The 69,227-nt window shown below is 32.8% G+C and overlaps 9 protein-coding genes and 3 long non-coding RNA genes across 19 annotated transcripts; 7 read left to right on the top strand and 5 right to left on the bottom strand.

The window, feature by feature from the left end:
* Window positions 1-1,630: 1,630 nt before the first annotated feature.
* LOC114398976 lies at window positions 1,631-3,034 on the bottom strand. Its single transcript, XM_028361072.1, has 3 exons — window positions 2,654-3,034; window positions 2,314-2,577; window positions 1,631-2,241 (listed from the first exon to the last, which is right to left on the bottom strand). Exons 1-3 carry the CDS (start codon window positions 2,882-2,884, stop codon window positions 1,783-1,785), a joined length of 954 nt encoding a protein of 317 aa, XP_028216873.1. The 5' UTR covers window positions 2,885-3,034; the 3' UTR covers window positions 1,631-1,782.
* Window positions 3,035-15,425: 12,391 nt separating this feature from the next.
* Window positions 15,426-23,771, top strand: LOC114400425 (protein STRUBBELIG-RECEPTOR FAMILY 6-like). 3 transcript variants are annotated; one of them, XM_028362863.1, is made up of 16 exons: window positions 15,426-15,865; window positions 17,930-18,081; window positions 18,184-18,255; window positions 18,327-18,392; window positions 18,483-18,554; window positions 18,650-18,721; window positions 19,047-19,118; window positions 19,205-19,270; window positions 19,372-19,434; window positions 19,531-19,853; window positions 20,611-20,894; window positions 21,215-21,486; window positions 22,074-22,206; window positions 22,824-22,960; window positions 23,077-23,233; window positions 23,374-23,771. In XM_028362863.1, exons 1-16 carry the CDS (start codon window positions 15,833-15,835, stop codon window positions 23,524-23,526), a joined length of 2,127 nt encoding a protein of 708 aa, XP_028218664.1. In that variant the 5' UTR covers window positions 15,426-15,832; the 3' UTR covers window positions 23,527-23,771. The 3 variants fall into 3 exon arrangements, with proteins under 3 accessions (XP_028218664.1, XP_028218665.1, XP_028218663.1); XM_028362862.1 differs by having other exon boundaries at window positions 15,427-15,865; window positions 17,952-18,081; XM_028362864.1 differs by lacking the exon at window positions 19,205-19,270 and having other exon boundaries at window positions 17,952-18,081.
* A 567-nt stretch (window positions 23,772-24,338) lies between these two features.
* Window positions 24,339-28,496, bottom strand: LOC114400427 (26S proteasome regulatory subunit 7-like). 3 transcript variants are annotated; one of them, XM_028362865.1, is made up of 10 exons: window positions 28,292-28,496; window positions 27,939-28,020; window positions 26,814-26,905; window positions 26,660-26,737; window positions 26,402-26,463; window positions 26,144-26,288; window positions 25,830-26,048; window positions 25,555-25,736; window positions 24,970-25,145; window positions 24,339-24,699 (listed from the first exon to the last, which is right to left on the bottom strand). In XM_028362865.1, the coding sequence occupies exons 1-10, from the start codon at window positions 28,376-28,378 to the stop codon at window positions 24,542-24,544; spliced, it is 1,281 nt and encodes a 426-aa protein (XP_028218666.1). In that variant the 5' UTR covers window positions 28,379-28,496; the 3' UTR covers window positions 24,339-24,541. The 3 variants fall into 3 exon arrangements, with proteins under 3 accessions (XP_028218666.1, XP_028218668.1, XP_028218667.1); XM_028362867.1 differs by having other exon boundaries at window positions 24,590-24,721; window positions 28,292-28,454; XM_028362866.1 differs by lacking the exon at window positions 24,339-24,699 and adding an exon at window positions 24,737-24,861 and having other exon boundaries at window positions 28,292-28,454.
* Window positions 28,497-33,968: 5,472 nt separating this feature from the next.
* Window positions 33,969-37,806, bottom strand: LOC114400114. Its single transcript, XM_028362396.1, has 7 exons — window positions 37,672-37,806; window positions 37,285-37,587; window positions 37,150-37,202; window positions 36,855-36,892; window positions 36,453-36,771; window positions 35,251-35,564; window positions 33,969-34,984 (listed from the first exon to the last, which is right to left on the bottom strand). Exons 1-7 carry the CDS (start codon window positions 37,682-37,684, stop codon window positions 34,453-34,455), a joined length of 1,572 nt encoding a protein of 523 aa, XP_028218197.1. The 5' UTR covers window positions 37,685-37,806; the 3' UTR covers window positions 33,969-34,452.
* Window positions 37,807-39,398: 1,592 nt separating this feature from the next.
* LOC114398367 lies at window positions 39,399-40,670 on the bottom strand. 2 transcript variants are annotated; one of them, XR_003663588.1, is made up of 3 exons: window positions 40,177-40,670; window positions 39,982-40,079; window positions 39,399-39,805 (listed from the first exon to the last, which is right to left on the bottom strand). It is a non-coding gene; the product is annotated as an uncharacterized LOC114398367 (long non-coding RNA). The 2 variants fall into 2 exon arrangements; XR_003663587.1 differs by having other exon boundaries at window positions 39,399-40,079.
* Window positions 40,671-40,844: 174 nt separating this feature from the next.
* On the top strand, window positions 40,845-41,630 carry LOC114398156. Its single transcript, XR_003663514.1, has 2 exons — window positions 40,845-41,343; window positions 41,429-41,630. It is a non-coding gene; the product is annotated as an uncharacterized LOC114398156 (long non-coding RNA).
* Window positions 41,631-41,756: 126 nt separating this feature from the next.
* On the bottom strand, window positions 41,757-42,823 carry LOC114398075 (pumilio homolog 23-like). The gene is made up of 2 exons (XM_028360212.1): window positions 42,652-42,823; window positions 41,757-42,445 (listed from the first exon to the last, which is right to left on the bottom strand). Exons 1-2 carry the CDS (start codon window positions 42,723-42,725, stop codon window positions 41,989-41,991), a joined length of 531 nt encoding a protein of 176 aa, XP_028216013.1. The 5' UTR covers window positions 42,726-42,823; the 3' UTR covers window positions 41,757-41,988.
* Window positions 42,824-46,645: 3,822 nt separating this feature from the next.
* Window positions 46,646-47,560, top strand: LOC114399158. Its single transcript, XM_028361284.1, has 3 exons — window positions 46,646-46,889; window positions 46,997-47,118; window positions 47,241-47,560. Exons 1-3 carry the CDS (start codon window positions 46,737-46,739, stop codon window positions 47,362-47,364), a joined length of 399 nt encoding a protein of 132 aa, XP_028217085.1. The 5' UTR covers window positions 46,646-46,736; the 3' UTR covers window positions 47,365-47,560.
* A 2,164-nt stretch (window positions 47,561-49,724) lies between these two features.
* Window positions 49,725-52,039, top strand: LOC114400742 (translation initiation factor eIF-2B subunit alpha-like). Of its 2 annotated transcripts, none has more exons than XM_028363361.1 (5): window positions 49,725-50,168; window positions 50,241-50,393; window positions 50,475-50,616; window positions 51,503-51,612; window positions 51,702-52,039. In XM_028363361.1, exons 1-5 carry the CDS (start codon window positions 49,803-49,805, stop codon window positions 51,906-51,908), a joined length of 978 nt encoding a protein of 325 aa, XP_028219162.1. In that variant the 5' UTR covers window positions 49,725-49,802; the 3' UTR covers window positions 51,909-52,039. The 2 variants fall into 2 exon arrangements, with proteins under 2 accessions (XP_028219162.1, XP_028219160.1); XM_028363359.1 differs by having other exon boundaries at window positions 49,726-50,168; window positions 51,371-51,612.
* A 2,687-nt stretch (window positions 52,040-54,726) lies between these two features.
* On the top strand, window positions 54,727-57,411 carry LOC114400629 (subtilisin-like protease SBT1.5). Its single transcript, XM_028363170.1, has one exon. It carries the CDS (start codon window positions 54,812-54,814, stop codon window positions 57,116-57,118), a length of 2,307 nt encoding a protein of 768 aa, XP_028218971.1. The 5' UTR covers window positions 54,727-54,811; the 3' UTR covers window positions 57,119-57,411.
* Window positions 57,412-60,921: 3,510 nt separating this feature from the next.
* LOC114400894 (ethylene-responsive transcription factor RAP2-2-like) lies at window positions 60,922-62,306 on the top strand. The gene is made up of 2 exons (XM_028363556.1): window positions 60,922-61,094; window positions 61,207-62,306. The coding sequence occupies exons 1-2, from the start codon at window positions 61,004-61,006 to the stop codon at window positions 62,013-62,015; spliced, it is 900 nt and encodes a 299-aa protein (XP_028219357.1). The 5' UTR covers window positions 60,922-61,003; the 3' UTR covers window positions 62,016-62,306.
* Window positions 62,307-63,728: 1,422 nt separating this feature from the next.
* LOC114400494 lies at window positions 63,729-66,015 on the top strand. 2 transcript variants are annotated; one of them, XR_003663972.1, is made up of 3 exons: window positions 63,729-64,835; window positions 65,114-65,153; window positions 65,241-66,015. It is a non-coding gene; the product is annotated as an uncharacterized LOC114400494 (long non-coding RNA). The 2 variants fall into 2 exon arrangements; XR_003663971.1 differs by having other exon boundaries at window positions 65,070-65,153; window positions 65,241-65,362.
* Window positions 66,016-69,227: the final 3,212 nt, after the last annotated feature.

Genomic DNA, 69,227 nt, shown 5'->3' on the forward strand with positions numbered 1-69,227 from the left:
TCCTTCCTGATCATGGTTGCCCAAAACAGCTACCCAAGGAATGTTTGAAGCAATTGCAGGTGCAAATGCTGCATCCATTGATTTAGCTGGATCCGAAGCATCATATCCAAATATATTATCTCCTGTCACACCAAAATGAATACACAACATGGTATCAACAGTTAAGGAAATTTTGCAACTTGCTTAATAAAGTAAAAAATCAAACTCCAAGCTAATATCAGCAGACTCGTTAAATTTGTAATCATCTACTCTCTTAGAGTTCATCCTAAACACAAGTAATAGGAATAAAGCCAGGATCTTTGATAAGTAGAAGTTGTTATAATGGAAAGTTTCATTTTCTTAAAAAAGCATTCCATTGATCAAAGTAATAAATGAAGTTAATTTTGGTTATCAATTGTGAACTGACAATTGCCCAATACCAAAACCTGTATAAAGATAGATTGTGTTTCCCAAAATAAGCATCTTGGTGCAGTAAAATAGAAAGATAGTGTTTCCAAAACGGGAGAAAATAATAATTAGAAAAAAAAATAGGATAGGAATACCAGTGAAGACAATAAGGTTAGGTTTCTCAGAAAGGATGATCCTTTGGATGAAGGCGGTGGTGTTGAGGTCAGAGCAAGAAGCATACTGAGAAGGAAGCACATCCAAGCAGTGGGTAGTCTTCCCATTGGCAAAGTGCAAGTCAGCAATTTGCAAGATCTTGAACTCTCCATTTTTTCCAAAGCGCAAGCGCAGCTTCTGTTGTGAGAAGCAAAACGGAATCAGGCAAAACCAAAAGAATGGAATCAAAACCCATTTTCCTCTGAGTCTGAGTGCCATACCCACTCTCAATCATCACTTCAATTGATGGAAATGCTTCTTTATCGTCAAGTCAGTTTCACTGTTTGGATGAAGACATGCCAGACGACAACAAGGAATGCAGATCAACAAGTAGAGGATTTTTTTTTTTGGCTTAAGCATGCTTTTTATAAATTAACAAATTTTATTTTTTGTGGCTAATAATTTTTTTGCCTTCTTGAGTTTCTTATAAAATAAAATGTTTATTTTTTATCTTTGTTTTATTATTTCTTCTAATATATTTATTTTTTATTTGTATTCTTTAAATATATAGATAGCTCCCGGACTCATTTTTTTTTATTTCAAAAATCATTTTAAAGGATTTTTTAATATTTTTCTAAAATAAATATTAGTGTCAGATTTTAACATTTTTTTATCATCCACTGAGGATCTCAATTGCATTAATTACATCATAAATGATTAGTCAAGTTATAAAATTAATTGATAAATGACCAACTTATTATGATATGATTATAAATATTTTTATTTTTTAAGCATATATTCATGCCAAACATTTTTAGAACTGAAATTTTATTTAATAAATTAAAATTGAGAATCTAATTATATTAAAGTTAAAACTAAAAGAAAAATAATTTTAAAATAAGAGTTGAATGCTTGTGTATTTAATAATATTGTATTAACATTTGAATTACTTTTAGATAATTATTTTTATTTTAAAAGTTAAGAAATTTATAATAGTTATTAAATGATTGTGTAAAAAAAAATTATGTACCAATATATAATTTTTTTTCTCTTAAAATAAATAAATATTTATATTGAAGGTTTTAATAGCTTGTGGCATTAAAATGAGATAGTCTATAGGAAAGTGCTATATTATACAAAAATCATGGAGCACACACATGGCTCTCTTACATAATCGAACAAACTAGGCAAAATTAAGAAGATGGTGGTACAATCAACTAACGAACAAGGGGAAAAAGAAAATCAAGCATCCTTAGATTTGAGTCCTAAAGGAGATGACTTGAACCAAGGAATCCATAGGGAAGTAGTCTTCTGATAGAGCCTAAACGCCTCTGCTCTGCTATCTTGTTTCAACATTCGGTCCTCCACAAGCTTAGTGACATAAGCCAAACACATGGTATTGGCTAATGCCCCTATGAAAGCCCATCCATGTCCCAGGTTCCAAGCAAACACAGCCATTCCCCACCACCACACCTGCTCTCCAAAGTAATTTGGATGCCGAGAATAATACCACAACCCTTTGTCAAGAATAGGGACCTCCTTGTTCTTTCTACTCACAAAGTTGTAAAGCTGAGTATCAGCAATGTATGCCGTGACAATGCCAGATACACACACAACTATGGCTACCAAGTCCCACATGCTCAGAGGCTGGTTCACCGAGTGGATGACATAGAACGGAAGAGACAATCCAATCAGAAACACCTGCAAGGTTGTCTTGATGTAAATTAAAAGTAAAAGCAAGGGAAAATGATGACTAAGAGTAACCTTAATTACCTGCTGAGGGACGTAGATGGCGAAGAAAGAAGCCCACCACCAATGCCTTCCATAGCGATGGCTCAAATCAGTGAAACGCCAATCCTCCCTGGCACCCCACTGCCACTTTTCTCGCCTGAAGTAGTTGTGGATCAGCCTAACACTCCACGCCCAAGTCAACAACGTTACGATCCTCGACCTCCACCACTGATACTGTGCCAAAGGGTGAGTTGAATAGTAATGAACAAGCATCACAGGTATCACTGTCCAATACGGGTCAATCATCTGCACCAACAGCAACAGCAAAAGGTGTCAATTTGAAAAACCAAAGCAGAAAAGAAGGAAAAAGTGGAAAGTGTACCCAGTGGCTGGATTGGATTAGGCCGATGAGCCAGAAGAGGAAATTGACATTGAAGAAGAAAAGGACATTGGCCAATAGCAGAGGGTGGTGATAGCACCATGTCCACAGAGAAGACCAAGAAGAAGGAGTACTAATGGCCGATTGGAATGAGAGGTAGAATAGGATGGAGGGTAGAGGGACCAAGAATGCTATCATGGCGTTCTTCAGATTGCTATAACTCACACTACCCATCTTGTCCTCTGCTCCGTCTGTTCGTTCGTTATGGCTTCCACTTTTATAGCTCTCCAAAATGGAAGGCGCAGAACCTCCAAATAATGAGTTCAGCACAATTGTGGCTCCCCACACAGCCACGCCATGCACCTGATCCGTTATTCCACACACTTAATGATTAATTAGGGGATTCTATGATCCCAAAGTTTGTATATCCACGCCCATTTCATTGACTTTTCATGTCCTTGTGTCCAAGTCTCGGTTAAAGTTGTGTTTGTCTAGAATTATTTCCAAATTTCAGAAAAAGTGAATTTCATAATCTATCATTCTCAAGTTTGGCTGTAAGTTTTTAAAAGTATTATTGATTTTCAGGAAAATATTGTAAAATCCATATTGTAATTACAAAAAAAAAAAAAAAAAAAAATATTGACCGTTGGATACTTTATGATTGGAGCCAGTTATCAGAAGAAACAACGCATATAAAATATTTCGTACGGATTCGTCTCTTAAATGGTACCAGCCAATTAGCGGCTCAAAATTTTGCTTAAGAAGAATCAGAAGTTGGTATTAGAACTATATTTATCCTCATCTCCATCTCCCTGATGTGGAAGAAATTCACTTTGTCCTGAAGTTCAAGATCAACCATGCTCTTCAATTATTAGAGTTGGACCCAGCTGCAATAAGCTTTTTGAAATTATATAGCTATTGAAGATTTGAAGTTAGTGGAGACGTTGAGTTCAAGTCGAATTATCTGCAGTGCAAGAGTAGTATGATTAATTAATCCCAAACTTTAGTGTACTTTTGGTATATGTGGAGTGGAGCACCGTCAGAATAAGATAATACTAATGGGGGCAGTGAGAGTCACGTCAAAGAGGTTAGAAGGGCATCAATCATTAAAGCGAAACAATATGATAACCTTAGCAGTGCAGCTATGATTTTGCTTCCTAGAGTGGTGTCCCCAATGATATATTAGAATCCAGTCGCAACCTGACTTAATCCCCGCAATCTACGCAGAAACGAAGAAAGTGTAAAAGATTTTGTCGCACTGCCACGCCTTTAGCCGGAGGGACCATGTCTCATCAATAATGGCCACTCAATGTGTATTATGCATTTCTCTTCAAATTAATTAGCAAAGAACAATCTTAACTACTTTCATCACCTTTCATGAAAATCTATTGACAAAATTATTTTAATTTAATTAAAAATTTTAGATATGAACTCTAAATATATAAATATTTTAAAAAAATTTATCACTTATAATAATTATATCCTATTCAAATAAGATTCATTTTGGTAAAAGATACTTATTGTCTAGTAAAAAAAGAAAAAACTGGCTAGCTTGCTTCACTCACATCATTATTCATTATTCCTCAGCATGCGTAGGCTGTCGATCGTAATATATTGCTTTTCTGCATTTATATAGCATGCAAAGTTTGACGTTGAGAAACATTGATATAACTATAACTCATGAAAGCCTATTACACACAATCTAGAGTATATGTGTTGGGTTCCGCCTCTTATATACGAAATTCGAGGGGGTTCATCTATGAACTAAGGTAAAACTGAACTTTTAAGGTATTATTAACTAAGCATGTGTTTTTTTTTATATATTTATCTTATCTGTTCTTAATTATAAAAAATTTTTAATTAATTTATTTTTGTTAAGAAAAATAATTAATTTAGTTAATCACATGTCAATTAATTGTATTATTATTTTAATTTTTTTCTAATCTCTCAATTCACTTAATTATTTTTCATTAATATTTGGAAAAAAAACAATTAGGTAAAAGTATTTAGAAAAAAGAATAATTAATGCATATAGAAATTAGAAAATGATCTTATAAAAATCATTGTCTTATAAACAAACTTTAAAAAATTGTCCACGATAACTGCGAAATTTGGATTTAATTAATAGTCAATTTTGATTAAGAATGATTAAAATTCTTATATTTTACTGTTGTTTTTAGTGAAATAATAAAGATTTTAATTTTTAACCAATAGGATTCAGAAAAAAAGAAAAAAATTACACGTGTTTTGGAGGAAAATTTGATGTAAAAACGTGAAGAAAAAACATTGAAGAAAAAGTTGAAGATCGAAACAGCTCGCTTAGTACACAAAGCAGGCTAGCACGTCAACTCACTCAGTGGCTAACACAAGCTTAGCATGAAGAAGACCCACGAACAAATCCAAAGATGTGTTTAGCGCGAATCTTGCACTAAGCGTGTGATCACAGTCGTACTCGCTAAGCCTAGAAAGTCCGCTTAGCGCGAGGCTGTATGAAATTTAAGTTACTGTAGGCCTATAAAAGAAGTAAGAAGCAAAGGAGAAAGACATTAAGTCTCAGAGTTTTCTATTGAATACATTCAAAACCTGAGCATCTCTAATAGGAGAAATCCTTCTTCTTCTTTAGTCATTCTCCCTTCTTCCTTATCCATCCATCTTCTTCTTCTAATAGAGTTTAAACTTAATTAATTAGGATACATAAAGAGAGAAAAATTTAGTTCAGTCATGATCTCCTTGGATGTACCAACAGAGAAGCATGTGATGGTTATTTTAAGTAACCAAATAAAATAACCAAAGGAACAGATAAGAGTACATTTCATTAAATTATTGGAGAAGGGAGTTCTTAGGAATACCTAAATCCATAAAGCAATTTTGATTGAGACGTAGCAGAAGCTATAGTGATCAAGAATAGTTGGTTTAATGGTCTTTCTCAATCAAATCTTTTTATTTCTTATGGGGCATTCGTTTTCTCTTTAGATGGGATAGGAAAAAACTGTTTCTTGATTTGATGTGTTGTGAACTATAATCGTACCTCATGTTTTAAACCTATTAAGATTCTCATTATCCCCTATGTTAGACATGTGGCCTCAGACATCTTAAGAAGGGGGGTTGAATTAAGATATTACAAATTGTTTCCCCAATTAAAAATTATACTTTGATTCTAATGCAAGTTCCAAGTTCCCTTAAAGATGAATTTCTAAGTGATGATTCAAATTAAACAATCTGAATGTAACTGTTAAGCAACAATAAATAAAAGAGTTTAAGGGAAGAGAAAGTGCAAACACAGTTTTTATACTGGTTCGGCAAAGTCCATTGCCTACGTCCAGTCCCCAAAAAATCCGCTTGGGAGTTCCACTATCTCGTAATCCTTTACACCTTCTAAAGCACACAAGGACATCCCTTCCTTTATGTTCAGATGCCTTACAACAAGAGCGCTCAATACCTTATTGAATGTCACAAGTGTTTGGCCAAGGAATTGTGAAGATAAGATGATTTGTATTTGAGAGGATTTGAACTCAGTGAAAAACTCTCTTAATCATTTGAGAGGATAAAACTTTTTGGGCAATCAAAAACTCTCTTAATCTCTTGAGAGGATATAACTTGTTGGGCAATGAAAACTCTCATCATCTTTTGAGAGGATAAGACATTTTTGGACAAGTAAAACTCTTTCTGTTTAAAAAAAATCGTTCCCAAGTCACTAATTTATAGGCCTTTGATAACCTTTCAAAATTCAAATGAGAAGTTGTGACGATTGGGAATATTTTTCAAAAGTGTTCACTGGTAATCGATTACAATCTCAGCAGTTATTTTTCTTGAACAGTTGTAACTCTTAATTTAAAATTTGAATTTTCAACATTCAGAGTCATTGGTAATCGATTACACATTTTAAAAACCTTTGAAAAATATTTGAAATGATTTTCTGAAAGCTTTTATACTTTTGAGTAATCGATTACCAGAGATGAAACTTTAAAATCATTTGTTTTGAAAGAAAAGTAACTTGGCCAAATCTTTGTGCTTTCAAATCTAACTTAAGCATCTATCTAGTCAATTTAACTTGAATATCTTGGATTGCTTGATGCTTACTTGAATTATCCAGAAATCGTCGAAATTACGATTCTATCAAATCTTTTTATTTACTTTTTTTTTAAAAAAAAATCTTCTTGAAGTCTTGTTTCTATACCCTAATGGGCCAAAATGATTTTCACTCATTAATAGTCTAATAGACTCACCAAATTAAATAAATTATATTTAACCCATAAAAATATAAAATAACCAATATAAATTTATAATATAATATGTAATTCACCTTAATTAATTAGAAATTATAAAATTTCTAACAACATGGTATCACAACGGCACAGGATGTAGAGACGAGAACGTTGCTCCTTAGCCAAAGAAGCACACTTGTTACTAAACCCATCATCATGTCCCTTTCTTTTTCCTTCAACCTTAACCATGTGTGTTGATATTATAGTGTTCTTTACACCCCCTCCCACCCCCCAAAAAAAAGCTCGATTTCACCATTCAGAGACCAAGTTTTCTTCTCATGCTTTGCCTCTTTTTGATTCAGAATTTCTTCTTATGGACTAATAAATCACGTCTCAGACTCAGATTTTTTCTTTGCATCTAAAATTCAATGTCACTTGATACCTTTGTATTTAAGGTGCAATATGAGGAAAAGGGACAGTTCATCTACCAGATTTCGTTAAACAAAATCTCCCCATGGATACATTTATTCCAAGTTTTTAACCGGTGGCAATTACTTTACTTACATACCTATGTAAAATTGTTTTAAATTCTCTGTGCATCATCATTAAACTAAAAATATATATCAAAAAATATATTAATACATTTCTACCATGATTTTCAGTACACTCCAACATCATTTTTAGTAAATAAATTTCTGTTCATTGATTTTGTACACTTTCAGAATGTTACCGTGCAAACAAATGTCGGAGGATAATTTACAATTTTCCTAACAACTTTTCTATTATTTCAATAAATTGTCTAATGTTATAATATATTTATTATGAAATAATATTGTATCGTGTAAAACCTAAGAGGGATAAACATCATAAAAATTTTCACCATTGAGCAAATCATATATATAAATTTAATATCACAATTTGACCAAAATCTTAAAATTTAAATTTATGAGTTTTCTTCTAATTTATATAATATTTAATTTTTTAATTTTTTATTTATCTAATATGACACTTTTAACTCATATTTATATTCTATTTCGATAATCCTATATCTTAAGGTCATTTCTGCTTCATGTATTGAAACAAAACCAATCCTTTCTAATTCAAATTTAAAATGTTATATCTAAAGGTAAATAATTTTCTTAAATTCAAATATATCTTTATTAAGTATCTCAACACATAACAAAATCAAGGTTAATGAAATCGATTAAAATGTTTTAAAAAAATTAATAGGACGAAATCAGAAAAAATATAAAATTACTGAAACAAAAAATTAGAAGAAATAAAAAAAAAACATATTCAAACTATTATCAAATTACTTTTGTTTATTTTTAATTTTGTAAACATTTGTTTTTTTTTTTTTAAATTTTTCTATCACAATCATAATTATCATTGTTGTTGTTAATACTAATATGGTAATATCATTATTATTATTTTCATGATTATAATTAGCATGTCGTCATCATTATAGATTCAAGGTTACAAACAGCATCATCAGGTGTCTATAAATGGAGGTCCAAACAGGAAAACCAAATGGGCTAGGGCCTAGAGTGTCTTTGTATATATGTTCAAATTTTGTTTGCTTAGGAAAAAATATTTAATTTTACAAACTTCTTGTAATGTATGTTTTTTATCAAATAAATAAATAAAATTCCATTTGGCTGTGTTAAATCGTAAACCTAAGGTAGTGTTTGATAAGGTGGGATCAAATGAAAGTGTGAGGATTGAAAAATAGTGAAGAGTAAAATTGTTTATTTGAGATAAAAAGAGAATATAAAAAAGATAAAATATTTAAATTAAAGTTGTTAAAGAAAATAAGAAAAAAAAAATCAAAATTTAAGGATTAATGAATTTCCCATTTTACTCCGATAAAAATATAATATTTTGGTGCCTTTTGTTATAATTATTTTTAGATAAATTAAAGGCATATAATCATTATGCATTTTGCATAAGCATAAAATAATTGTTTGTCACAGGAATCGGATTCAATTATTTTAAATTATGTTTTTCAAGTGTGTGAGTCAAACCTCATTCAACCTAATTCATATAATTAAATTTATTATTATATATAAATTAATTATCAAAATGCAAAACACATTAACTTTTAAGTCATATGATTTATTAAATTATTAAATTAAATAACATATAACTTATTTTTAAGTTGTTATTTTATTTTATCTTAATTTTGTTTATGTTATTTAATATTTTATTTTTATCTATAATAAAAATATCCTATCAGCATTCAGATTTTTAATTCTATTAATCAAATATCATCATAATTTTATTTTTTTAGTATATTTAATCATTATATTTATATATTTGTAAAATTTTAGACAAAAATAAATTATTATTCTGAAAATTTTATTTTTTACAAAATAAAAATATATTTAGACATGTTAATCCAATCCATTTATAATTCAATTAAAATGGATCAATTTTTTAAAAAATTACAAAAACCTAACCCAAGATCCATAAATTTTTTATGGGATAAAATGAGAGATTTAAAGTTCAACCCAACATAACCAATTTACACTGGTGCCGTAAACCAAGTTCAAAACAAGCCTGGTTTTGTTTTCTTCCGACCTGTCCTATGCAATGCATCTGGTAACCCGTGAACCATCATCATCTGTGTGCTTTCTTGGATTTGATACACGCCAATTTTTGCCAATAAATAATTCACGCACTCTTGTATTCCGTCAATATTTTAGAAAATAAGTAAATTTTGTACTTTAGATTTTTACTATACTCATGAACTGAAAATCAAATCATTTAAATAAAGACACGAGTTCAGAATCTTGGACTAAAAAGAAGAGGAAATTGATGATGAGCAATTAGACACAAATAAAAAAAAATATAGGATAATAATTTCGTACTATATCATCGACAAATTTCTTCACCTAACACATGATGATCTCAGGTTTTGTTTGGTTGGCATGCATAGGCATAGCCAGAGTTTTCGCTACTTGTCTTGTAATGATGTGACAACCGCTATAACTCCTCGCTCTTCAAACAAGTCGATTCAGCGGGAGGAAATTAACTAAAAAATCATCTAAAGCCTCAAATACTTATTGGTTAAAGAAAAAAAAAAGTATGGATGTACTTGAGATAGATTTATATACTATACGTAATAAAAATAATCATTTATATGATATTAATAAAACTTAATTACAATAATATTTGTAAAATTTAACTTAGATTATATATATGTTGATTCAGGATTATATAATAATGTCTTCTTTCATTACCACATAAGATTATGTTCATTGATATTAGTATTTTCCTAATTTTATTTTAATTAATTATTACTAAACAACAAATTTGCAAATAAGTGATAATTTTATTATTAATTAAAATATTTTTTTGGTCTCCCTATTTATTTTAATTTTTCTATACAGAAAAATTGTATATTTTAATTAAACATCATATTTTGGTTATTACTAGCTTGGTTGACGTATCTATAACATTTTTTTTCTGTGTAAAATTATTTCATAATCTTGTCATGAGTCTAAAATTGTCAAAATTTTCTTCTATAACAAAAAAAAAGAGAAATTATGATTTGTGGAGATTTATTTCCATAAAAAGAATTTTTTTGGCAGTTCAATACCTACCAAAAAAATTTTGTAAGAAGTTTATACCACTCAAAAAATTATAATAGTATTAACCATAACATCATCAGTCTAGCGACAAAATTGACGGCGATAATCAAAATTTAACTTATGTACGTATATAAATACTAAAACTAGTTCAACCTAACACTAACATACAAATCAGATGAGTCATTGGTTCAAATAATATTAGATTTGATATTTTTAAATAAATATTAATTAAATTTAAAACATAATTATGTAACAACTAACAAGTATAATCCGACCAAACGCTTGATTGACATTTAATATTTTCTCTAAAATAAAATTCTTTTGTTCCAAACTTGCTTGATTGACATTTAATATTTTCTCTAAAATAAAATTCTTTTGTTCCAAACTTGGAAGTAGATATATATTTGTTAATTAATTAAGACACACGAGACATGGTACAAATTCTAATTTAATGGATTATTTAACTTTTGTTGTCCTTGTCGATGGTCCATAGTCCAAACAATAAGACTAGATGTTAGTTAAGCAAAAGATTATCATTAAAAAAACTGTTTTAACTTTTAAGTATGGGCTTGATTCTCATTGTTTAGTTTCCAAATTCCGTTCTTCTGACATAGTCTGTTTTTTCTCCTTGTGATAAAAGGATTCTTAGATTTGTGTCAGAGAAAATATCACACGTTAATTTCATATCTCATATTCCCTTTATTTTGTTTATTATTTATCGTTTAGATTATAATATAGATTATAAACCAATTAATTTGTTTTATCTATATTAAATTTATAAATTTATTTATAATTTCTTAATATGCGATTTATCTCTTTCATTTATTATTTTAACATTTTATACTCTATGGTCTTTTTTTTAAGATCTACTTGGCAAAATAATAATTCATACCATCTTAAAATTTTAAAATAATAGATAAACAAAGAAATTAAAAAATGGCAGATAAAAAATAAAGAAAATACTTTACTGTCTTTACATGTTTAGCGGAAGTCGGAGGATACTTTAGACGGATACCACTGTCATTGATTTATTGGTATGCTAATAAAATAAATAAATGGAAAGAAAAGAAAGTGAGAAAAAATAAAGAGAGAGCAAAAAGTGAGATAATTTTATAAATTTTTTAGTAAAAAATGAAACGAAAATAAATAAAATATGTGTATGAAATGAAAAAATAAATTACTAAGAATAAAAAAGTATATAAAAATAAAATTAATTTAATCTTCAATTTAAAAATCACTTTTTCTTCTTCTTTCCTCTCTCTATTAAAAGGATTATAATTAGTCACAAGTCCCATAATTTTTTTCATCATTCACTTTTTAAATTAATATACTTAATATTAATGAATGAATTTTTTTCATTATTCCATTATCAATCCTTCCATATATTCCTCAGTTCCAGACACACCCTTAGGTTACTCTGTCAAAAAGTTTTCGGGTGAAGTATTCTATGCCATTAACATCAACTCTAATAATTAAATCACGTGTATGTGCCTATAGAAGGAGTTCTACTGGCGGATAATTTCAAGGATATATATATATATATATATATATATATATATAAAGATAATAATAAGAATCGAATCTAAGTAGTGTACTTATCCAACTCTCTACCAGTATACTAGCTCTAATAGACATATCATGTTTTACTTGAAGGATTGATTTAGATTTGTTATATAGCTAGGTATTATAAGAGTTGTCGGCAGCAACCAAAGGTTGAGTTTGCAAGTGGGTTGCGTTGCATATATCCATGTTGTTGTTGGGTGGGATATTGCGGGATTAATGGAAGAAGTTGAAAATGGTGGTTTGTTGCAGCAGTGGTCTACGAAGGCTCATTTTGTGGCTGTTGCTGGCATTAGTGTGTATATATATATAGAGAGAGAGAGAGAGAGTAGAGATTAGAGAAGGGTCATTGATGTACTGGTATTAGTATATATTGGTGTTGCTAGCTGTAGCTTCTTCTCTTTCTCTTTTGGTTAAACACTTAATTAATTAAACAAGAGACTAGCTAGCTAGGACAATTAAATTAAATTAACGATGATACCCCCCCTTAATCCCTTATCTCCACAACCAGATTCTTCTCTCTTTAATACGACAACTCAAAGTATTCGATCGATCCCGTGCCAACTGCCAAGCGTCTCAATTTCATTTCTGAACCATCCATTTCTTTTTTGCTACAACTCTCAAATAGTCTCACTTTTTATAATTTAATTTCTTTATTTTCTATAATCCAAATATGGGATTTTTTTAATATTTTTCATAAATGATATATATTTCACATAGATGAAAAATTACGATTAAGCTACTCAAAATTTTATTAGAAAAATAATGAATAATAAAACAGTTATATAATTTATGAACTAAACATTTTTTTATAAGTTTATAATTTTAACTAATTGACATAATATGTGTATGGTTCGACGTTGTTAACACATGTATAAGACTCATTTTTTCACGGCAAATAATGGAAACATGTAGAAACTATATGTGAACGTCGGACCAAACATACTAAAAATAGTTTGTACGTAAAAAAAAAAAAAAATCTACTAAAAAATAAGTAAAATAAAAACTCGCATTTAATGTTGCATAAATTCTAGCTCTCGTTCATTTCATTCAATAAGGCAAATATAGTTTTTTTTATAAGTGTTGATTGACTTTAAAATCATTTATTTCTTTTTCATTCTCCCCGCGAGTAAAAAAAATTAGTCTACAATTATTCATTCCAAAACACATTTGATTTAATTTGTGAATTTTTACAAGTTGGGAAATTGGTGAGGCCACTTTTTGTAAATCTCATTTTTCTCATTCAATATTATATAATTTATTATGAAAATGACATATTATTATCTTATTTGATTTAATACAATATAATATTGTCTTACATACTATAATTCCATGTCCAATATTGTATATTAATTTATTTTATTAAGTCTTGTTTATGAGGAGTGATAAGACTAAGAGTGTCTCTGTCGGTGATGGGGAGTCTGCCTCTAACAACAAAATATATTTTTGTCCTTTAACTTAGTGACGGTTAAAATTTAATGACGGTCAAAATATCACAAAATATATTTTATAATCACTATGAAATACAAAATCCTAATGGCCTTACTTTCAAATTAAGTGTAATGTTGACTAAATTTGAAAGGTAAAGAATAAAAATAAAAAAAAAATATTTTTGCCAAAATGAATTTATCTTATTAATTTAAAGTGTTTTTTTTCTTGGGTGTTATTTAAATTAAGCTTTGAGTTTATAATTTATTATAATTTCTTCTTAATATCCTAATAAAATTCTTCATTTACTATCTTCTTTAATGTTAAAATATTCATTTTAATTATTACACTATTATAATTTTTAATAACAAGTTTGATTTTTAAACAAAAAATAATAAGTTTAAAATTAAATATACAATTCAATATTTTAAGTACCTAAAAATATATTTATTATCTACAAAATAAAGAATTATATAAAAAATCATATAAACAGGTAACTTTATATTATTTTACATTTATGAATTAGTTCAATAACTGTTTTATTAAATATTTTTCATTCAGTTTTTTAATAATTATTTTTCTCACTCAAATTTAAACAAACATGCTATATAATGGATAAGAAGTATCCGAAATCAGATTATTTTTTTCCAAATCAGAATTCAAAATTTGGGTAATTGCCTTGTGTTTAAGGATGGGGAGAGCGAAAAAAATAGAAAAGGTTGCACATTTTTAATGTGGCTGTAAGCCAAATGGGAAAAGAAGGAGGTGAAGCAAAAAAGGAGTAATAATGAATTATTTATGAACAAAAAAAATATATATCATAAGTTTTAAAAAAATATATTATAGATAGTTTATCAATTAATTATGAATTATTTTAGATATAATTTTTAAAGTAATAAACTAATTATTATTTATTATGAAAGTTAACAATTTTATTATATTTGATATTTTTTATTAAATGATAATATAACAAAAATTTACAGTGTGAGTGTATTATAATTAATTTAATTTTTACAGATATATTGACAGAGTTTGAAACTATTTTACACGTACAACATGCAATTACTTCTTCGGCCTATAATCCTTCCCTCTCCGAGCTACTTCTCCCAGAGTTGTTGCATCATAAAATTCTAAGAAAGTAATAGGATATGATACGTTTTTAATCTTTATTACTTACTTTTATTTTGTAAAGTTTGAGTTTTTATGATTTTTTTTTAAGTATCTCTTCGATGATGTGATATTTATCGAAATATATCACATTATATACGTCGTTTTATGATAATTATTGAGATGATATGTCTAAATATATGCAACAAATTATTAAATAATAATAATAATAAGTATTTTAAAATATTTAAATTTATGAAATTTAAAGTTAACAAATATTTTTACAGAATTAAAATTAAATTTAGTCAGGAAAAAAAATATGTAAGTCAAAGTTATATTTAGCTTGTCCGAATCTGTTGCTTCAATGTCTGTCGTCGAACACTTGAGCGTGTCCAGTACAAAACTTGGCTTCATTTCCTTAGACCTAGACACACATTATTAATTATTATGATCCCAGAATCTATATGAAATAATTGAACCCGAAACAAAGGCCATTAGAAATGGTGGCATTAGTTCAAACGTCTTTTTCCATTATAATTAATTAAAAAAAAATACTTCAATTCCATCTTTAAAATTAGACAAAGATAAATGTTTTGCATCACTTCCTTTTCGTAATTTATTAATTTTTCCTTGTCGGTCATTTTAAGTGATTGATATCTTTGACTTCCCTTCAGGATTCGCTTAGCCGTTGGCACGAAAGCCACACATATACCAGTTCTCGCTTATTAACCAATACGGCAATACATATATTATAAATATTAAATAAATAAATAATAGAAAATGAATGTTATTATATAATAAATTTTTAGAAACGTGACTTTCATTCATGTCCGTGTATTGTATTTGTGAAAGCTACTTGAATTGGCCTATTCAATTAGCAAAAGAAAAATCCAGAACAGAAGAACCAAGCTCCACAAAATTTTTCGTTCTTACTCAATTCCATAGAACTCCAAAAGTAAAATCATTATTATTTATAGTAATGTAATGTAATACTATTGAATTATAAATTTATTTACATATATATACACATACTGAGGGAGACACTGTGACTGTGATAAAGTAAATAAAATTTCTGTGGCTTTGGATTCTTCTGGCAATTCGTGCTAGCCAGCTTTACTTGGCTATGGGGGCAGCATTAGCATAGACCTATAAAATAAAAATTGGAACTTGGCATAAACGGGTGACTGCAAATCCCTTTCAGCTTTCTGGGTAGGAAGAATTTTGTAAGATGGTAGAGTTTCAAAGGTTGTTGGTGTGCATCACCACCTGCATTCTATGTTGGATGCCCAATGGTGCCACTGCCGCCACAGATCCAAATGATGGTTAGTGTCTTCTTTCACTCTCACTTATTGTTGATTTTTGCATTGTGCTATTCTTGCTCTCTTCTTTATTTCAATGGGTTTTGTTTAGTTTAGTTTTCAATCTCATTTATCTGCTTTGAACTGTTCTGACAATCTGTTTTCTTTTTTTTTATTCTGAAACAATGAGAAGCTTTGTAGCTGATCTATTGAGCGGCTCATATCAGTTCTATTACCCTGATTATTACTGTTTTTAGACAGTTTGTTGGCTTTTTCGGTGGGGTGCCTTTTGCTTTGCATGCCACTGATCTCAACAAATGAATGACTTTTTTTTTCCTTTCCAGTTTGAGCTATATGTTCTGTGTACTTGATTGTCGGTTCTTACTATTTTGGAATTGGTTACCTTCCCTTGCGTCATTTTTAAGGTATATATGTTCTTCTAAGTGCTAAATATATCATAATCAATCCTTATATCAAGTCTTTTGCATTATTCGGTTGTTGATGGGCATGGATGGAGGTCTCACTTCTTTCCATGGCTTTTCCTTTTCCGTGTATAAAGCTCCTCTCCCTCTACTTTTGATCAGGGAAATGTTCAATGCCTCTTCCTCCACCTCCCCATTAACTTTTACCAACTATGGATCAAATGTCAAGAATTTTATGTAATAGTGCACAGACAACACATTCAGAGTCTGAGAAAAAGAAGATGTTTTTCTAATTATTTCTTTCTGATATTTTAATGCTGTAAGAAGTTTTTTTTCCTGGTGTGTGTGTCTGTTTTATAGTTTGCCGACACTCTTTCTCTTTCATCCCCTTCCATTGACTTCTTCAATATTTTTGTGTTCTGTTTGACGTGCAAGCAAATCCTTTGTGTATTATGTTACGCAATTAAATTAAATACAACTATAAATTCTAAGAGATAAGCAGTGAAAAGGCACTTAAACACTGCCTCATGTTCCCCAAAGGGACTAAATAGCAATCTTAACGAAGCACTAGACTAGAGCATGTGCGATAAATATTTTTTGGTTGTTGCAAGCCCTTTGCTGCAGCTGGCCCTCCTGGACTTTGGAACCATTCTTATAATATCTCTCCTCTCAGCATTCCCTTGTATCCTGAGATTAAATGCTTAATATCATGAACGGTAACCTAGAAATGTCTTAGCTTCACTTGTGCCTAATTCCAATATTCAAATCAATGTTATTCATGGTCATGGATGACTTTAATCCCATAATAGCACATTTTGAGCTGCCATATTTCAAATATGGGATTTGAAGTAATTCATACAAAGTGATTAAAATAATTAACACACAAGACTACTAGGCCTGCCGACCATTCTAACTTCTGATTTGCAAATCACTAGCATATAGTCTTGCAGGTTTTAGCTATCTATCTAAGATGTGAGTACACTTGCAGGGCTTAAATAAGCTTGTTTTACTTTCTTTTTGTATCATATAGTTCGTGCCTAATTTAATCCTGTACATGTCCTAATTGTTTTACTTTTGTGACCCTTCAGAAAGTCTAAGATGCTTGCTTGGTGAACTTTTAAAATTCTCATTGACATCCCCAAATATGAACTTGTATGTGGTGCATCTTGATCCTTGAAATTTCTGTTTTGGTACTGGGCTACTGGCTCAGGGATATAATTTTGAATGGTTTTTCTTCCGGTGCCCTAGTATTCACTAATGCTATTATAACTTATATCTATGCGCACGGAAAAATTTAATAATCTCCTAGCCATACTACTTCCATCTAAGAAATTATTTTGCGAATCATAGGTAAAAGGTGGGTTTCCTTATTTTTTTTTTTTACCCTTTGATGCTTATAAATGTGCAGCTTTTATAGTCGATAACATGAATAACCAATTCATTGTCAGCAAACCTTTTTTGAATTTGTATTCAAGTCTAAGCTCCAATTCATTCACTTATGCCTGAAGTAGTATATTCAGGGATTCTATCATATTGGATTAGTTTTGCCTGAAGAGTAATCTATACCTTGAAATATGTAAAACGGATGGTGGTGAGGATATAACCTATTAGATAATGAATTTCCATAATTTATGTCTTGGGGTTGCTGAGTTTTTTTTAAAAAAAGAATTTCCGAGTGTTTGATGCAGCTGCTGCTGTGAGATTTTTGTTTCAAAATATGAACTCACCACCCCAGCTAGGTTGGCCTCCTAATGGTGATGATCCATGTGGACAATCTTGGAAAGGCATTACTTGCTCTGGCAATCGTGTTACAGAGATGTATAGTCCCACTCTCCTCTTCACTTTATATCACTTGATCATGATTACATTTTAGGCTTTAATGCTGATTTTTTTTCATGAATCTTGTTTGTTACTTCTCAGTAAGTTATCTAATCTTGGACTAACTGGATCGTTGCCTTATGGATTACAAGTCTTGACATCTTTGACCTACGTGTAAGATTAATGATCTCTTTCCTTAAATATATGCATTGCTACTATTGTTGTGACCTTGTAAATTTTTGCAGAGACATGAGTAGCAACAGTCTTGGTGGCAGCATACCGTACCAACTTCCTCCATATTTGCAGCACTTGTATGTTTCTATATATATGGGGTTGTTCCTCTTTAGTGTATTTTATTTATGATATTATGATTTGTAACATTCTTAGTTCTTTGTATGCAGAAATCTTGCTTATAACAACATCACAGGGACAGTACCTTATTCGATTTCTAACTTGACTGCTCTTACTGACCTGTGTGTAATTTTCTTCTTGTAAATTTATCATTTGTATCAACCACCACAAGAAGCACCTGGAGTAATTTTATTTTTTTTTTTGGTTTTTTATGCAGGAATTTTAGTCACAATCAGCTCCAGCAAGGACTGGGTGTTGACTTTCTTAATCTTTCTACTCTCTCCACATTGTGAGATTTCCTCCTACCCTTCAGCTGCATTAAAAATTAGTCTAAATGGCTGTCAAGTTATTGTTACCTTGACAATAAAGTCATGATCCTTTTGACCGTGTATGTTTTAATGATGTTTCTCTGGACTAAGTAACATTTTGTATGTGCAGTGTAATAGTTTCACTATTATTTTTTATTGCATTTTAGGACATTTTGCTTGTGATTTGCATTATCTCATGTCATATGGTTTTGGTAATTTTCTGATTTACATACTCTTTACAACTGAGGCTACTTTTGGTTCTTGGTAACAAATCATGGACAAGTGGGTTAAATTCTTTTATTGCAGGGATCTCTCTTTCAATTTTCTAACAGGTGACCTCCCTCAGACTATGAGCTCACTTTCACGCATAACCACCATGTAAATATTCTAACTGTTGATGTTTTCTGTTAATACTTTACATGTTATTAATTGCACTCTAAGTTGATATGTTTACAATTGTGAAGGTATCTGCAAAATAACCAGTTTACAGGCACTATTGATGTCCTTGCTAATCTGCCTCTGGATAATCTGTGCGTCTCTGTTGTATCATATAACATAGCTGGAATACCCTATTTCCATAAATAAATAAAAACTAAAGCCAATTGTATTTATTATCTTAAATTATTCTCAGGAATGTGGAAAATAATAATTTTACTGGATGGATACCAGAACAGTTGAAGAACATAAACCTACAGTAAGCTTTTCCTATTATAAGCAATTTGGGAACTAGGAATCAAATGTTCATCATAAATTTCTGTAAAACTCTAATATTGGACAAATTTAACAATAGGACCGGTGGTAATGCATGGAGCTCAGGGCCTGCACCCCCACCTCCTCCTGGGACACCTCCAGCACCTAAAAGCAACCAGCACCACAAGTCTGGTGGTGGAAGCACCACCCCCTCAGATACTGCCACTGGCAGCAGCTCAATTGACGAGGGAAAAAAATCTGGTACAGGAGGTGGTGCCATAGCCGGAATTGTGATCTCTGTCATAGTTGTGGGGGCAATAGTAGCATTCTTTCTGGTGAAGAGAAAATCCAAGAAGTCATCTTCTGATTTAGAAAAGCAGGATAATCAGTCCTTTGCTCCACTTCCTTCAAATGAAGTGCATGGTCTGCATCTTGCATACTATTTAAAGATCTTTTTTTTTTTCAATGATGAGGTCATCCTTATTTTTATGTTGCTTAATTGTTATATTTGTAGCATTTTTCATTTTCGTAGTTTTGCACTTTATAGGTTAGTTATATTTGCAGAAGCCACCTACTGTATTGGTTATTCTCATTCTTGATCTGCTTTTGATAAATGAGTTTTGCAATTGCATCATCATTTTGGTAAATGGCTAGCTGGTTAGGAGGGATGAGCTAATGAGTGAAAGTCATGCTGAATGTAGGATAAAGGTGATTGTATTTTTTTTAGGGGAGGGGGGAGTTGTGGGGTGCGAGTGGTTAGGTAAGAATTGAGTGCATCTGGGACGCTTGGGTTTGGGAGTGCCCTGGTATTTGGGATCCTATTGTTATGCTTTTCTGGTTCTTTTCCTTTGTGAACTTGTTCTCAGTTTTCTGTATTTTCAGATGTCTTCCTCTGTGTTCAGGAGCTAGGATAATTTGTTCTGTAGATAGTAGTAGGTTACTTAACACACTTTTCCAGGAACTGGTGCATGCTTGACACGGAAGACATCTTTATGGCCACTAGACTAGAGAAATCTGTTATAAAATTGCCAAACTTTTTTTTTTAAGAACATGACCAGCCTGTCTTTTTTTTTATATAGTAATATGGTTCTTACCAAATTAAAGCTTGCAATTCAACATTTGGCATATTGTTTTGCTTTTCGACTTACGTATCCAAATTGACATATGTGCCATAATGCAGAAGAAAAGTCCATGCAAACTTCCTCTGTAACAGACTTGAAGACGTTTGATACTTCTGCCTCAATAAATCTTAAACCCCCACCTATTGACCGTCATAAATCATTTGATGATGAAGAATTCTCCAAGAGGCCCACAATTGTGAAGAAGACTGTAACAGCTCCTGCAAATGTGAAATCATATTCTATTGCTGAACTGCAGATTGCTACTGGCAGCTTCAGTGTGGATCACCTTGTTGGCGAGGGATCTTTTGGGCGTGTTTACCGTGCTCAATTTGATGATGGACAGGTATTCCTGGAATTTCACTGTCTGATTCCAATGACAAGTATTAGTATACCCAGATTAGTGTCATGTTATTATTTAATTTTCCCTGGAAGTGGATCAAATCTGAGTAGTATCTATACACAAGCACATGGATGCATGCATTGATGATATGAAATAAGGTCATGTTAATTTTAGTGTCTCCAGTATCTTCATCTCCAACTTTCCCTCCCTTAACTGGAAAAAAAAGAAAAAGAAGCAAAGATGTCTGGAAAAACATTTCATGTAAAGTGTGAACACTACAGATATAGCTAATATCTCATTAAATACCATGAATTTTTCTGCAGGTTCTTGCAGTGAAGAAGATAGATTCATCTATCCTTCCCAATGATTTGACAGATGATTTTATACAAATAATTTCAAACATCTCCAATTTACATCATCCAAATGTGACAGAGCTTGTAGGTTATTGCTCAGAGTATGGACAACACCTCTTGGTCTATGAGTTTCATAAAAATGGATCACTGCATGACTTCCTTCACCTATCAGATGAATATAGTAAACCATTGATATGGAATTCCCGTGTCAAGATTGCTTTGGGGACTGCACGTGCTCTAGAGTAAGTTAGTTGTGGGCTAATGGGATTAGAAGATTCTTACACTACATTTTCGTGAGGAAATTTCACATTAATTCATGATCAATATTTGAATCATATAAATCATTTTCCCCCAGATTTATTAGCTCTCCTTCCTCTCCTATCTTTCTGTTTTATGTATTTTGCTTGTCTTCCTGCCTAACTTGCATGCTGACCTGTATGGGCTTGACTGATTTAAAAATAAGTTTCTAACTTGCTCTTTTTTTTTTACCTAATTAAAAAAATGTGTGGACTCTGGATAGTTACTTTATCTAATGTTCAAATTTGGAAATATGAAAACAGGAAGAAATAGTTTGGAAAGAAAATAGTAACTGAGTTTAAATTTGATCCACTGTCCCTAAATAGGAAAGTGCCAACTATGGAAGTAATTAAACATTTTACTTACAATAGAATTTTTTTTTCCTGATTTTTAATGTGGAAACATGTGGTTGGAGTTAGTTTGCCGCAAATGACCAACTTATGGATTTTTTTTTTTCTTTCTGATTTTTAAATGTTATCTTCGAGACTCAAATGACCAGACTTTATCCACAATCTTTTTTTTTTTTTGCTAGGTACCTACATGAAGTTAGTTCGCCATCAGTTGTTCATAAGAATATTAAGTCAGCCAACATATTACTTGATACAGAACTTAATCCTCATCTTTCAGATAGTGGATTGGCAAGTTATATTCCAAATGCCGACCAGGTGACTTTACAAAATTCTGGAACATAATGTTGTGAATTTATGTTTTTATAGTTGATCGTATTATGTGTGGCCAACATGGTTTTGTTGTTTCTGTTGCTAGTTTTCTACATATATTTATGCTATGCTGATCATTATCAATTTGTCAATTTGAATTTCCTGTTTGTCATGGATGCTTCCAAATATATTTTAGTGGTCTTCATGACCATATGAAGGTGACTACATGAATAACTTTCATATTATGAATGCCGTAATTTGTAGAAATGAATCAGTTCAGCTATTATTTATCACAGAATAATAGAAGAGCATAGTTGGCTCTTTGGGTTAATTGATTAGGAAATGTTCTTTTTTGGACAAGCTTCTAAATCTAACAAGGTAAACCATGTGCGATGTGTCAGAGGGTTCAAATCCACAATATACTGTGTAATTTACCTATATGGGAAAGAAGATCTGTATTTTGTCTGACATATTCCATTTCCTTTGGATTTGGATGTATATTGTAGTTATTTTCCTCTTCAGAATGAATATTGATCATGTTCTTAACAAATGCAGCTTTTCCTTTTACCTAGTGACACCAAACCCAATAAAATTATTGTTCTAACTCTTGGTCTCACATTCAGATATTGAATCATAATGTTGGATCTGGATATGATGCACCTGAAGTTGCCTTGTCTGGTCAGTATACTTTGAAAAGTGATGTCTACAGCTTTGGAGTCGTCATGTTGGAACTTCTCAGTGGACGGAACCCTTTTGATAGGTGAATTAATGGTTTTCTTTATGTCTGCTCTCACGTTTTTGAGCAATATTCTGCAGATTTTGAAATTATGCACAAATAATAATGTTGTCTCCTGATTGCAAAACATTCCATGACAGCTCAAGGCCAAGATCTGAGCAGTCTTTGGTTCGATGGGCAACACCTCAACTCCATGATATTGATGCATTGGCTAAAATGGTTGATCCTGCAATGAAAGGGTTATATCCTGTTAAGTCTCTTTCTCGATTTGCCGATGTTATTGCTCTTTGCGTTCAGGTACTGTCAGACACGTTTTGATTCACCCAAAATTTATTGATTTTGTAAATATGGATGGATTTGGGAAACCACGGGGGTGGATGGGAAATATTTGTGCATGGCTTGTTCATGTGATTTTTTGTTTATATTATTTGGGGCAGCCGGAGCCAGAATTCCGACCACCGATGTCAGAAGTGGTTCAAGCACTGGTGCGACTAGTGCAGCGAGCTAACATGAGCAAGCGAACATTTAGTAGTAGTGATCATGGAGGATCCCAACGAGGGAGTGATGAGCCAGTTCTACGAGACATCTAAATCCCAAAGCAAATGTAGTTATATTTTTCTCCCAAGCTAGTTCGGTTATTTGTAATATAATTTCCAATAGTTGCAAATTTGAATTGATGGGTTCCATATTCTGTTGATACCTATGTAAACCTGTCCAAATCAGCTTATTACAATGACAGTAACGGTTGCACTGGCAATGTAACCAGCCTTTCACACTAAGTACCAACGATAGATGACAATAAAATTCAATAGAGGACAATACTAACTTTAATTCATCTCACAAGTTCGTTTCATCTAATATTCAGATGGTTTCGGCAACGCACAGAAAAGTTAACCAAAGTCTACTTTAGAGCTGGGTTCTAACCAGGGAGGCTAGAGTTGGATATAATCATTTTGAACCATGTCTCCCACCATGGCAAATAAATTTGAAAACAAAGGGCTTAGGTTTTTTGTTTGACTTTTCTTCTTTTCCACGTTTTCACCTATATGTCCCTGACTGTGTACCGTTCTCTGAATTCTCTCTGTCCAGTCGCATCCCCCTTTCTCCACCCTAACATTCCAGCAACCAAACCACCATCAGAACCTGTTCATCTCCACCATAGGCACCCTCAAAGGTGCGGTTCAAATAGTTCGTTCAGCGAGAGGCAGCTATGAGGCTTCTATGGTGGTGTGCATAAGAGGAAAAGGAAGGAGGAGAGAAAGAAAAAAAAAATCCTAGCCATTAATGTTACCCACGACGGGAGATAAGTCACTTGTGTTCGCTATTTGTCGGACGTTAATATCAAAAAACCCCACTACTTAAACTTTAAAAACATTTATGATTATTCATACCTCGGCGTAAGTTGATAATTAATTACTCTTGGTGTTCTTAATAAAAGCAACGAGACACAATTTGGATGTAACAATTTGAAAACGTTTCATAGAGATTTTGGGCTCAACATCCAAACAAACGAATTTCACAAACTGCTAATGAAAGAAACATGCGCCCTTAAATTTTCACTGGCAACCGCTAATATAGTTTCTGGGAATTAGAGGAAAGAATAGCTCAGTTGTAGACCATATACTTTGGAGTTGCACTGAACTTCTGGTATCCTTTGATGACTTTATTAACTGCGTCAAGGAAGTCTTTCTCTGTCACGGTCTTCCTTCTGGCTCGAATAGCATACATACCAGCTTCAGTGCAAACGCTCCTTATATCGGCTCCTGGAGAGAACCAAAAAGTATCCTGGTCAAAAAACCAATCTCTATAAACTACCCAAAGCCTGAAGCACGATGTTCAATCGTGGGTCATAGGGAAGAAAGGGAATGGCAGAAATCCCTCAAAATAGGAACAAGTTTTCGGCAGAAAGCATACTACACCATATGCTAAAAGAAACCAAAAAAATTGATGGTCAAAAAATATAAAGCAACATACAAAGTACACGACTATATCAAGAAAAAGTACAAGATACCAAGTTTAGAAGGTGTTCTTACCAGTAGAATTTGGGCAAAGCCGAGCTAAAAGTTCAAAGCGGATATCCCTTTCACAGTTCATGGTTCTTGTGTGTATCTTGAATATCTGAGTCCTACTCTCTAAATCAGGAAGGCCAAATTCAACTTTACGATCCAATCGTCCAGGTCGTAGTAGTGCTGGATCCAGAGTGTCAGGCCTGGAAATTGTGAACAAAATACCATAAATGATCAGCCCCTCCAGCAGCAATAAATTCCATATAGGAGGGGAAAAACCTTAGCCATGAAATGAAAAACAATGTTTTAACAACATTCTAATTAAGGACTAAAATGGTGAGACAAATGTTTTTTTTTTTTGTGTGTGTAAAATTTCAAAGCTAAAATTTGTTATATAAAGCCTAACACCCCAAAGTAAACAAATTATAGCACCTAAAGTGAATGTCATAAATGGTGTCTGCCACAACGTTTTAACTGCATTCTAATTAATGATTATTTATAATGGCACAGTGCATGCTTGGAGATACTTTCTTGACTTAACAGTGAACATCTGTAGTAAAACTGAGTATGAACTAAAGTGAAAATCATCATATAATAGCCAAATCAGAAAACCTGTTAGTTGCCATCAAGACTTTGATGTTTCCACGAGCATCAAACCCATCAAGCTGATTCACAATTTCAAGCATAGTGCGCTGAACCTCATTATCACCGCCAACACCATCATCAAACCGTGCACCCCCAATTGCATCAACTTCATCGAAAAACACAATGCATGCCTTCTTTGAACGGGCCATCTAGAGGACATAAAATTTTAGTTCGATGAAATCATGTCATGGAAATAACGGGAAAAAAAATTTAAAAAAAAAGTGCATCTTAGCCATTCTCACCTGAAATAGTTCACGAACCATTCGAGCACCCTCACCAACATATTTCTGAACTAGCTCACTTCCAATAACTCTTATAAAACAAGCATCAGTCCTATTAGCCACAGCCCTAGCTAAAAGTGTTTTGCCAGTCCCTGGTGGACCATAGCAAAGAACACCCTTTGGAGGATCAATTCCTAGCTTAACGAATTTCTCTGGGTGGAGCATGGGAAGCTCAACAACCTAGCAGATAAAATATAAAAAAATAAATTAGCGCCATGTAACTTGCATCCTCAATTATAACAGATTAAAAATGAAGGGAACTTCCAATCACTTACTTCTCGCATTTTTTCAATCTGTTCCTTACAACCACCAACATCATTATATGTCACATCAGGCTTCTCTTCAACTGTCATCATGGTAACACTAGGGTCAATTTTTGGAGGCAGTGGAATTTGAATCTGATATTTGTTTCTATCAACCCTGAAATGATGCAATGAAGTTCAGTCAGACAAGCAGACAGCATAACACTAGAATACCCCTTCTTCTCTCAACATGGAATATTTTAACATCAAAAGTTACTGATTGGAACATACCCAACACGCATCCCTTCCTCAATGTCGGTAGGTGAAACTTTATCACCCAGCCCAACGACAAACTGTCATAAAAAGAACGCAGAAGGATTATTAGTCCTGACAGCATAAAGAAAAGAATCAACAGCTTTGCCAACCCATTGACAATTTCATAACAGTAAGTGAAGTCTAACATCTTCAAACCAAGAATATAGGATAAATGTGGTGAGAAACAATGGGACAGTTTGGCATCTTCTTCACATTGTTGAAAATATAGATTACCTTTGCAATCTGCTTCACATTGATAACATATTTGGCATCTTCTGAATTTGGATTTATGATCTTTGTGCACCTTGCTACCTGTTAAATACACAGTCATCATTAGCAACACCCATAATATTAAAAGCACTTCGACCAAAATCTACAAAAATATGACCTGAAGAGGCTGCTCCTCCTGCATCATTTGTTTATCAGAAACAAGATCCCACTGGCTTGGTGCAGCTAAACCAGTATCAGACTCCTTGATACCTACAACAACAAAAGAAATCTAACATTTACAAAAGTACACAAGATTGTATGCAGTTTGTGCAATTAAAACAATCAGCAAATCCCCAAAATACCAATTATCAACTCATTTGGTCATTTATCATGGTTGATGATTGATGACAGCAAACTAAAGCTACCAAGAATAAATCTAACACAGAAAAGGAATAAACGGGGGATTATTAATATCATTTGACAATATCAGTAATAATGGCCAATGTTGTCAAAATTGAGATCTCACACAGGATCGGGAGAGGATGAAAGACATACATGTGATAAATATGACAGATAAGAAAAATATCTTCTAAATGATAACATTGAACAAAACTTAAACTGAATTTATATTCATAGATTTATATGGGTAATTTTCCTTGCACTTGTATTATCCTATATAGTAATGTATATGTTGCTTACACATGATAAGTTATTATAGATATTCTGTTAGGTTACAATAAATACTGCACAGGATATATGATAACTACATTTTTAGGAATTGTTGATAACTATATATTAATTGTAGAAACCATAAATATATGATATTAAATTACATAATCCAAGTATTTTATTATATATATATATATATATATATATATATATATATATATATATATATATATATATATATATATATATATATATATATATATATATATATATATATCAAATTAGTGTACATAACATATTATGTAGGAAAGTTGGCTTATATTTTACAAACAAGGCTAGTATTTTATAACTAGCTCATACATGAGCTAAAACTTAACAAATCAAAGTCCAAAATAGAGATTTTGTTATTACAGAGAATGAGAAGCAAAACCACAGAAGAATATGCTTGAAATAAAGAACAGAAGTAAGATGCAAGGCAAAGCAAAAGCAATTATGGCAGACGAAGCCAGCAAAACCTCCAACAGGATTTCAATAAGTGAATACAATCTGTATCAGTATGTTCTATTAACAAAGACGATGATTCAGATGTTACAGTCAGCATTAGCGAGAGACAGAACGGCAATTTCACACATACCACATAAATCATTGACCTTTTTTGCCATGTCTTTGATTTCCTTCTCGACTTTTTTTATGCTTGTGGAATAAGGCCCCAAACCCTGCATAAACCAAAGTCAAAGTCTGTTATAAAAGGATTTTTCAACCACCAAGTACAAGGAGTAATAGATATCATATCAGTCAGCTTCCCTATGACAGAGAGAAGAAACAGGATGCAAAGTACAGTTGAGTAGTGAAATGGTTGGAAATTGAATAACTAGGGAAGCAGCAGTAACAGAACCCCAATTACAAGAGCTGATAGCTAAAAGAGTGGTGAAAAGAAACCCTAATTTGGTAATGGAATGAAAAGAGATGTGTTGGTTGCATACATACATAGGTTTTGAGAAGGGCGATGTCATCCTCGTCGAGGGGGCGGGGATTCTTCTCATCCTTGAAATCGTCTTCATGTTCAGTAGCCATTTATTTGATCGATTTGAGTTCTACACAGCCCACAAGCCACGCCTTTTATATAACTCAGTGAAATGCTCCAACCTTCATCACCAAATCAAAATCTTTCCTTTCTTTTCTTCTTCTAATTAGTTATCAAAGATTTAATTTTTATAATATATCAATTTAATTATTTCCGTCCAATTAAACTAATATTATTAAAATTGTGAATTTTAACCATTTTTTTTATATAAATAATAGTTTTTAATCGTCGTTATTTTAAAAATAAAATGATTTTCTCCTTGTGAGTCACCATCACAAACCCCGCCACCACCCGGTACTCCCATGGTCCTTGTTCCTCCTCCTCCTTGTCGTTGTCGCCCTGCTGTGTCACACTTCCTCTTATCCCTCTCTCGTACTCTCTTCTCTTCTCTTGTCCTCTATCTTGGAGAGGGTTCTCAGCAAATAAATGGTTTGTTATTGTATATGTATATGCCTCTCTACAATGTTGATTTGAATGCTGTTCACCAATTTCAATTTTTATTTCTATGTATGACTGTTTGTGATAATCTCTAATTTGTGTAGTTGTTGTGAGGAAGGAGACTAGACGAACCAAACTGATAGTGTTCCACGGGCCAGAGGATCTATTCCTTGATGATCAAGACAACTTTCAGGCCATCGGATTCCTTTCCTTCCTCCGTAGCCTCACCACCGCCGCCACTGCAATTGTTCCCACCGTTGCCGCACGCTGTTAAGTAAAAAAAAAAAAAAAAAAAGTTCTCAGAGAAATCCTTAGATTTGGTGACATTTTATTTTTTTAGAAAATAATGATAAACAATTTTTTTAAAAAATGATGATAAACATAGTCACAGTAAAACCGCCACCATTCCTAAATGAAACGTTGAAATTCATAATCTAATGAAATTAAAATTGATGATTTTAAAAAATTTGAAGATTAAATTGAATCTTTTAAAAATTTAAAAATCAAATTAAATTTTTTAAATAATTTAAGGACTAAATTGATAATTAAGTATTGTTTGAAACATAAAGATTCAATTCTTTTATTAAAAAAATACCTAAAAAATATTTTTCATATTATATAAGTTATTATATGATTATTATTAGTTAACTTTTAATTTGGATTATTTATGTGGGATTACATTTTTTTATGAGATTACATGTATGTTTCATGGGAGAGGTTCATGGTCAGTTTGAATATTATTATATACAATAAAAAAATTTCTCAAATACTTGAGGTAATTACATAGTTAAAATTGTATAATTTAAATTTATAATTCTTATATTTTAAAAAAATCATTATATATATAAAGAGAAATTTTGGGCTAGTTAATTTAGATAATCATCCATTTTAATCGTGAAAACGAGAACAACATTGTATTATACGTGTAAGTAAAGATAAAGGAAAATTAAAGAGGAATTTCAAGAACCATCCACACTTTTTGTTGACACCAAGTTATATTGTGCCTACATGCAAAGAGAGGAGAGAGGGGAAGTTTAGGTTGATTAGTTATGGAATATCTAAATTATACAACCGATATCTGAATAAAAAATAACAAAGTTTTATTGACATAATTTGATAGTCTTAAACATATACACTAAATCAAACCAACTTAGTTAAATTGGTTTGAATTTTTGGATTCATCAAGTTGGTCAAATAATTACCACGCTTGCTTAATTTTAAATTTCGAGAAAACTTAATAATCAAAATAATATCTTATCAGCCGAATTTATAGAATCAATCTAAACGCCAATTTCCTTTACAGCGTGATCTTGTTTAGAAGGGTACTTTACAGCCTCGTGCGTTTTAGGTCAAAAAAACACATGGAGAGCCTTTGGCTTTCTTCTAAGTTATTTACTCTAGCGGTTTTTAGAGATTGAATGTCATACATCACATAGACAGCTTGCAAAGTCTGTGCCATCAATTTCCCAGTTAATCTTGGATATTATCGAGCAAAACAACGGTTTTGCCTATGGAATTTGGATTACCACCCCCAAGCATGTCATCCATTTCAGGTGTTTTTTCTGCCCGAGTAATCCAGTTCAAAGCTCTTTACAAGTAATCCACAGGTACCTTGAGCATTCATTTCCATAAAGAGTGATGATATAGAAATATCTTTACATATCCCACTACATCATCACCTATTGCATTATTTTTTTTTTTCCTTCTCCAGATGTCAACTACCAACTAATCAGGATTTAGATTTGGGATTGTTGAAGAGTTAGACATTGGTATGGAAACAAATTCAGGGGTCAGGACAAAGCTGTGAACCATACAATCTATAGTTATTGTGGTAGAGTATACATAAAAAGCTCCAGTTATGAGGGAAATGGCTAACTCTATTATTACTATCATACATGACAATATATATGGACAAAGATGAGCCGTCCCTTGAAAGAACATCTTCAACGGTCCTCTTATTGGGCTTCCTGGCATCCTCATCCCAAACGACTTCAACTTGCTCAAATGCTCCTGGTCTAGATAACACGGTTTAGGCAATGAAAAATAACATAGCAAATGCATGCGCTTCTTAATACTAGAAAACTCTTGAAAGGAGATGAGCACTTTATTATTAGCTTGAGTACATTTATTGATGTGATCAATATCCAAGACTCTATTGTATTTATAATCTAGCTTGGAGCTGGGAATGACCAAAACCCGGTTCAGGAGAGCCGCGAACAACATGTGCTTCTCCAAGCAAATGAGACGGTTAGACATCTGACCCCAAACGCACACTGCAACCATATTTATCAGCCTTAGGCTTCCACTCAATGGTTCTTCTTTCTGACAACTTCTGATCCACTGCTGGACAAGAACTTGTTGAATTTGTGAGTTTCTGAGGTTGGAAATGAATGGCGAGAAGGAAGATGAAGATGGAGGGGCATTCTCATGGATCAAGTCCCTTTCCATTGCTGGCCTGGCTACGGAAGGAATCTGAGTTGAGTTTTAGTTAAGGGCCCAACTACCCTATTCTTCCTTTCTTTCTTCTAACAATCACGCCGCAAACTACTGTTAGAAGACATAATTGGAAATTTCAGAAACTAAAATAAGTTAAATATTTATATAATTTTCTCAAATACATTCTAGGTTTATTACTAAAACTAGTTGGCAAGTTAATATTTTGGTCTAGTAACACCATTGAATATTTGATTTTAAATAAATGGTGAACCTCTAAGAACCAATCCGAAGAGATCAAGAGCAGAGAGTGCAGATGCAGCTTTGTCGATACAACAGCTTCTCATTTTAACCAGAACTAGAACTAGAATACTGTTTTGTTAGATTGTGACCTGCTGCTGCAATAATCTGTAGGTTATTGGCTATGACTACCACCAAAATTACCATCTAATATGGTATTCAAAACAAAAACAAAATAGCACTAGTCATTTAAAACTACAGTCTACAGCTAATTAAAGTTTGCACACGCGTTATTTTACATTTATTTATTTCTTCACTGTCTGATCAGGTTAGTACATTTTAAACTTGACAACTGCATTAGTCTGATAAGATATTCTAATTAATTTTTAATTTTTTATTAATTGAAAAATTTATTTAACTTTTTCGTAAATAATTTTTTCATGATAATTTTTAATTTTTATAATGTTTTTCATTTATATTTTTAATATGTTTATCTAATATTTTTATTATCTTTTTTAAATAAATATTTTTATTATTTTTCAATTATTTTAAATTTTTTAATTACTTCAATAGTTAATTTTATAAAAATAAACTAACTTTTCAGATTTAAACATAATCCACATTGATGCATTTCGCTCTACATTAACAATTAATCTCATATTTAATACATTTTGTTTTCGAATCCTTGTTAGTTGTTACTCCTGCAGGCAAGTGTCTAGAGTAGTAAAAACGCTGATAAGATTTGGAAGTTGAAAGTGCAGAAGATTGCTGGTATTTAATACATGGAAGCCACCATCACGCGATTGAAACATGTATAAATTGCTAGATGAGTATGTAGCCACTCCAACCCAACAATTGGATTTGAGCTGGGAGTGTGGAGTACATATGGAGAAGACAAGAGTTGTATTGATGATTGGGAGGAGCATTCCTGGCTATTGGAAGCCTCTCACATCTAAGGCTTCCAATCGGGCTGCAGTTCATGAGCCTCCTGTTCCTCACATCCTCCTACTGGTACGGTACCCACTTATATGATAATGGTTAAATATTAGCTAATTTTAATAATAATAAAAATATATTGAAATATTTTTAAAAATATTTATTTAGCAATTATTTTTTAAATTGATATTTTTATTACTGATCGATATGAAAAGAATAGATTAAAAGAGAAAAAAAATCGAGAAAATATCAAAAAGAAAAAAAATTTAATATCAGGTCCAAGTCCATTTCAAACAAAGACTCAGACCACGCCTCTAAACGACAAAATCCCCTCCAGTTTCATTTACTCCCTTACTTTCCTTCACATTTTTATTTCATCCGTTTTTGTACCCCATTTAGTGTAAAACTCTCAATGACCATGAGTGATTAAGCGATGTATGATGTATTTCTCATAATTATCAATGTAAAAGGAGTCTTGGATTTTTTCTAGTCTCATCTTTACATTTTTTTAGGGGTTAGACAATCAGAAGAGGGTAACTTCTAATAGAACAACAAAAAAAGATTTCATAAAAATATCATTGCTAGACATACATGCTAGGCGGACAAGGCAAGTCCAGTCCCAACATTATCATATTTTGAATTTATTTTATCTTAATCTTTTATCTTTCTCATCTTTCACTCTTCTTATCTTATCTTTTTTCTTTATCTTCTATTTTTATCTTTAAATCTTTACCTTATCTTTTATTTTTCTTTTAAATTTATTATCTTTTGCTTGTAAATTGGGTTTGCATTAATCTAAGTACAAATTTGATGCACTTGCCAACGAGTTAACACCCACCTACCTAAACAAACTATATTTCATTTTCATACCTTTTTTTAATAACATTCTCTTTTTGCAGAAAGAGGAAGTAGAAAAGGAGATTCAAAAAGCCAAACAAGAGAAAGAAGCCAAGAGGAAACAGATTGAGGACACTATAGAATCCCATATCAACAACTCCACCAAATCTGAATCCTGTTCTGCTCATTGATCCTTACATTCTGCAGTTTAGTTGTACCTAGTCCATGTAATTCCAAGTTTGTATTTTAATGAAAACAGACAATTAACCTGTTTCACTTTTTTAATTTCCAAGTTCAGAGTCATAGAATACATTTGATCGCGGTCCATGAATTTCATAGGGTCTATGCATCATACTTAAATTAGCTGCCCATCAAGAAACTAATTTTTACAAATTGCAACAAAATTAATGTAGGCTTAGGCAAAAGATACATTTATCCGTTTTTTTAGTCCTTTATAGTTTTATACTGCCATATACATCCAGGTTGCCTAGGGATTGGTGGATGGCTGACTTACAATCCTTACATAGTCTATTTCTATTATGCACATTTCACCCAACGATTTCATATTTCACGTTAAAACTAACATATAACTTATAATATTCAACTATATTACTACCAGAAATGAGCAAAGCAAAAAAAAGTTTGGTCAATTGTCATACAGTATTTTAAGGGCCAATTAAGAAGTCCAGATCCAGATATTTGAACAAAAAAATGTAAAAGAAAAATTCGTAGACCCTTGAGCAACACTACCCTACTCTTCATAATTCAAGTGTAGTAGTAATAGATTCTCCAAGCTGACTGCTTGGGTTCAAATCTGTGCAGTGGCTACAAAACTACTCAGAAGATCAACTGATACGCTGTAATGTAACAATAATTATACGATTAACTCAGTTTAATGTAACATGACTAAAACAAGTACAAGTATCCAGTGAACCACCCCTCTTTCCTTAGTGATAGCTATCTATTTTAGTCTTCCTCCATCTGTCTACTACACGTAGTTGGCTGTTGCAGGGCTGATACAACTCACCTCTTGATTTCAAGGAGTGAATGGGTGAGCAAGCAATGATCACACTATTAAAGCAGAAAATATTCGTGCATTTATGATCTTTATAACGCAACAAACAATATGACATTGCTTTGTATTAATGTTTGAAAACTGAGCTAAGCTTTTTTACCCATTTTATTGTTTCTCTTCAGCCACTTCAACGAGCCTTCCACGAACCCACTTTTTAGTTACTACAGACATTGTCTGATTTTCAAGGGAGTGAATTCCCATCACTGTTGGAGAAGGATCTGTTTCGTATTCACTTCTCTGATCCTGTTCTGCTTCCCTTTGTTGATTTGATGGACTAGATTCATTCATCTGACTATTCAAACTAAAAGGTAAGGATGTGCAACCATTGGTTAGCAGAAGTTCAGCATCACCATTAACTGGCTTCTCCAAGGAAAATTTGCCAAAATCTTCAGAGAACTTGTAGTCACTTGATGATAACATTGTGTGTCCATTTACTTGGGCCATTTGAGATTGGTTTAGAACTTCAAATGCTGATCCTTTTTCCTCAGTTATAGCTTGTGTATCAATGGATTCAAGTGATTGAATAGCTTCAGCTATTAGCTTTCTGGTTTCTATCAAAGAAGACTGTGCAATAGGACTCTTTGTCGCAGCAACCTCGAGTGCCTTGGCAGCCTTCTCAGCTTCAGCAATCAATACTCTGTGCATAACATATCATTTCATGAATGTATACAGGATAACTACTACAATATAGATCAAATAAATCAAAACCTGTATTTCTATGACCTAATCTCCAAAACAAACCAAACTCAATTGACCAATGTTTAGTGTATCCACCATGACCATAGAAACAAAGAGGCCAATAACTTCAGAAAAGGAAAAACGGTGGGAGGGGTATATACTTATAATTGAAATAAAATAATATAATATTCTGCACAGACCCTTGCTAGTAGAACATGGGTTTACCTTGCTTGTTCAATGGCCTGAGTTTGTGTGGTTTCTGCGGCAACTCTCTGTGCTCTAATATTCTTAATCATTTCAAGCTTAGAATTCACCAAAGGATCCTTATAGGCTGGGGATTTGCTTTTTTTCAACAGGATAGGCTTACGGGTCTTGGAGTCATTCTTAACATGAGCGCTAGTATCAATATCTCTTTTTTTTGCAGGTTTCTTCTTGGTAGGTTGGGTACCATCACTTGGCCTTCTTCTAGGTTTCCTTTCAGCTCTAACTTCACTGCCATGATACTTGGCCAATGCAGAACAAACTCTTTCGCGGTATTCCTGATTTAGCAGAAAAATAAATTGGTCTTCAAGAGAGAGAAATAGTAACAGAAAGATTTTGCCCCCAAATCTGCTTTGGTTCTTAACAGGAGTACTTTGACAAAACATTATTTGTTAGGGTACACTATTTTGACAAAACTTATCTACCACATTTGGTGTAACAAGTTGCTTGAACTTTGAACACATGTAAGACTGCAAGGCAAATTCCACAGCAAGGATGGACCAAACAGATACATATCAACATTCACTTTAGATAGGGTAACAATTATAGACACAAAAAAAAAATGAGAGTAATTAGGTAACAACATCTCCATCTAAAACATGGAGCTTATGATTTGGACCTTTGACTATTCTGACTACAGTTCATCCTTCCCCTTCCAACTTTTGTATAATAGAGAATTCGAACCATGGGCGGCCTTCGACCTAACTTTTTAGCAATAATCACCAATTATTGAAATTTGGAAGACAATTTGTGAAACAGCTCAACATAGACAGGTTTTACAGCTAAAACAAAAGTAAAATTAAAGTTTCCAACAGGAGAAAAACACCTCTACTACTAAGCCTCATATTCTAATTAATCCAGGTAGCTTACAGAAATCAGTTACGAGAGCTTTGTCTTACAACAAACAACTGCTTAAGACTTTAGGAGCTTATAAGAAAAAAATGGTGTGATGGTATCAAACAATCGAATACATGACAAGTCAATGAGCATACAAGTCTAAAAAATTTGATACCAAAAATACCACACATTCTAGTTAATACATGGGAGGGACAAAGTTGAGTATTAAAAGTAATCAAATTATGCAGAAAACTCTAGGAAACACTTAGTTGTAGTAAAACCATAAATCACCCAATTTCAAGTGTTGAATGTATTTAACATAGACTTACAGGATCAGCCCATTTGGCAGCAATGGCTTCTGCAATTTTCCTTCTCTGTTCAGGGGACTTGGGTGCTCTTTTGCTAGATGGTGTCCTTGCCATTTGTTTCCTCTGTTCAACACTCATCAACCAGTCCTGCTTCAGCTGTTCATTCACAGTTTCATAAGAATTCCACTGCAGCTCTTCCTGACCAACATAGCCTTGCCTAGAAGCTTCTGCAATTAAATTCTGCCACTCAGTGCAGCAAGATTCCTGCACCATTTTCTTTCCACGCCTCTTTTCCCATCGCCTTCTCACTCCAACACCAATCTTCTTTCTTGTTTCTGTACTGTGCAATCAATAAAGAAGGCATATACTTATCAGCAACAAAGAAGCAGTATTTACTAGTAACATGGAAAGGCATATACTTACGTTTGTGCATGCCCAAGATTAATGAGCTTCATTTTGACCTGCAAAACCAAATTTTGTCAAGAAATCTATACAAGCCAAAATTAAAAAACCCAAGAACCATTCCATGTCCTCATTTTCAGATATATGTTAACATTTAATAAAACAACATTATAAGAAACTGTTACATGAAGCAGAGAATAAGAGATATTGTGTGATTTGAAATTGTGAGTAGTAAAAGGTGAAAATGGTATTGAATTAAGATGGATTGGATGCTATGTTGAACAAAGACATAAAGAATATTCTTACATGACATCACCTTAGGATTCTGCATTGCGAGCCTTGTTCTTTCTTTGATTTTCTGCAAAGTCTCTGGAGGTGACATGGAAAGAGAGAAAATGAAAATTAGAAGAAAAGAAAAGAAAAGAAAAGAAAAGAAAAGAGTAAAAAGTACCAGGAGTGTGCTTTCGTCCTTTGTTCCAGGGGGTGTTTCCTTTATTAGCTTTGGAAATTCTCAATCTTCTCAACTTCTCCCTATCATCAGGTGGGTCGGAGAATTCGAGCAAAAAGCCAGGCGGGTGAGGTGCATCCAAATCCAAGCGAGGTTTAGCATCCAAGGTGGCAACAGCCTTAATGACATTCAAGTTTCTAATTCTAAGGCTGCGGAAGGAAATCCAAGACCCTCCTCCTTTAGCATGATGGTGTGGCATTGGGATTGTCAGTGAATACCGGAAGGATAGTTGCGCATTTGTTATCTCTGCTCACAACATTAACATGTTATGCTATGTAGTATGTACAACACAAGAAGATCAAATTAGGAGCAGAAAGTGAGACTACTTACCTAACAAAGGCATGGGAGCTCGGGTCAGTGCAATTCAGAAGTGCATTGGAAGAAGAAGCACGCACACCACAAAGCCGAACCAAATAGGATAATGTATTGTTTTCATCGACTTCTTATTGGGCCTCACATCCCACACTTTTCTTTCTCTTCCTATTTATAGATCCATTCTCTACCTTTATGACACCACGCAAGCCCAACCCAAATTTAATTCGGCTCCAACTCAAATGCCAGAGTCATAAATTGTTATCTGTACCTCCCATCACGATGGGTCAAATATCTTTTTCGTTTTATAAAATTCTATATTTCTTGTTAACTTCTTTTTTGGGGTTTAATTCTTATTATTTTATTTAATATCATTTTACTCTTCATGATATTTTTTTCATTTTAAATTATTCTTTTTTTAAAATATCTGATAGAGACAAATAAATTATCTACATACCACAAGGACTAAAATAAAATAACAGATCAAAACTAAAAAGACATTTTACAAGGGTTATTTAAAAAAAATGAGAACTAATACTACAACCAAGAAATCAGTACCATATATCACAGATAATTTCTCATAAATGAGTCTCTACTTTTAAAAAAAATAAAAATAAAAAAGGGTCACAAGTACCGTTTTTTTCTTCTTCTGAATAATCAGCAGTACCGTTAATACTGTACACGGTACACTCAAGGTTGTTAAAATTTGACGTCAACGATTAGCAATCATTTCTTTGAAGGTTCTTTACAATTTTCTATAATCTTCCTTCGTTGATCGGAATTATAAGGTTCTTTACAATATAACTTGTTTTCTGCATCATTTTAAATTTTCAAAACACTTAATTTGAAATAAAAATTTACATTCTATTCTAGAATAACTTTTCTGAAATATAAATTTTTACATTTGGGAAAAGTCTATCCAGAATGTAATTTTCTGGAATATAACTTATCTTCTACTTGTTACATGAAGCACCAGAGCCAACATGATCACCACCCTCACAGCCATTGTACGTAGTTGTTCAAAAATACACAATCCAAAGGTTGTTGCATAGTCATGGTGATGGTGAAGGAGATTGTTGTGCAGTGTGTCTATGCCAAATCTCTGAAGGAGGAAAGCTAAGGTCGCTACCAAGATGTCACCACAAATACCATTACCTGCCCTCTTTGCAGGAACAATATCACTCTCCTCAGCAACAATCACAAACAAACTCTCATTGATTTGTTGCACAGTTTCTCTGATTCAGCTAGCATCCTGATAAATTCATTAACACTAGTATGATAGTATCTAGTCTGTCAATCACTCATTTGCGATATTTTATAGCTTCGATGAATTCTTGTATCTATATCATATATACAGGTTGTGGTCACACCTAAATAGAGGGTGTACAACATTATTAATTTATTATTCCGATAGGCTGAAAAGGACGGAACGTTTCTAATGGTATAACAATGATAATGATGATTAAGTTTGAATTTATCACCTCGTATAATTTTTTCAAATTCTTCACCACTAGACTAGTCTAATTCTTCGGGCTTAAAGCCGAATGGATTTGGAAAATTAAACATTGAACCCAAAATATTAGGTACTAGTGTAGAATTTGAATAAGAAAGAAGTGAGGCGCAAGAATGAGTGTGCAACTAAGGGTACTATCGTGATTTCAGCATGTGTAGGACTAATTACGTTTTGAAAAATTAAAAATTGAAACTAAAAAAAAGAAGAAATAGGTGGTAGCATAGAATTTCAGTAAGAAAGAGGCGAGATGCAAAATAAAAATCCAAGTGTATGCCCATGGAGCTCAGCTCGAATTGAAAATATTAATTTGATTCAGCAGAAGCCATATTTCTATTGATGGCATTTAAGTCACCACATAAGTGTGTTTGAAGAACTAGAAGTTGGACGCCGGTACTTCACACTTATATATTGGAATTGGACCCGAAACCCACAAACCTTTTTGTTATCTGCTTTCTCTTCTTGTCACCTTTCCACCATGTTATCACATTACTTTTCCTTTTTTCACTTTCTCTATTCCTGTTTTCCAGTTACTCCTCAGTTTTGCTTCGTTTACAACATTTTGCTTTGCTTCCTCCAATAACCAATCAAAGCAAACCACCACGATATGTAAATACAATCCAATATGCAAAATTATGGAGCCTGCTTGTTGAAATCTCTTCAATATCAAAATCACATGCTTCAACATAAACTCTATTAATAATATGCAAAATAGCGTTGGGGCATTCTACCACTTTTTGATACAAAAAGAAACATAAACTCTATTAACAAGTGAAATAAGTGGGTAGAAAACCAACAATTAAACTGCTATTTAGTACCTGGGAAAAGTTCTCGTGCAGATCAAGTTCACGGGCTTCGTAATAGCATTCCTGATATAGTTCATGTGTTGGAGATTTCTTCATCATAAACTTGATAGCTGCCAAGTAACGGGCATATTTTAATACAAACAGAAAAACAGCTTCAAGTTTGAATAAGTAAGAAAAACCTTAAAACGGAAAATAGTAGCTTCTGACCTTTGCAGCAAACCATTCCACTTTCGGTTGAATTACAAAAGCTAATGTAATGATCAATAACTCCTCATAAAGATGTTACAATTACAGGCTCTGGTGGTTGAAATGGCAGTGTAGGACATTTGCTTATTAAGGAAGAATTAATTAATGTAGGATTGGATTTTCTTGTAGACTTAGTACAAGATTAAACGGCCTAAAAGAAAAAGAAGAAATATGCCCATTCAAATGCAATCCTATAAAACAAACTTACAAATCAAGGTAGAATTGAGAGTGACAAATTATTCATCCAAACATTTAGTATTCCAAAGAAGAGTGGGAAACATAATTAGTATAAGATAACAATTTTCTTTCCATGGAGCCATATTAAATCCCCCATTTCATATCCTTTTTAATTAAAAATGTTTATCTTTGCCCCCTAATTTAAGTAAGCCTTCTAGTGATCTAGAATCCAAAAACAAACAGAAAACAGTGATAATTTGTTTAAAAATAAAGAAAAAGTTAAAAGAAGGAAGATATTTTAGCGGAAGCGGTGCCGCGGAATCCAACTTCGATTACACTTGCTACATAGCGTTTAGCTGATTTATAAAGTCATCGTCTAATGATATTCAATATCAAGAGTTAAAAGCTTAAAGATATAGTACCATCACGTGGCTTATCACATGACCTCTCTGAGATTTCTGTCTCCATTTTCACCAAATCCAAAGTCCAGACAATGCAAGATGCAGCAGTCAAAAGTTGAGCACATGATCCCACATGAACCCAAAATGGCATCGGATCCCAACATCCTTGGCATTTCAGACAGTAATAACTAATAAGAAATGAATCAACACTAATATATAATTCAGAATTCACTATCTTTAGCTTTACTTGACTCACTATACAACAAGCATCGCGACCATAAGAACCAAGATCCTTCACTACCATGAAGAGCTGGTCCATAGCACTGACTACTCTTGCTCTTACACTGTCACTGCTATCATTAACCTGGTCTACCAGGGCCAAAGCTGAGGTTCTCCCATCAATACAAGTGAACTCTTGGCCATCAAGCAAGACTTCATCTTCTCGTCACGCTCTAATAGATTTGCACGCTCATAGAAAGAATCTTTCTAAGCAGGTGGATTCCAGTTTCCGAAGGATACCTCCAAGCAAATCAAATCCCACACAGAACAAGTAACACTTACTATTAACAGTTTCCAGCCTTTCCGTTATACGCAGCTACCCTACTATTGACAGAAAAATCATATTTCTTTTGCAGGTTCAATCCTCCAACATATGATTGACAGACAGACCGAACAAACAGCAATATTTATTTCCTTAATTTTGTTTCAATTGCGCCTTTTGAAACAAACATATCTGTTAGTGTATACTTGATTACTTGTATCTTACCTTTCAACTGCCAAGTGGCAATGTTTATATGTATTGCAATTTACATTGAATTTTACAGTTTTGCCAACCAAGCTTTTTGAGTTCTTATATACCTAAAATCTAAAATATTTGTATTCTAAAAATGGGGAATGATCTCCAAGTTCGTACTGAAGTCATATATATATCCAGCAAATCACAGTATATTGGGGCGAGGGGGAAGGAGGTGCTAAGGAAATTCGTTAGATTAAAAAAAGTCATACTTTGCAGTAACTACCTTTCTTAATGCAATTTGCCAGTTACATAGTCTATGCTACATGGTAAAATGATACAAAAATTACTAGCAAATAGGAAATCATTCTAACATTCACGCATTAAATCTTGGGGACCCTGCTGACATGTTTACGCCATCATTCTCTTTAAAATAATTTCATTACGGAAAAAACTTGTCTTTCACTCTGCATTTGATGCCTTCACTTTCTTCAGAGAAGCCTCGGAAAGGTCACCATCTCTTCGTCGTTTCTTCAATGTCTTCTTGGTTGCTGCAGTAGCAGCAATATCAAACCCACTTTCAACCTTTTCCTTGTTAGACCTTTTCTTCTTCCTGTTAGAGTTATCATCATCTCCACTAGTCTGAGCATTTTTCTTACTTTTGTGTTTTTCTTTTTTTGGGTTTTTCTTGAAGTTTTGGGTGCTCAGAAATGGTGCACCAGAACCTAGGGATTGATCAATTTCTTTACTCATTTCCTTTACAGTTTTTTTATTTGATTTATTATTTGAAGTGTCAGCAAGAAAGGCATAATTTTTCGTCAACTTCGTATCACTGGAACCAAACATGGTATAAAAATCTTTATAAGTAGATTCTTGGGATGCTTGTTTTGACCTCCAATGATCAGGACTCGCAGCAAATCTGTGGTAATAAAGCAGCGTATAAATCATGAAGATTAACTTCAATAAACTTATAAACTCAAAGCTGAAACCAAACAACATTCAGTACAACTTTCCATCAGATGTCATACTCATAAGGTTTGAGCACACAAGAAGTTGAAATATATTTTCTCAATCAAAAGTAATACTCTGGAAATTCTATAATACACTAAATAGACAAGAGCATACCCGTCAATATCTAGTTTCCTTAATAGGTAAGAGCCCTGTTTTGTCTTGGAAAGATCACTTCGCACAGCCAACATCTCAGACACTATAGCCTCTCTTAGTGACAGATTACTTGCAGTGAAGCACTTTTCAATGGTAAAAGCACCAGATGACTGGAGTGCAACCTCTCCAAAATGCCCTTAAAATTGAGGATACAGATAAGAAATTGAATTTCAATTATTTGTAGAAACATATCAATTATTAGAACCCTTAATAAACGAAAAAGATGCTGTATATGAATGGCTTACATATTCTGCTGAATTATATGTATCTGCGGGATTAATTTGGAAAAGTAGTAGGGACATACAAGAACAAACTATTTTTGTTGGAAACATTCCTTTAATGAATTCTCTGGGAACTTCTATAGTAAATGGAATATACAGAATTGTAATCAATCAAATATTGCAAAGCCCTGGTATTTATTACCGTTCAGAATTGGACCCTAGCGGAATTTCGGAAGTCTTCAAAATAAGTTATGAAAGGCATAAAGTGAAAAGATAGAGACAACAAAGTAGCAATTTTGAAATCCATTAAATACAGATTTATTAATATTTTCAACTTGATGTCTTGGAAAATTTAAGGTAAAATCGATAGGGAAAAAGTAAATACCCCTTTCAAAACTTAGGTTTTGGCTCATCAACTCTCAATTTTGGAATTTAACATCCCCTCAATTTTATAAGTATCACAAATGATATTTCAACTTTAGTGTTAGTCAAAAGAAAGCATTATCTAAAGGATCCTAAACCACAAAGGGACAAACTCTAACTTTGAATAAAATAAATTAGATCTCTGCCAAATAATTGCTCTCATTTCTTGTGCATGTATCAATGAAATAAAACTTGAACAAAAATCCCATAAATTATGTGATATAATGATGAAAATTTTGGAGTTTAATATAGAAATAGAAAACATAATATAAAAATCTTGTTCATAACATTAAGCCCTCTAGCAAAATTGCATAAATAAGAATTTCCTAGAGAACATAAATGCAAGACGTATAGTTGAAGGCATACTTTGTAATCAATCTGCGCTTGTGTTTCCCAGAAGCTCCAGAACATAGAAAACCCTCAATAACATGTGATCCTCTTGCATCTCCCCCCCTCACTCCACCTTTTTCATCTTTTTCTTCTTCTTACTCTCCTCACACCTTTCCCTCCATTGTTTCAGAATTCATCAAACTCCTTCCACTCATGAGACACATTACCACCGAAAGAGTGCTTCGAGCTGAAAGGAGTGACACCCACTCCTTAAAACTCTTTATTTGTAGCTCTTTGGGATATACACAACCCATACATATAGAGCTTTATTTTATGACATAGATTGACCATGCATTTTGTGAATGCAATATTATAGAAAATTTAAATATCAGGATATCTATAGGTTTCCTCCAAACTCTAAGCATTATCAATTGGAGTTTTTTTTTTTAATTTCTTTACTTGTTCGTAATTATTCTTATGCTTAGATTCATTGGAAGAAATTAACCTGGTTCTATATAGTTCAATAGCTAATTTACTTAGCATCAATTTTTATATGATTATTCCATTCATGGAGAAATTTTAGTTATATTTTCTATGAATAATTAGAGATAATGCTCTTATAAATTATTTATTTCTCATGGAATTAAAAATCATGTCCTCCATAATTTTGTTATCATTATTCTTTGATCGTAATATAATTTATGTGTCAAGCTGTAGATTGGTAAAATTTACAAGTTAACAAGTATTAAGGAGAAATAATTTGTGAGAGATAGATGTGAACTTTGAAAGATTAAAAATTATTTTTGGAGATTTTTTCTTGTGTTTTCATTATCGTAGTTTATTTTTTAAAAATTATTGGAATATCTATCATGGAATCTTGTAGTACCATTTGCCTTAGCAAATATATAATACGGTCTATATGCCTAAGTGTTTATACCTCATAGTACTCTTTCATATATGTTCATCATAACGAAGAGATAAATACAATATGACTTAAAGGTTAAGTGCTCATAATAGTTCTATAAATTTTACCGTTTACCTAACAAAAAGATAATATTATCTATGTAATAAGTGATAGAAGTAATAAAATGATTTATTCGAAAGACTTTTGATCTTTTTTAGCTGCGGGATATATCTCATTTATTGTTGTATCATTTTGGGTTTAATATAATTTACATCTTTCTAAAAAAAATTGAATGATTTATTCCATCCGATCTAGCCATATATATTTTTAAGATAATTGAATAGATTGGATTGAATTTTACATATGTATTGAATGGATCATGGATAAATCCTAACAAATGGTCAAATTTGATTTACCCGCATAAAACAAGTGTAATGTTTGTTATACATGTTTTAAGAGTTTGTTATCTTTTTTTTTTTTTTACGAATGAGTTTGTTATCTATTAATAAGCACCGAATTAAGATATTTATGCGAGTAAAATAAAAACAATTTATCATTATTTTTTTAGCTTTTCATGTAATTTCCATCAAGTTAGAAATTCAATTACTCAATTGGTTTGACGTGACGTTGTTACTCCTTAATTATATTTAGAGAAATCATCGTTGAAGGTAATAAAAGTTTTGAAAACCTTAAATTAGACACGACTCTATATCAAAACCATCATAACCTACATGAAAAATCCATGTAATCTTACAGTGTCATCTTCACATGCAGTGCCTTTAAATAATAATTAAATAAATTTGTAAATTTATTTCAATTTAGAATTAGAATATTTTTTACTATCAAGAAATAACAATACACTGTATTATTGAAATTTATATCTTTGTATAGAAGTCGTAGATTTTTTTAAGGTGTAATAAATATACAAAGAGGAATAATACTATTCTTTAAGGCACTCTTTCTAACCATTCTTTTCTATTAGTTGAAATTTATTAAAATTTACATAATCAAGAGATGACTTTATTAAATATGAGGTGAAACTCATAAAATTTTTAGATTTTTAATAAATTTTAATTAATAAAAAAATATTTTATAAAAAACATATTAAAAAGTATATTTCTAAGATTTCTCTCTGGTATAATTATGTAAAACTATTTTATAACAATTATTTGGTATGAAATAATTTGTGCAAAATATAATGAATAATTTAATTTATGCAATATCAATACAAAAAATTATAAAATCAATCAATCAGAAATTATAATAAATATGACTTTAAAAATAATAATTATAAAAATAAACAAATTTATCATAAATATCAATTATAATTAAATAATAATATAAAACCTCTTTATACTATCAGAAGCTTATATTATTTACTCTAGTGAATTTGTCCATTTATTTGTTTGTTAAGAACGCATGACCATACTTGACTGAATGGAGAAGTGAAAATTGATATCCTATAAAATCACTGCATGACAGCAAGTATAATTTGTCGAATTTGGTAAGTCATGGTTTCGTACTTTATCTTTTCACAAACTTTTGATACCGATGATAATAGATATAGCTCCATATTTCTGCCTCTGGCAAATTCTTTTGATAATTAGTGAACCTATTTGTGGTTGCTAGCTTGCGTGGCCTGAACGGGAATAGCAGAAAAGTAAACTACAAAATATAAGTGAATTTCTTTAAATCGAATTTAATTTAACTTAGAATTATCTGAAAGCCATGCTGCAGGACTTATCCGCACTCTGTGTTGGTTACATTATTATTGTGTCATTTATATTATGATTCACACCCACTATGGAAATTGAGAACTGTTATCGAACAAGAGCAAATAACAGATTCATTCCATAGTGAAATGGTGAATGGACCAACCAACTTAATGATAAGAGAGAAGCACCATCAAGCATGAACCAAAACTGTGACTTGGAGTTCACCGGCAATTAAAGTAAGGGATAAGCGACTTTGGCCCTACATGACTATTTATATTTTAATGCATCATGATAAGACACAAGCCACCAATAATTGAATTTATAATATAAACAAACAAAACCAATGCCTACCATTAATAAGAAACTAATTGATCATTCCGTTACTATATAGGCAGGGCCAATCCGACACCAATTTTATTCTTCCTCACGGAGAACTCTGGAGGAATTTGATTGATGGCTGTAAACTGTACTTCCTCAATTCGAATCCCAATTCAGAAATATGGATCATTTCTCAAGTACCCCAACAAAAAATTGATGTCCAAACGCAGCTATGTCCCAATGAAAAAGGCATCGGTACTGAGGATCACAGCATCCATCAAGAACAAGGTCAATATCTTCATCTTTTTCTGTCATTTAATTTTATCTTTGATTGTGAAAGAGATCTTTTTGGTAAGTTGTGTTAATTAATGTCCACTTGGTCTCTAATTAAACAGGTTTATGAAGATCACTCCCAGGGCATAATCTGCTACCAAGATGAGTTTGGAGAAATAGTTTGTGAAGGGTATGATGAAGGGCCTTGTTTCCAAAGAATTCCAGAGACGACCAATCGTCCAAGGTACCCAATTTTGTATTGTATTTAACATCATCAACAAAAAATAAAATAAAATAATCAGAGGTTTATTACTCCAAATCCAAATTAGTACTTTTAATACTTATCTTGTGCTGGCATGGGTTCAGAGATGCTCAAATCACGAAGAATCTTCTTTTACGACAAAGTTGGATTCAGATAGTTAAAGGAGAGAACTCGAATGATGGTCTGCAAAAGGACTTGAACTGTAATGGCTTTAACTCATTCTGCTAATAAGCTTAGCAACATATAATGTGTATCATCAGAAATTAAGACTTGATTGTATGTGCAGAGGGTCTTGCGAGTTGTAACTTTTATAATGGCAATGCTTTTCTTAATTGCCTTTCCTTTTCGACTAGTTGTTGTATTATCTGATAGAAAATGAAGATGACTTCCTATCACAAAGCAATAATAAATTTAATTGTCTGTATGTTTTTGTATTCTAAATAAGGCAATTGCTAAAAAGGCGATCGAGGGCAAAAACATATGATATGCGTAAGTTGCTGGATTTTAAAAATGATCTTCCAATGTTATACTTGTCTTTGCTGCCGTGGTCACTAATCTTCACTCTTCAGACCCACATGACATTAAACAGGGAAATAATTAATTAAATTCCTCGAAAGAAACGGCATGGGTTATAGGGGCCAACCTATCTGACCAGTGACCACTCATTGTTTAAGTCATGCTATATGTCAACACATGTACCTGACTGAAACCTCAATTGTAATGCAATGTTTCCTTCAACCAACACCCGACAAAGAGTTGCTTCCTTCTTCACGGAATGAAAGAAATGGTGTAATTTTAAGTTATGATTTAAAAGGCTTAATCACTTGATATTATTATTATTATTATTTTTAAGCCAAACTTTCCAAGTGTAAATACTAAATAGGGTGATCACAGATCGAGTTAATTTAAACTTATGAGATATTTTTATCCGAACTATCAATGTTAATTGATTTGAATTGATTCATTTTTTTTATACAGAAAAATTGGCAATTTGAACTGAACTATCCCAATTACACATTCGAGCTAATTTAAATCGAGCCATCGAATCACATAATAAGCTAATAAAAATTAAAATAATAATAATAGAAAAACAATAGAAATACATTATAAAATGAAAGAAAGTTAATGATTAAAAGTGAGAAGACATGGTGACATTTTCATAGTTGCAGTAAGAAATTAGTATTTTAATTTGTTGAGTGCAAAGATAAGTAAATAGTTTTAGTATATAAATTATATTTTGAATTTATAATTAACAATTTAAAGGTTTAAATATGAAAATAGTTTTTATAAGTTGACATTTTTTTCATTTTTATCTCTGTTTGTATTTTTAGTATTGATTCTTGTACGTTTACATTTTTTATTTTAAAAAATATTAATTATAATATCAGTCATGTATTACACCACCTCGTGAGATGATGTCACCCCATGTAATGTTAGTATAATATCACGTCGTATTAACATAAATGACATGTTATTAAATGACACGTTATTAATGTTACGTTAATAATAATATTAGAAAAGTTATAAAAAAAAAAAAAGTTACCGGCACTGAGTAAAGAAAAAAAAAACTTATTACAAGGTTAACTTACATGAACAATAAATAAAAATAATGAAACACTCTAAAATTTAGTTTGAATCTGACATTTGATGCAAGCTATAAATTAATAAGATGGGTCTAATGATTAATGATATAAGTTTTAAATAGTTTGCCTACAATCTTAAATTCAAACTTCTTAGTCAATATTATATACATAAAAATCAGTCAGCAAAAAAATTATATACATAAAAAATTGCAAGTCCTAATCTCCAGTCATTACATGTTTAAGTTTAAGTTGTGCTTATGAGCGGAGGCACTTGTACTGCTAAGGTGACCTTACCCTGCCCTCTCAAATATTTATATATAAGACTATCTTAAGAAATACACATTTGCACACACATATAATTTGTATATATATTCTAAGATTATTTTTAATTATTAGACTCTTTTAATTAATTCATATTTTTTAAAATAATTGATTAGTTTAATTAATAATATTAAATTTATTGAAAATTTATATTATTTCTTTAAAATTATTCTTAAAATTATTAGGACTTATCGTCTTATTCTTTTCATTTAATATCTTTCTACGTAATTAATATATGTTAGTTATAAGTTCCAATACTCTTAAGAGAGAGAATGAATTCATTCTATTAATTTATATTATTAAATAATTAAGGATATTTCAATAAAAAAAAAAAACCATTATTGCAAAAGAAACTTAAAAAAAAAGTCTTATAGAATAGCACAAACAATTTTTTTAAAAAATATTTTATATTTAGAGACGAATGTAGTAAGTTTTTAATAATGAATTTATATAATATTATTGCTTATGATTCTATTTCCATAAATATGATTTTTCATAACAGGTTAAATTATTATGATTTTCATTATATATAATCAATTATCAAGAATATTTAAATTATTGATTAAATTTAATATATTAATATTAAAATTTTAATTTTTATAGTTAATCCATTAAACAAAATATTCTAACTCTATCATTATTATTATTTATTTTGACAGCCACTACAATTAATTAGTCTCAACCAGTCTGTTACTAACCCTAATTATTTTTTCAAGATTACTCAATAGCAAAACCCCAGGTGAGGGTGAGGGAAGATCAGAGATGTGGTGGAGATCAGCATCATTCATCATGGACAGGCAGCAGCAGCAGAACCAGGGGGACTCCTCAAACCCTAATATCTCTGCCTACTATGAGACCAGAGCGGCGCACCACGGCGTGGTCACCAGCGACTGGCTGGCCCAGGCTCAGGCCGCTATTGGCCCCGAACCTCAACCTCAACCTCAACTCAGCCCCGATCCTGACAAGCCCTTCAGTGTCATCGACCAGTTTAACAGCTGGCGGAAACAGCCCCATTTGGCCGAGGCCGTCGCCGCCATTCGCGCCCTGGCCGCCGTCATAAGATCCAGCCAGGCTACCACCATGATGCAGCTCGAAATCGAGCTCAAGAAGGCCTCCGATTCTCTCAAAGTATTGGTTCAACTCTCTCTCTCCCTCTCTCTCTCTCTCTCTGATGATTTATTCTTCTTCATTCCTTTGCAGTCTTGGGATACCTCCTCTATCTCTTTGACAGCCGGCTGTGATCTCTTTATGCGATATGTCACTCGCACTTCTGCTTTAGAGTATGAAGACTTCAATTCCGCTAAGTCTCGCTTGATCGAACGTGCTGAGAAGTTTGGGGAAATCTCCTACAAGGCAACTTCCAACTCTCGCTGCACTCTAATTTTCTTTTCTTTCCTCACTCTCTTGCCCATTTTCCTTTCTTTCTTTTTGCAGGCCCGCAAAGTTATTGCAATGTTGAGTCAGGATTTTATATTTGATGGCTGTACAATTTTGGTTCATGGTTTTTCCAGAGTCGTCTTTGAAGTCCTGAAACTTGCTGCACAAAATAACAAACTATTTCGGGTCTTCTGCACTGGTTTTTGCCCTCTTACTCTCATTATTTATATGTAACACAAGCCTCATTTTCATCTTTAGACTGTCTTGGCAAAAGCAAAACTAGTTCATAACCCAGCTGAAAATTAAAAAGTTAATTGAAAGCTTATAATCTATTATAAATTAGGACCTAAGCAGCTGATTGAATTACATGTAAATTGGTGAAATTAGCTAATGAACTAACTGATAAATGTACAATGACATAGAAAGACATTAAATTATTTGGTTATAACTTTATATATAAACAATTCATTATTTCTAAAATTGAGAGACTGAGAGGGATACGGTAGGCACTAGGCAAAAGGATTTTTAAAAATGAGAAAAAGGGTTAAAAAAGAGATTTTAAGTAAATCAGTAAGGATAAAAATAGAAAAAGAAAAACTAGTAGCTTATAGGCTAAAAAACTAGTAACAAACTAAACTTATTTTGGTCAAATAAACTTATAAGCCACTAAACTGGCTCACCATAAACACCTTCCTTCCAAAATCCAAATTACAAGTGAGGCCCTTGTCATTTTTTTTTTAATTTCAATTTCATGATTACTGACTTGATTGATACATAGAAACATCCCCACGTAGTGATATAAAGCCTTGTTGCTGATATTGCCTGTGAAGTTTGGTTTCAAATTTTAGTCACCATAATTTTCTTCATCAATCCCATTTTAAATTGGTGGAGTATGTATCTTTGGCATCTTCATTGTGGTCTGCACTTCAACCTTTGTGTCTACAAATTCACAGAGGGAAGACCAGACCGAACAGGTTTGCGGTTGTCGAATGAGCTGGCCAAGCTTGATGTTCCTGTGAAACTTCTAATAGATTCTGCTGTTGCATATACTATGGATGAGGTGGACATGGTTTTTGTGGGTGCAGATGGAGTTGTCGAAAGTGGGGGCATAATCAACATGATGGGGACCTATCAAATAGCATTGGTTGCACACAGTATGAATAAACCAGTTTATGTCGCTGCTGAGAGCTACAAGGTACATTTGAATGCATTCATATCCTTTTTTGACAAATTAGGAATTTATGTTCTGTAGTTACATGTTGTCTTGTTTGTGTTACACTGCAGTTTGCCCGCCTTTACCCTCTCGACCAAAAGGATTTAGCCCCTGCGTTACGGCCTATTGATTTTGGCGTACCTATTCCATCCAAGGTTGAGGTTGAAAGGTCCGCGCGGGACTACACCCCTCCTCAATACCTGACTCTGCTTTTCACAGATTTAGGTGTTCTTACTCCATCTGTCGTTAGTGATGAGCTTATCCAGCTATACTTATAGTAATCCATTTAAAAATGTTGCCTTCAATTCAAGATCATGTATTTCACATGAAACAATTTTGTGACAAGCACGTGTATTGTTTCAGTTAATTGGGGATAGGTTTTAGTATCAGGCATTGCGTATGTGTGCAACACGTAATTTGTTAATTCTTTGATTGAATTTCGAAGCACAACGCGATTTCTTTGGTCAAATTAACTTATAAGCCAATAAAAAATGCTTATAAGTAATGACTTATAAAACACGTTTTAAGTAGTTTTCAAGTTGTATATTCTAATTTTATAAAAGTTGACAAAAGTCTTTTTTTTTACAAATTTTATTTATTGGATGGAAAATATTAAATACTTTTATATATTTTAGATTTAGCTGTTCATTTGATCTTTATAATTGTATGATTTATACTTTTTTAGTTCTTATAATTTAAAAGTATTTTTTTTAATTCATATAATTTACATTTTAATTATGTTTTGATCCTTATAATTTATATTTTAATTCAATTCTCTTTTAGTTCCTTTAATGTGAAAGTTGTTTTAATTTTTATAATTTGTATTTTAATTTTTTTTTAGTCTCTATATTTTGAAAGTGATTTTTTTTTGTCTATAATTTATATTTTAATTTTTTTTAATAATATTATCAATTATAATTAATTACAAAAATATTAACAAGTAATTCTTAACTAATTTATCGTAAGATAATTTGTAATAAAAGAAATAGTTAATAATTTATAACTTATTTGTAACTAATTATTTTTATATAATTTTTTTAGTAAAGACTAAAAGATAAATAAAATACAAATTATAGGAACTAAAACTATTATTTTCAAGACTAAAAGAGAATTAAAATATAAACTATAAAGATTATAAAGATTATTAAAAAAATCACTTTTAAACTATAAGGATCAAATGAGTAATTTAATTTATATTTTAAATCATTAAATATGTTTGTTTTTGTTTAATATTTTTTTGAAATATAAAAATATAGTAGATGAATCTTATAAAAAATAACATTATTCTTGTGTAATCATCATCTTCCTTGAATAGGGTGGACTTTGCTGGCCCTTCTTGTCGTGCTGTTGTTTCTTTTTAGTCTCAAAAATCTTGAACCAAAAGTTACCATGGTGGGGGACCAGTAAGACGAAACAAACTTGTTATTTTTCTCCTTCACCCTTGAAATTGCAACACGTACTTGGACAGAGGAAGATCGATCCAAGTTCTTCCCTCTTTTGCCTGAGGTAAAAGAGAATGTGGAATGAATTTGTATGACTCATTTTTGCAGTAAAAAAGGTAAATCAACGACAGATAAAAGCCAAAACCTGTTACCATGTAGGGGATTGTGACCCATGTTTGATAAGGGAGGAGGAAGAAAGCAATGTGGTAGGACTTAAGGCACCGGAACTTTTGAGAAAACATTACTTTCTCAAATAAGATTCGATGTTCTAGTAATACATTTACCTAAAGCTTTGTTAATTGAGCTGAGGTCGGAAGGAATGATCCCACTCATAGTTCTGTGAACGAATCGCGCCATCCCTTCACAAGATGCCTCTATCACTTTGAGTTTATGTTTGTCAGTGTCAGGATAACACGTAAAAAATAATTTTATTTCATAAAATTATGGTGAAACAGTTAAAAAGTAAAAACAATAATTTATTTTATGCCTTCACCATAAAAATATTTAATTATTTCTCACTATGAAATTAATCCGAGCACGCTGGCGAGTCCAAAAGTGTTCATAAGATTGAACATATCCAAAAGCCCAATCATGATTTATAAAAAGTAAATAATTTTACTTTTTGACTTAAAAATAGCATAATTCTCCAAAAAGAAAAAATGTTTCATGAGAAATGTTTTACATAATAAAATATTGTTTAATAAATATCAGGCAATTGTCCTTACACATATCTTTTGTCTGTGTTTCATCAATTTCATTGACAATTATAAGGGCCTCTCACTAAAGTCTAAAAGTTAATCTCGACTACTTGTTAGAGCTGTCAAAATGGGCCGACCCGAATGGGCCGGCCCGAATGGCCCGATTTTTTTCCGGGCTTGGGCCTTAAAATTCCAGCCCGAATTAACATCCGGGCTTTTTAGCCCGGCCCGATAAAGCCCGCAAAAAAATATGGGCTAGCCCGAGTGGGCCATGGGCCGCCCGCAGCCCGAATAAATAATAAAAAAAAGTAATTGGGCCAATGCAAAAACACAACCCACAGCCCACACAAACAAAACACATTACTGGCCACTTGTATTTGCTGCTGCACCAGCACTAATATATAGGTGGATATACATATTGTCTCTTAATATGTAAGAATTTGAATGTGTTTGATATAACTGTTGGTTAATATATGTATGAAATCCTGTTGTACCTTATGCTTCTCAGTAGTCAGTACTGGCCACTTGCTCTAGTAATTTTGACAGGATGTTATTACCTGTATTGTTTATGAACATCCAGCTTTCACTTTGATCATACTTTGATTCTAAGTGAGTTGCAAAATAGTTGAATTCAATTTTACACAGTATTATATAATTATATAATTGGAGTGTCCATAATGATTTATGGAGAGGTGGAAGGCTCCATGATCCAGGTGTGGTTGCCCAGTAATATGTTTCCAGCTTGGATTTAAGCACACACATTGGATGAAGAAAAAAAAAAGGAAAAAAATGTGGGCTGGCCCGAAAGCCCGTACCGGGCCGGGCTCGGGCCATACTTTTCCTAGCCCGTTTTTCATCCGGGCTTTTTAGCCCGGCCCGATGTAGCCCGAAGCCCGAATGGGCCGGCCCGAAACAGGCCGGGCCGCCCGTTTTGACAGCTCTACTACTTGTGTATGATAATTGAGGCTTGTAATAGTGTATATTATTTAAAAAGGAATTGTGTTGAGCTGAAGCTGAGTCTCGTATCATCTAATTGATTCAATGGCTTACTCCCACTCTCGTATCATGATTCTGTTGTTTCTGCTCTCTTTGGGCACAGCATCAGAAGAAAAGAAGACAACATACATAGTGCAAGTCCAGCAAGAAGCCAAGCCTTCCATTTTCCCAACGCACAGGCACTGGTACCAGTCTTCCCTTGCCCTTGCCGACAGCACAGCCTCCATTCTTCACACATACCAAACTGTCTTCCACGGTTTCTCTGCAAGGCTCTCCCCCGCCGAGGCAAACAGGCTTCAGTCACTCTCCCACGTCATAAGCCTCATTCCCGAACAGCTTCGCCAACTCCACACCACCCGCTCCCCTCAGTTCCTGGGCCTCAACACTGCCGACAGGGCTGGCCTTCTCAAGGAGACCGATTTCGGCTCCGATCTCGTCATCGGAGTCATCGACACCGGCATTTCCCCCGAGAGCCAGAGCTTCAACGACCGTCATCTCGCTCTCCCTCCCCCTAAGTGGAAGGGCCACTGCGTTGCTGCTAAAGACTTTCCCCCCACCTCCTGCAACCGGAAACTCATCGGAGCTCGCTACTTCTGCGCTGGCTACGAAGCCACCAACGGCAAAATGAACGACACTTTGGAGTCCCGTTCCCCGAGAGACTCCGACGGTCACGGCACCCACACGGCTTCCATCGCCGCCGGCAGGTACGTCTTCCCGGCCTCCACCATGGGCTACGCCAAAGGAATGGCCGCCGGGATGGCTCCCAAGGCTCGCCTCGCCGTCTACAAGGTCTGCTGGAACGCCGGCTGCTACGACTCCGACATCCTCGCCGCGTTCGACGCCGCCGTGGCCGACGGCGTCGACGTGGTCTCCCTCAGCGTCGGGGGCGTGGTGGTGCCCTACCACCTCGACGTCATCGCCGTCGGGGCCTTCGGAGCCTCCGAGGCTGGCGTCTTCGTGTCTGCCTCGGCGGGTAACGGCGGTCCCGGCGGCCTCACGGTGACCAATGTGGCACCCTGGGTCACCACTGTGGGCGCCGGAACCATAGACAGAGATTTCCCGGCGGATGTTGTGCTGGGGAACGGCAAGGTGATTGGCGGGATGAGTGTGTACGGTGGACCGGGTCTGACTCCAGGTCGGCTCTATCCTCTGGTGTATGCGGGTTCGGATGGTTACTCTTCCTCTCTTTGCTTGGAAGATTCGTTGGATCCCAAGTCTGTGAGGGGGAAGATTGTTGTGTGTGAGAGAGGCGTCAATTCAAGAGCAGCCAAAGGCCAAGTGGTGAAGAAAGCCGGAGGGGTTGGAATGGTGTTGACGAATGGACCCTTGGACGGGGAAGGCTTGGTGGCTGACTGCCAAGTCCTCCCGGCGACCTCCGTGGGTGCTGAAGGAGGGGACGAGCTTAGGAGATACATGGCATTCGCCGCACAGCTGCGGACACCAGCAACGGCAACCATAATATTCAAGGGCACAAGGCTCGGGATTAAACCAGCGCCCAAGGTGGCATCTTTTTCGGCCAGAGGGCCAAACCCGGAGTCCCCTGAGATTCTGAAGCCGGATGTGATAGCTCCCGGATTGAACATTCTGGCGGCTTGGCCTAGTACGCTTTCCCCTTCCGGGCTTCCCTCTGACGAGCGCAGGAGCCAGTTTAACATTCTGTCTGGCACTTCAATGGCTTGCCCCCACGTTTCTGGTTTGGCTGCTCTTCTGAAAGCGGCTCACCCTGACTGGAGTCCTGCCGCCATCAGATCTGCCCTCATCACCACTGCTTACACTCTAGACAACGGAGGAGGCCCTCTGCTGGATGAGTCCAATGCCAATGTTTCCTCCGTCTTCGATCATGGGGCTGGCCATGTTCATCCCGACAAGGCCATCAACCCTGGCCTGGTCTATGACATCTCTACCTACGATTATGTCGATTTCCTCTGCAATTCCAACTACACCTCCCACAACATCCGAGTTATCACCAGAAAGGCTGCTGTCTGCAGTGGGGCCAGGAGTGCTGGTCACTCTGGGAATCTCAATTACCCCTCCTTAGCTGCCGTCTTTCAACAGTATGGAAAGCAGCACATGTCCACCCACTTCATCAGAACTCTCACCAATGTTGGAGACCCCAACTCGCTCTACAAAGTCACTGTTGCACCCCCTCCCGGCACCGAGGTCACGGTGGTTCCGGACACGCTAGCTTTCAGGAGATTGGGTCAGAAATTGAACTTCCTTGTCAGGGTGCAAACCAGGGCAGTTAAGCTTTCCCCTGGGACCTCTACTGTCAAGACTGGTTCCATTGTTTGGTCGGATGCCAAGCACACTGTCACAAGTCCCTTGGTTGTCACCATGCAGCAACCTCTCTAATCTAATCTAATAATACCTTCGGGTTTGGTTTGGGTCTATAAATTTTGCACTTTTTCCATCTTACTACCTTGGTTAGGACTGTGTTATAGTAAAATTAGTAGTTCTATTATACTGTGATAGTAGCGCAGAATCTATGAAGGATTTCCCTGGTGGAAGTTTGACTGTTGTACCAAACATATATATATTTCCTTCTTTCTTGTTGTAAAATTATCAAGAATGAATGTCTGTAGAAAATGTTGTGTTAAAAGGAGGACGAGGATAAGGGACCAAAGATTCCTATCCTTTTACAGCAATTTTTGTTGAATGCTTTCATTTCTGTATGTTCTTTCCCATACTTTGCTTGGTCAAAGATTTGGCAAGCACATGTGCACAGACACGGTAATCTTTTTATTTTATGTATATGAATCTTTGTAGGCCAAGCTACTAACCAGATCGTGAACCAACAATTTCACCCCGTGATAATGACAAACAAGACAAAATCCCATTAATAGGACGGGTTCTTTTTTGTTTTGTGCCTGTTATACCAAAATACTATATCAATTTACTTTTAGAAATTAATAGTATCACGTGTAAATTTATTCTTTGATATCATAAAAAAGTTATTAAATTTAGTTCCTGACTTTAACATTGGCTGATTGCTTATTGTTCCTGCCTGACTTTAAGAACAACCTGTTGAGAAAGTTTACCTGAAATTACAATTTGGTCATTCTTTTACCATGTCTCCCTGCTGGTACCCTCTTCTGGCCTCACCTCATCCGTGTCGCCACTTCTTGGCCATGATCCCACACAGACACCCAAGCAACAACGTTCTTGTCGTTGTGATAGTCATAATAGCTCCTAGCGATTGTGGTGCTTTTTGAAATCAATCACTACCAACGGAAGAACACAATCGTGGATCAGGGATCAAATAATGAATATAAAAGTTTTGAATATTATTGCAGGTCATTTTAAGTTGTTCATCATAAATCACCCACAAGCTAATTCACCCTAGCCGAAACCTAATATTACTAAATTTAACGTTATATTCAACTAATCATAATTAATTTATTCTGTAAATTTAATATTTTCTTCTTTTATATAAAATTCTTTTTCAAAAATTTATTTATTTCCTTTTAGGGAGATATAATGTTTCTTCCCTCAATTTGTCTTACAAGTATAATGTTTTATGTCCCCCACAATCATGTTATATTAGTTCAAACATATAGTAGACAAGTAAATATGAAAATATTGTGAATATGTGCGTCCATAAAGAGAGAGAATGTTTATCACACTTTCTTTTTGTTATCTTGATTACATTTGATATATAAGTTTTATTTTAATATTTACATATTTTAAGTATTTTTAAAATATATTTTAACTAATACTAGTGCAAGTAAATTCACTTTAATATTTTATGTGTTTGTATTATTAATAGTAAATTAAAGTTTATTAAAAGAATGAGAGGTATAACCGTAATTAGCCGCAACCTTTATGTGTACATATTCATAGCACAATGTTCACATCTTGGTTTTTATTCATTAAGAGAAATAGTGTTCACATCTTACTCGTGTTATTATATTAATGAATATAATGCCAGTCCGTCTTATTAATTTGTTTGAATATGTAAAATATAAAGATATATTAAAAATTTAATTTCTTTTATTAATTCATACTTTATATTACAAGTAATTCATAGACGGATTATGATTAAAAATGATTTTAATAGTTTATTTTTTTACTGCAAATTTAATAGTTTATTAAATAATTTATTATATATTATTTTTTAGCGTAATTTGTATATTTCTCATCATTCTCAATAGTAGTATTTTTTTTTCATTATTGTCAATCTTGAAGTTTAATATGCAACATATAATTGATTGTATTTATAAAAATATAGACAATTTTATATGTTACTTTGCAATTTTATTTTATCTTTTATATTATTTTTTTAACTCTTCAATTATATTAATAATGTAATTGTTGATCTCACCAGTAATATTATTTATAAAGAGAGAAATAATTCAATTTTTTTCGAGTTTAAGTTATGTATGTACAACTGCCTTTCTGTATACTTGAATAAGGTTGTTTCTATTAACTGTGGTTTATATGGAAAAAAAAAGCCTTTTTTATAGATCTTTTTGTTGTGGAAAATTCTGGATAAGTGGTACGAATAATTTTTTGATTAAATTATTTATTGGCTTAAGTAGACATTGACTAATTAGTTTTCCTTTTTACCTTGATTTTTCCCCTTAATAATTAATAGTATTTTTCAATTATAAATTTATTAAATTAAAGTATCAACAAATTTAATTCAGCTAAAGATATAGTGTCAAGAACCTTATTACATGTTTCCCTGAATAAAATAAAAAACCTTATTACATATAAATAATTAAATAAATATCTATTGATGGTATAAAGAATTTTTATACTACTATTTAATTATAAATTTATATATATAATAAGTTTGTTAACTTTTATATTAATTAATTTAAAAATTATGTTAATAATATTTTTATTAATAAACAATATATTTGAAATTCCAATAAATTTACTTATTTTTATAATATTAATAATTGTACTAAAATTTTTATAATAAATATTTTTTTATTAATTAAATATTTTGAGTCAGTACTAAATAAGTAAAAAAAACTCACTATTAATTAAATAAATATGTGGGTAAATAATCACTTTTATTTCTGAAAGCATAATTTGTTGACAAATGTATTCCTGAAAGATTTAAATACAAAATTTAGTCATCAAAAATATTAAAAGTGCTGTCAATTTCAATTATTGTTAAAAAAGTTATCTATGTGACACATATGCACAAATTTGTCAATAAAAAAATTACTTACATAACTACAAATATGGAGACATATTTATTATATGTAAATTTAATGACCTTTGATTTTCCTAAACTGTCTGGAAAATAATTCTTTTAGTATTTGTTCATTTTTTTCGTTTTCAAAAGAAATTTTTTTTACAAAACATAACACTTATTCCCTAAAGTAAGTATTTGTTGTCATACGTTTGTCATTTTTCTCATCTCCCACACTTTGCTGCCCGCTGTCTTAAAAAGGCTGCAGTTTGATAAGCAGCTTTAGATGGAAAATATAAGGAAACTTACTACGGAAGCTGATGGGTATGAACCTCATCTAATAGCTCCTGAACAAGGATACGTCGCCAAATTGAATCTTCTCCAACTACCCTAAGGGGTCCAGCTGAGGCAGCTGTTGATGCCGTATGTATAAATTGGAGATCAGTAATATGAAACTTATTGTTATTAAGCACATTTTTTAATGACCCTGACATAATTAGTCATTTTCCTTTTGCAATTGACACACTAAAAGTTTCTCAGTTATTATTTTAAATTTAGCATTCACAATTATGTCTACGGTATATCCCTTTCAGTTTTGATCTCCAAAAATATTTTTGAAACTTGTAGAGTTGACCGATATTTTTGTTATGTTTGGTTCATATTATTGACTTACTTTTTCAATATTTTTAAATTTACTTAAAATTATATTCTTTGTCATCGTATTTTCTGTCTTGAATTGAAAATATAAAAATAAATTTTTATTATTTTTATCATTTGATTGTTTTTTATTTTTATTTTCATTAAAAATATTTTCAAAAATCCAACAAACACTCCCTAAACATTTTCAAGCATTAAATTTTATATTTATATTTTTTAAAAACATATTTATCAGCTAATTATAATTTTAATTTTAAGAATAAAAATATTATTTCCGGTATCAAAAACTTCAGAAAACCGGACTGCGGCAAGGGCATAATAGTAACACTGCTCACTGATCTTCTCCATTTACCGACATCAGAGAATACAGAATAGCCTTCACTTGCATTCAACCAAAACTGACGCTTTTGTTATTCTTCGAGTCTCTGAGAGAGATGTGTGGAGGCGCTATCATCTCTGACTTCATTCTCCTTTTTGAGACTTCTAATATCCTCAGGGTTTTTTGGGAGAATTGGCTAAAAAATGGTTATATGATCCGTGTTTGTGCTATGATGTTATTTTTATTTTTTCTTTGTTTAATGGTTCTGAATGTCTCTGTTCTTACTGCGATTTTTACACTTTTCCAATTATATTAAAGGGTCTACCACAGCGAAATCTGTGGCATTCCAAGTTCGAGCTGAGAAATTTGCAAATAGGAAGAGGAAAAATCAGTATAGGGGAATCCGTCAACGCCCTTGGGGAAAATGGGCAGCTGAGATTCGGGATCCTAGAAAGGGGGTTCGTGTCTGGCTTGGAACCTTCAACACTGCTGAAGAAGCTGCAAGAGCTTATGATGCTGAAGCACGGAGGATTCGTGGCAAGAAAGCCAAGGTGAATTTTCCTGAGGAGGCACCAGGTACTTCTGTAAAACGTTCCAAGGTAAATCCACAGGAAAATCTGAGTCACAAGTTCGGTGCTGGCAACAATCACATGGATCTGGTGGAACAGAAACCCCTAGTTAATCAGTATGCTAACATGGCTTCCTTCCCTGGAAGTGGAAATGGGCTCACATCCCTTCCGTCATCTGATGATGTCACCCTTTACTTCAGTTCAGATCAGGGGAGTAATTCATTTGGGTGGAGTGAACAGGGCCCCAAAACTCCTGAGATCTCATCCATGCTTTCTGCTCCTTTGGATTGTGAATCTCATTTTGTGCAAAATGCCAACCAGCAGCCTAACTCTCAGAATGTGGTATCTATGGAAGATGATTCTGCAAAGAGACTCTCTGAGGAGCGTGTGGATATCGAATCTGAGTTGAAGTTCTTTCAGATGGCTTATCTTGAAGGGAGCTGGGGCGATACTTCGTTGGAATCCTTGCTATCTGGTGACACAACTCAGGATGGTGGAAACCTCATGAACCTTTGGAGCTTTGATGACATTCCTTCCATGTCTAGCGGAGTTTTCTGAACAGCTTTTTCTTTGGTCTTCCTGTGTATAAATAAAGCTACAAATTATTTTTCATTTTCCTTCTGGGTTCATTAATTTTGTTTTTGGTTTTTGTTGCATTTATTGCTCTCTTGTTGGACACATCTCCATGTGTCTGAAAAAAAAAGAATGTTATTTCCATTTCTGTTGCCTTCTGGAATGGTTGTCATCTGTGTTGAAGATGGAGTTAAAACAATTTATTTAGGTGCTCTTTGCCTTGTCAAAGACCTTAGTTTTGGGGAATCTCGATTGATGTTCGAGGGTGATTATATATGATCTGTGAAACAATCTTGGCTGCTGATAATTTTTAACTGGGTTGTTTCTCTATGGTTATCCTCTCATGACTAAATTTGAAGGATGAAAAAGAGCACTATATATGATCAAAATGTAAACGGTGTGGGAAGCATCAGCTGGTGAGGCGGGCAATTGGTGCTGACCAGATATGGCTGCCTCATGCTCATGCTCATGCTCATGCTCATGCATTGATCAGAGATTAATTCCTTTGATTAGAAGGGTTAGGTTTGGACCGGGTCTTGATTCAAGATAGTGGCTTGTCTTCGGTAAACTTTAAAAACACATTGACAAAAAATGACAACAAACTTCTATTTTCAGGTGCTTACCATGGGATTAGGGGGATTTGGAGACGCGGAAAAAAATTGTTTGTGTTTTCGTGGAGGATTTCCTCCACAAGTCTAACCTAACCACCAAGTCTTACAAGATTCGCACTGTAGGTTTCATTTTATTCAAACAAAAAGGATAGATGATTTTATTATTCATGTGCAGCATTTGATACAAGAATATCAACACGATAATAATTGGAAAAGCTCCCATGTCAGGTTATCAACGACAGTAGAAGAAACTCCGCTGTTGATAGTGCTACGCACGATCTATTAATATCGTAAATCGTAATGGTAAATGATGGATAAAAAAAAAAAATATATATTCTTCTAATGTAACGTTCATTTTTATGTTGTGATTTGATAATAATGTAAAATTATTTTATATTATTAGTGTTTAACCTATTTTTCTTTTGATTAATTAATTAATCTCAAAATTTCAGAATTAATCAACATTTTTTCATAAAAACTTATAGGACTTTATAATTTAAAAGCTTTAGGTAAGTAAGAAGTTAAAACTTAGCCTTAATCCTATATACGGGTAACTAGGCCTTACACAATATTGAGCTTTTAAAGATATGCAATTATAGAATTTGAAAGAGACAACTACTAATTAGTATGGCTTATGTGTTCAATAATTTTCTGTTAGGTTGGTTCGGAGGAGATGGAGAAGTTTACCGAACTAAAGTTCTTACGTGCTCGAATTCAGGACCCCGTTGCGTATAAGTACGAAGTGACGTGAATATTTATGTTACGATCATTACAGTGTTCTCTTGGCATGAAACAAAGATATTTTTAGTTACACATATAAGGTGCGTATTAAACCTTGAGTATTGAACAAATTATAGAGTATTATTGATTGTGGCTCAAGCTCATGTCTTTTTCTTTTTTCAAAAGCCTCCCAAAAATTTGCCCATTGCAGCTAAATACTTTATCAATGATTGATTTTATAAATATTACGACACTTATAATATTGTACTTGAATGCCCTTACCAATACTTTATCTCACATTAAAGATTAATGGTCTCTGATAAAAATAAAATAAATTTTGTAGCTTATTAAATAGGTGATGTCAAACTAAACCATATGCCTCCGAGAGATCACTTAACTTCTTTCACCCCAGCCTACTGCTCATGTTAAATGTTAGTTCCGCGTTCCATCGTATGATATTTAGTGTGTCACAATGTGTCTTGTACAAAAATCTATTGCTAGCCTATTGTCTGCGTTTGATTCCATGCTGGTCTTTATATATGGTGTAGAAATTCGCTCCTTTAGCTGATTCAAGATTTGGTATGCGACTGTAGCAACACATTTTCTATTTTATAACACACTTTGCATCGTAACTTTGACTAGTAAAGAATTGTTAGAGGTTGTGTTGCTATATAACAGGAGGGAAGCCATCATTGTCTTGAATTGAATCTTGAGTATCTTATTAGTCCTGTTTTTGTTAAACAAAAAAAGTTGTTGCTTTCTTTCAGCACAGGTTTTCTCTTCAAAAGGTTTTGGCCTATATAATTTAGAAAATAAGAACTGAGTGCTACTGTCCAAGAAAGACATCCCATTCGTCCTTCACGTTGAAGCAGTACCACTTAATTGATTAACAATGTAAGCGAACCAAACAGACACCAAGGGTTAATTAGCCCGCCGAAACTCAAGAATGATTATTTGCAATGCATGTTTCCACCTAGAATCCCGTCTTTTCTTTCAAGAAATGCTGTTTCTTCCTTTTGATCATATGCATGGTGGTTGGATTAGCCACTCTTTTTTGTGATCCTCATCATTAGACCCCTCAAGCCTGTTTTCTCTGTTCGGGAGGTTAATATAAACTTTTACAAGATTGATGATCGTTCAAATCTAACTCTGCTGGTTTCATCTGTAATCTCCTTAACCCTCAATGCAGAAAATCATAATAAGTTTGGCATAGGTTTTAGTTGATCAAGGTTTCTTGTTTATCATGAAGGTTTGCATATAGGAACTATTAGAATTACTTGGTTTTTTCAACCTCCTCACAGTGAAAATGTGAGTGTACCATCCCGTGTCTTATTGCAAAGTGTCAATCTCACCAAAATCGTCGCCAACACATCGTTACAAGAAATATCATAGCAAAACATGGCACGGATGAACATCATAGGGGGATGTTAGAGCCCACGTGTGGGTACTTCATATAAAACTTTTTGTAGTTAAGGTTAGTTCTGCCTTTCTTCTTTTTTAAATTCTCCATTTTTTTTTTTGGATTCAACTATATTTTGAGCTACATACAATACTTAATTTCTACCAAAAAAAACTCTACCTTATTTCTTGTTTATATTGATTTATTTCCATGTGTATGATTATTATTTAAATATCCACCGGCATCAATTATAGAGCTGTACATAGATGAAGGGGGGTGGAATGTTATTTACTGATTGTAATTTTGCAGATTGCACTAGATTGCGGTAATTTAACAGAGCTTGCTTTTTTCAGAAATGAAGTTTTCGGTGCCGAAATCAGTAAGAGTGACCTGGTATGTACTTTAGTTTGTTGAACTTGGTTTATTTACTTCTTAGTAAGTATGACTGAAACCCATATATACCTGTAAAATTTGTATCAGGCTTCTGTTCTCAGTAAATCCAGATCCATCTCTTTGAATTGCGCTTCATCTGTCTATATATAATCCCATTGCCAGGCCCCTCTGTCAAATCCACCTCAATGTGAATGTGTAAAGTTAAACAACTCTCATCACTTTGTGCTTTTGCCTTTCGGCTTACTTGTTTTTTCTAGATTTTTGCCTTTTCATGTGGCTGTGACTGAGTCACATTTAAGTTGAAACTTTGTAATGTTGAATTTTCTTACAAATCTAAAAAGTGATGCGCAGAATGACTCTGTCTATATTCGAAAATCAAGGCTTTTAGACTTGAAAGATAATCTGCATCGGTCAAGCTTTATTTGCACAATTCATTCCCATGCTATTTGTCTCTCTGTATGGTGTCATGGCCTACATACTTTTGAGCGAAATTAAGAAAGTGAAACGTTGAAAGATGACAGTAATGTTGATTACACCAAACAAACATATAACACACAAACGACTGAAACGCTTGTCAGTAACTCAATTGTCATTATTCAAGAAAAGAGGAGCATCTTGACCACCGTATCACTTATTTAACTGACATCTAAAGCTTTTCGATTACAAACAGCTAGCTATAAGAGTCTTGCATGGCCTCACAGTTCTCTTTTATTTATCAATGTGATGTGATATGTGTTTAGGGAGGAAGCAGATACTCTGGCTGGCCTTTATGGCAAGTCCGAAATCCAGTTTCTGCCTCCTGGTTCTTTTTGTAAGCCCAACTTGCTGCCTTGGTGAAATATGCCAGCCGAAAAAACCCGCCGCATTATTTGTATTTGGAGATTCAATATTTGATGTTGGAAACAATAATTACATCAATACTACTGCTGATATTCATGCAAATTTCTTTCCGTATGGGGAAACCTTCTTCAAGTATCCAACTGGTAGATTTTCTGATGGTCGCGTGATTCCAGATTTCATAGGTATATATAAGAATTTTGGTTTTACTAGCTTAATTAATTAATTAGCAGCAAGCAATACCTTGTGCCTCTGATCCCACCATTTCTATTTCCTGGTAATCAACGATACATCGACGAAATCAATTTTGCTTCAGCAGGAGCTGGGGCATTGGTTGAAACCCATCAAGGACTGGTCTGTTGTATGTTATTGTTAACTAATTAAGGATGAAATTGAATGCTGTACTCTTAATCACTACTACCGTCCATGTATATAAAACCATTTTCACTTGTCCCTTTTTTTATAACAATCTCTTTTAAAAGTTTAGTGCATTAATTATTTTTATCCTATAATATTTTTAATTAATTACAACATTATCACTCTAGACATTAATTACTTTTTGATAAGAATTAATAATTAAGTGGAGAGAAAAATAAAGGATAATTTTAGAAGAGGAATATAAATAATTGATAAATTTAATGTAATTAATTAAATTAATTATTTTTTAAAAAAAATATGAATGAATTGAAGAGTCTTATATATAAAAAAGGTGATAGTAACTTTTATATTCACAGTACACTGAATTAGTTGAAAGGGCTGATGAGATTATTTCCCAGTTTATGTGTAGTGGAAACCAAAGTATTGCAGGCCCATACAATCTTAAAACACTATTTCAAGAATAATCCAACCATGTTATTATAAACTACATCGGAGACCCTGACATTGTTATTTGTACTAAAAGGCAGAATAAATGTAATCGGAAGTTATAATTGCTCATATCTACTACATCTAGATTTTTCACTTGTCCTCAAGTATTTGAGCACATTCCTCTTTGTATTGATTATGTTATTATTAATAAAATGAGTTAAACCCAATAAAAAAAGTGATCGTTGATAACCGTTATATATATATATATATATATATATATATATATATATATATATATATATATATATATATATATGTATGTATGTATATTTTATGATTAAGTCATAAAAATTATTAGGTTTTTTTTTATTACTCTTTTTTGTGTGAATAATTAGAATTTCAGCATTATCTAAAATTTTGTCTAGTATATATATATATATATATATATATATATATATATATATATATATATATATATATATATATATATATATATATATATATTTTATGATTAAGTCATAAAAATTATTAGGTTTTTTTTTATTACTCTTTTTTGTGTGAATAATTAGAATTTCAGCATTATCTAAAATTTTGTCTAGTAGAAGTTTAAACGGATGAATTTATATTATTTTGGTGCTACATTTGATATAGAAATACAAAATAAAACTTGAAAGAGAAACTGAAGATATGAAATATTCTTGCTCAACATAAAGAAATTACATGGAAAAGCCAGATATCACATGAAGGTGTGCTTAGCGTGCGCATAACCACCGACTCACTCGCTAAGCGTGAGGTTGCATAAATTTTAAACAAACTTCACCTACAAAGAGGAGGAAGTAAAGGAAAAAAACACACAACTAGACACTCAAAATCCACTAGATTAGAGTTTTCCATAGAAAGCAAAGACCAGGATGGGGAATCCACTCTTAGGAGTCATTCTTTCCCTCCATCTTCATCCCTCTCTATCATCTTCACTTCCTATTACCCTTTTACGATTGTAAAGTCTCTCATGATAATGAGAAGCTAAACTCCCATTATTGAGCCTAGCAACCAAACGCTCGTGATGTAATTTGTTTCCTATTATCTATTTAATGTTACTTCTATTTCATTGTCTCTTTTTTGTGTTTAAATTTATTGGTTGTGGTTTGATCACCCATATTCATAATATGTTTTAGGATTTAGATATTGAGAAATGTTTATCATATAAGAACTGAGAAAGAGCGTCAAAATGATTCATATCTAAGGATAAAATAATATTATTTAGTCTATTTTATGCATTTCTATTCATAATGCAATTTTAACTAGTTTATTCTTGGATTAGGAGAGACATTAGATAAATTAAACTTTTTCACGTGAGGAATCATAGTTAGAGTAAATGAATAGATATAGATGATAATTGGAATAATATTAAATAGAGAAAAATAATTAACAATATATCGAGAGTAATTTTGATAAGTTAAACCCCATTATATTTACATTCTCGATCAACCTTTGCATCACATCTCTCAAAGTATTTGTTTTTCTTTTTGCTCTTGTCTATTTTAAATAATTAGTTTAATTTTATGTCAATTTATTTTTAATTTTTCATCTCTCAAATCTTTAATTCAATTTATTAATGACTTAAAAATTAAGAATACACCAATCTAAGTAACTGGTAGACTCTCCATGTTTTACTTTTACTTGAGATAATTTGGTATAGTGGGTTACAATCATATACAAAAGCGTAAAAAATGAGTTATAACCACCATCTTTTTTACACAAGTGAGGGATCCCAAAGCACTGTAAATCCTTGATCAACAACGTACAAACGGGCGGTTAACAACAAAACTTGTTTTTATGAGTGGCGCAAAAAGTAAAATTGAAAATTGATCAACCATCTAAAAAAGTTATATAAGCCTTAATTTAATTATAATCAAATTGACATTGAATCTGACTGAATTGGTAATATTTAAATACATGCTTAATAATATATAAACTGATAAACTAATGTAAATATTGAAAAGTTTTTAAAGAGAATTATTACCATCATATTTTTTAATATACTCTTTTTAACGCATTCTTAATTATTGACTGAAACTTATTAAAAATTATAAATTTTTATAAAGTTCACTTCTTATTTATTAAGTCTAATCTGTGATTTATATAGTTTTAACTAATGATAAAAGAGTGTGCTAAAATGGATGTATTAAAGAATGCATTGTGAATACTCCCCAATTAAAAAATAATTAACATAAAACAATTTTAATTAACATAAAATGTTATATATATTCTATATATGTTAAAAAAATTAAACAATGTCAATTTGCGTGGGCTTATAAATTAACATAGAACTTTTATTTGATTAAAAGAATTTTCAATTAAATATGAAATAAAAAACAATCTAGACTAATATTCTAAGGAGGTTTAATTAAATTAGTCGATCAATATACA

This window comes from Glycine soja, chromosome 19 (assembly GCF_004193775.1).
Source record: "Glycine soja cultivar W05 chromosome 19, ASM419377v2, whole genome shotgun sequence".
Classification (NCBI taxonomy): domain Eukaryota; kingdom Viridiplantae; phylum Streptophyta; class Magnoliopsida; order Fabales; family Fabaceae; genus Glycine; species Glycine soja.

Bases quoted from the DNA above. Each gene is read 5' to 3' on its own strand.
- LOC114398976 (XM_028361072.1), bottom strand. From the start codon at position 2,884: ATGGGTAGTGTGAGTTATAGCAATCTGAAGAACGCCATGATAGCATTC. The intron at 2,578-2,653 runs GTACACTTTCCA...CTGTTGGTGCAG, and splicing joins TAATCCAATCCAGCCACTGG to ATGATTGACCCGTATTGGAC. The intron at 2,242-2,313 runs GTAATTAAGGTT...ACAACCTTGCAG, and splicing joins CCATCTACGTCCCTCAGCAG to GTGTTTCTGATTGGATTGTC.
- LOC114400425 (XM_028362862.1), top strand. From the start codon at position 15,772: ATGGTAGAGTTTCAAAGGTTGTTGGTGTGCATCACCACCTGCATTCTA. The intron at 18,722-19,046 runs GTGAGATTTCCT...CTTTTATTGCAG, and splicing joins CTTTCTACTCTCTCCACATT to GGATCTCTCTTTCAATTTTC. The intron at 19,854-20,610 runs GTCTGCATCTTG...GCCATAATGCAG, and splicing joins TCCTTCAAATGAAGTGCATG to AAGAAAAGTCCATGCAAACT.
- LOC114400427 (XM_028362865.1), bottom strand. From the start codon at position 28,378: ATGGCTACTGAACATGAAGACGATTTCAAGGATGAGAAGAATCCCCGC. The intron at 28,021-28,291 runs GTATGTATGCAA...TGGTTTATGCAG, and splicing joins TCGCCCTTCTCAAAACCTAT to GGTTTGGGGCCTTATTCCAC. The intron at 26,289-26,401 runs GTATGTTCCAAT...GCATCATTTCAG, and splicing joins GAGGAAGGGATGCGTGTTGG to GGTTGATAGAAACAAATATC.
- LOC114400114 (XM_028362396.1), bottom strand. The intron at 36,893-37,149 runs GTGATGTCATGT...TTGGTTTTGCAG, and splicing joins TCGCAATGCAGAATCCTAAG to GTCAAAATGAAGCTCATTAA. The intron at 35,565-36,452 runs GTAAGTCTATGT...CTGCTAAATCAG, and splicing joins CTGCCAAATGGGCTGATCCT to GAATACCGCGAAAGAGTTTG.
- LOC114398075 (XM_028360212.1), bottom strand. From the start codon at position 42,725: ATGTTGGCTGTGCGAAGTGATCTTTCCAAGACAAAACAGGGCTCTTAC. The intron at 42,446-42,651 runs GTATGCTCTTGT...TTATTACCACAG, and splicing joins AGGAAACTAGATATTGACGG to ATTTGCTGCGAGTCCTGATC.
- LOC114399158 (XM_028361284.1), top strand. From the start codon at position 46,737: ATGGCTGTAAACTGTACTTCCTCAATTCGAATCCCAATTCAGAAATAT. The intron at 46,890-46,996 runs GTCAATATCTTC...CTAATTAAACAG, and splicing joins CAGCATCCATCAAGAACAAG to GTTTATGAAGATCACTCCCA. The intron at 47,119-47,240 runs GTACCCAATTTT...GCATGGGTTCAG, and splicing joins GAGACGACCAATCGTCCAAG to AGATGCTCAAATCACGAAGA.
- LOC114400742 (XM_028363359.1), top strand. From the start codon at position 49,803: ATGTGGTGGAGATCAGCATCATTCATCATGGACAGGCAGCAGCAGCAG. The intron at 50,169-50,240 runs GTATTGGTTCAA...ATTCCTTTGCAG, and splicing joins AGGCCTCCGATTCTCTCAAA to TCTTGGGATACCTCCTCTAT. The intron at 50,394-50,474 runs GCAACTTCCAAC...TTCTTTTTGCAG, and splicing joins TTGGGGAAATCTCCTACAAG to GCCCGCAAAGTTATTGCAAT.
- LOC114400629 (XM_028363170.1), top strand. From the start codon at position 54,812: ATGGCTTACTCCCACTCTCGTATCATGATTCTGTTGTTTCTGCTCTCT.
- LOC114400894 (XM_028363556.1), top strand. From the start codon at position 61,004: ATGTGTGGAGGCGCTATCATCTCTGACTTCATTCTCCTTTTTGAGACT. The intron at 61,095-61,206 runs GTTATATGATCC...ATTATATTAAAG, and splicing joins GGAGAATTGGCTAAAAAATG to GGTCTACCACAGCGAAATCT.